This window comes from Dysidea avara, chromosome 2, assembly GCF_963678975.1.
Source record: "Dysidea avara chromosome 2, odDysAvar1.4, whole genome shotgun sequence".
NCBI lineage: Eukaryota > Metazoa > Porifera > Demospongiae > Dictyoceratida > Dysideidae > Dysidea > Dysidea avara.
Window position 1 is genome coordinate 35,976,387 of NC_089273.1, and position 72,089 is coordinate 36,048,475.

The following is a 72,089-nucleotide window of genomic DNA, read 5'->3' on the forward strand; positions in this document are numbered from 1 at the left end:
TTTTCTTTGTAACAAGCATAATTTTTACCATTTTTTTAAATTACGTTTTTCTCAAAATGCATGCTTGTGTGAACCGGATGGGTTTTCACTGAGACAGTCACATATATGAAAATTTAAAAGTTTTGTCCTTGCATGGTGTAGTTGGTTTATTTTTCACAAAAAGATATCAAGCTAAGTTCTGCTTCAAATGTTTTAAAATGATGCGGATGGGTGGTTATACTATTCAAACCTTGAGCCAACTAATGTTATTCTATAAAGGTGATTTTCATTATGTAACATGTGCCTATGATAATTTTAAAGGCAGCATTTTAGGCTGCGTGCTTCGCTTTTTGGGATCCCTACTTAAACAGTACTACGTTGTACTGTTTGATAGCGAAAATTTATGGCAATTCCATTAGATAAAAGCTTGCAGGTGGAAGCAGGAATTTATACATAGCTAGGATTCAATTTGGTTTAGCTAGAACACCTTGGTTTTAGTGGGATTTAGCCCCCCCTCCCAGTTTTCAAAATTTAGTTACTCTAATAGAGTAGTCAGCTGCTTTAATAAAGCAGTCATGTATGTAAACAAATAAAAATTCAGATTCAAAACTTTTGTCAAACAATTTCAGCCAGCTGATTATTTAACTGTACATAAGGGCATGCTCTTAGACTACTCTAGTAGGAGCATAGCACATTGTGCAAATTATATTATTACAAGTACACCAAAAAATAGGAATTTTCAACTAGAGTAGGGACCATAGCACATCAATAAAAAGTAATTTTCTTGTAAATAATTTTATTATGACTGGTGAACCCACGCATACCGCATCTGAAATAGCGCCAGCCCCTTATCATCTGAAAAGTGAACTATCCATTATACTTTATTGTCGGCTATGTTCAACTCATAGCAGAGCCGAGGCCCAGAGATTTTGAGTGGTCCGGCCAGACATGGACTGCAATGAAGGTCATAGTCATGCACACTACTCAGTTTTTATTGTTCTAATATGATCTGTATATCAGAGATTATCTATTTGGTGCGTTACTTAACTGCATGTGCTATATAAGTACACACGGCATGCTAAGCTAGAAGGGTCAGGGGGCATGCTCCCCCAAGGAAACTTTTAACAATAGATGCTCTGAAATGGCATCTGGAGGCTATTTCACATTAGGGCTGGGGGATAGTATGTGCATATCGGAATATCGGGATAGTATCACTATCGGTATCACCTATATCGCTTGAAAATTTACTATCGGACAGTAATTAACAAGTAAAATACTGAGAAATATTTGCTAAATACTTTAAAATAATAACTTTTTTTGGAACAAGCATCAGCCTAAAAGGATGTTTAATATCTTATGCAAAATACATGCATGGGTACATCCCTCCTTACAACTCTCTTTGAAGTCAACTAATAGGAAATAGGTGAATTATCACTATCGTTTTACTATCGTCTATCGTGAACAGTATCTTGATATCATTCGGACAGTGAAAATTTCACTATCGCTCAGCCCTATTTCACTTGCAAAATCTCTTTTTGTTAACATCAATTGTAATTGAGTTTCATATCTGACTATTATAGCTAGTAGCTAATTTTATTTTCATGATGTGTTTAGTTTTACGGCTTTCGTTAAAAGCCGGAACGGACCAGACCGGACCGGACCAGAATTTTATTGTTGAGGAGCGTTTATCCAACTAAAATAAATTTAGGTGCGCTTGCAAGGGATACAGGACGTGGACTCTGTTCTTCATTTGCACTCAGGGCACGATTCTCCACTGATCGCCAGAGTGGCTGATGGTGATTTCGAAGCAAATATAGTCATATACTGGTATATATAAAAGTTTGCGAAACGGAAATGTAGTGTATTACAAGGACTTGATACTCTCACCGTAACTAACAATGGCGGCGAGATACAAGCTAGCTAAGACTGGTCATAGATAATATAGATAACTGGACTGATCTGTATGCATATCGTACGCAAGGAAATGTAGACGTAAGAAAATTTGACTAATCAAACAAGATCAAACCGATTCGTCAAATTTTTTAAAGTATAAATTTCATTGCGTACGGTATGTAGATCAGTCCAGGTATATTATCTGTGACCAGTCTTAGCTAGCTTGTATCTCGCCGCCATTATTAGCTACGGTGAGAGTATCGAGTCTGTGTAATACACTACATTTCTGTTTTGTAAACGTGTATATATACCAGTATACGACTATATGTGCTTTGAAATCACCATCAGCCACTCTAGCGATCAGTGGAGAATCGTGCCCTGAGTGCAAATGAAGAACAGAGTCCACATCCTGTATCCCTTGCAAGCACACCTAAATTTATTTTAGTTGGATACGCACTCCTCATCAATATAATTTTGGTCCAGTCCGCTCCGGGTTTTAACGAAGGCCTTAGTTTTACTGCATGCTAATGTATGACATGCATGATCAATGCAGTGTGCCATGTAGATGACTCGCTAGATAATTTTAAGACAGTTAACACAGATGTAATGGCTTAAACTATGTTATATTCTATACTGACTTTATTAGAGTATCACAATGACTGCTCCATTAGAGTATTTCGACCTTTTCACTAAAATCAAGTAGCTGAAAAGTGATTGGCCGGACAGTGGGCTCCGGCTCTGACCCATTACACAGTATTTCAAATCAACAACTGTTCGTAAAGCATCTCTGCAATTCACGCATACCAAAAGAATGAAATTGTGCCATGTACACCAATCATTAATTATCAATTATCATCTGAAAAATGAAGTATCCATTACAGTCAGCTATGTTCAACCCGGTACACAGCAGTACGAATCAAGAACTGTTCGAAAAATCCAAATACCCACTATGAAAAATACGGACGGTTTACGTTTTGAAGGGAAGCCATCACATGCTACCGCCAAATTGACATCTTTCGCTGTCAGCAAAGATGAATGAGAGACAAAAGAGGACACTGGTAAGTCCATGAAGAATGAATTGTACATACTGCGGTATGCTAAGAGGCACCTCTCGAGACAAAGCAATGTCGAACAGTGAAAAAATCAAGCCTGTCTTTAGCCGTTATTGAGTTACGCTTGTCTGAATGCATCAGTCAGTCAGTCAGTCAGGCAGTCGGTCAGTAGAAAATTCCATTAACTAAGTTATAATTAAAATTCTGTAGCAACTTGTTGAAAGCGTTTCGGGTCGATCTGAAAGCTTGTTTGGGCTTAGTTTTGCCTAACGAATACTGCCTCATTGTTGTCTGGGAAAATTGAGGCTACTTTTTGGGTAATGTTATTTTGTGGGCCACACCTACTGCTTTGTGGTCCCTACTATAACTATTGTACTGCATGATTAATAGTTACCACCCTTCTCAGCCCCACACTTTAAAATTGGTTGCTACACCTCTAGAACTATGACAGGTAATGACCTCATCAGAATGTAGCACATGATATTTAGAGGTGTACCGATAATTGGATCAGCTACAACATCAGCCATCGATATGGTAATTTTACCAACACGGTATTGGTACAGAACAGCAGGAGGATTGATATCGCTACCGATATTTATACTGTAGCAATAGCTTGTACATAAATGGATTATGCACTGGTTTTCTATTTTGTTCATGTGGCTGTTTAGTGCTGTGGTTTATTGTTCACTCTGAAACAAGCACTATGATATGAGATGCCATATAATACATGTGATTCATGGTAGTTACATAAAAATGCTTGTGAGTGCCTAATTATCTGGATTGTACAACAGAAACGCAAGCTGTATACCACCACAGGCAGAGTATAGCAATGAATACAAGTATAATACATGTTGTTGTAGGGTAGGTAAAAATACACTTTTAACTACAATGCAAATATCAGATTGACTATTGGTTATCGACTTATTTTGATGGCATCAATATCGGACATCAGTACATGCCAAAAACCATATCGGTACACCTCTAATTATATATGCACTGTAGAATGTTTGGAATAGTACTGTGTGGAATCATGAGATTTGTACTTTCTCACAAATATATTGACTGGAAGCCAGAGTAGAAATAACTTTAATTATTGATAAGGCATTTTCATGCCCATAAATGCCTTCAGTGAAACACTTTCGATAAGTTGCTATGTAGTCTAAAAACTATGTCCAGTGCATGGAGATTATTGCTGACTGCATGACCAAACTAATTACCTAATACTTTCAGACCAGAATTTTGCACTGCCAAACAGTTAGATGTCACGCTATATACGATGCATGCATCATGGGCTTACTTTTGTCACTACAACTTCATTTTGCAAACAGCACAAAATGTCAATTTGCACTAGCAATATAGCATGTGCTTGCATGTGCTGATTATCATGGCTATAGCAAGTACCTGCTGTATTTCTGTATTAATTCTCTTCTAACCTGCTGAATATGCAACTGAAAATGATTCAGAAGTATTATAGCCTAGTAATTATAATTAGGGCACAACTTTGACAAATTTTTGACGCCATTTTTCATCCATTTTAATGCAGTAACTATACGTGGGTTCACCATGCAGTCATAATTAGGTTACAAAAAGTAAGTGGACATGTAAAAGGAAAAATATGTTCGATTAGGTATACAAGTTGTGAAAAACAGGGAGGGCACCTAGAGATACAGGTACTAGCAAATATTCAATCCCTACCTAAGCCATTGCTATAGAATGACGTATAGGGATTAAATGTCTACTATAGTATATCTGAATGTAATATTTAACGTCATTGTGACTGGCTTAATTGTATAGCATTGGTGTCAAGTTACAGTTAAGTTAATACCATGTATACTGATTCAGAAATTGCATCCATACATAGTACATGCAAGATTCCTGCTACATATAATTCACTGAATTCCTTAAACCATATAATCCTGTATCCTATTGCACTGAGCCATTTAACTGTTGTGTGTCACTATATTTAAATACTGCAACATGGAAGTCATACTGTATAATTATTAAGGTACCAATTCCTTACCAAGAATATCACAGTAGCTACACCCACTTGTGTACTTATAAGGAAGGTGAAGCCTTTATATTGTGTGGCTTTAAGAGTTCTACTGTAGGGATGAAAATAATGATTGATATTATTGTTACTAGCACTGAATGGCTATAGCCAACGTACTTGTATGAAATGTACTGTCTTTAGCAGATTCCGAAGATATGTATCAATGGCTGAGAATTATATAATGTATAACCCATTGCCAGCTGAATTCCTGGTGACTACAAGCTTTAATAGACACTCACATTGTATAATTCTTGAAAACTGAGAATAGTTACTTAATCTGCATGCGGCAACACAGTGAAAATAGTCTAAATTATTACTGTTACTGTATTTCAGAAAAAATTCATTTCTGTTGTATCCACTAAATTTTATTACTATATAGTTGATTCATGTGAACTCCCGCCAAACACAGTGATATCAAAGAGGTGAACATGTGTTTACTCCCAATGGTTTTGCACTGGAACAAGCATGTTTTCATGATGTAAACATGTTTACATGCCTGAATCAAGTCATATATTCAGCCATTGTAGCTACATGTTTCACTGTGGAAAATGTTGTCAATGATTACATCCCGTAACTAATTTAATGATCATATCATATGATTACATTAATTTAGTGTAAAATTATCCATCCTTAATCTTCAAGGTTTCTTCTCAAATAGTTGTGTAGCTATGACAGACAGCATTCATTGCCGGTAGTTAACTACTATATAATATTGCTTACTGTGCCTAACATACATAAATGTATATACTTCAACTATAGCTACATGATTTTTTATTGATCAAAGCAAAAGCAGTTCTTTATTACATAGATTAAAGAGTGATAAATGTAATTTCAGCAATTATCATATGTACAGCCATTCTCTTATATTCAGCCATTGTCGTATATAAATGTCGTATAATCAGCCATTGTAGCTACATATTTTACTATGGAAAATGTAGCCAGTGATTACTGTACATCCTGTAACTAATTTAATTTCTGTAAATGATCGTATGATATGATTATATTAATTTAGTGTAAATTATCCTCCTTAATCTTTAAGGTTTCTTCTCAAATAGTTGTGTAGCTATGACAGATAGCATTCATTGCCGCTAGTTAGACACTATATAATATTGCTTACCGTGCCTAAAAGTATATATAAATGTATATACTTCAACTATAGCTACATGATTTTTTATTGATCAAAGCAAAAGCAATTCTGTATTACATAGATTAAAGAGTGATACAAAAAGGATCCCTTATGGTGTATTAACTTGTTTGTTTTTAGTAAGGCTTTACAACAGCACAAGTACTTACAGTATGTAAGACGCCTGGTCCTACAACCTGTTTAAAAGAAGCCTGCAATGTTGCATTCTTTTGTCTGTAAAGTGCATGGCAACTACATACATATGTATCACTGCTTAATGTTGCGTAGCAACACTGCTTAAAGTTCTTAGTTTACTAGAATAGTATATCCCCAGTATAGGGAACAGTTAATAGTTTACTCTTTTAGTAGCTTTTCAGTAAACCCGCATTCACTGATGTTTTACTGAGAGTTTAAACTTAGTAGAACAATATGTTCCATATACTAAATGTTACCGATATTTTACTATCGGTATAACTGGGTCCAACTACAGTAAAGCAGCATAGTAACACAGTAAAGTAAGAACCTTCAAGCAGTGCAACTGTATTTAACTACAGGGAAAGTCTGCATGATTAAACAGGAATGGTAGATAGTCTATAACAAACATAGAAATTGCTGCAAAACTTATTAATGTATTTTACTGCAGGATACATAAGTCTGAATAAACAGAAATGATATAACAAGCATATGTAATCTAGTTGTTAAATGATGCATTCAACTGGTATTGATGACAGGATAAGGATTTTTCACAATTCTCAGCCTCTACAGGTTTTTATGCCATTGGCCCCATTGCATAATTATACTGTACAGTGAAACTTGTATGTTGGACACCTTTGCACCGACCAAAAGTGTCCTGATTATCAAGTGTCCTTAATATTGAGGTGTCCTGATTTTCCAGTTCACTAAGGGATGCTTTCAAATTGGGACCATTACTAGGCGTCCAGATTATATGCAGGTGTCCTTGTTTTCAAGTGTTCTGAATAACAGGTTCCTGTAGAAGTAATGTACATGAACTTTCTACCTGGTAGATTTATACCTCTTAATATAAATCTATAAATTGTGTACTGTACAGTTGCTACTTTTAATAAAATGTATAATTATGTATTGTTCATGCACCATACACTTTAATGTGGGCATTCAAAGGCACCACTCAGAGTCTAACCATCATATTACCAAGCAATACCACTGGAAATCGTTCAGAAAAAAAAATTCAATTCTGTTGTATCCACTAAATTTTGTTACATAGTTGATTCATGTGAGCTCCAGCCAAACACAGTGATATCAAAGAGGTGAACATGTGTTCACTCCCAATGGTTTTGCACTGGAACAAGCATGTTTTCATGATGTAAACATGTTTGCACGCCTGAATCATGTTGTATATTCAGCCATTGTAGCTACATATTTCACTATGGAAAATGTTGTCAACCAGCAATTATTCGCCTCAGGAACTGGGAAAAGTTTCAATGAACTCTTGTCTCCTTCATGGATAACTCACTAATCGCGACTATGTAGGCGTGACACTGTTAAAAGTGTAAAACGTCTGATTCATCAAGAATTTCTTTTGATTTCCATCTCCGGGAGGTTCTGTTTCACTATAACTTACTATCTATAATTGTTTTCATCTACTGGGGTGTAGAATATAACAGTTGTAACACGATTACTTGAGATATGACTAAATATACGCACTCTCACTCAAGCGCTGCGCTCTCTCATGAATCGTGCGTATATTTTAATCATATCCCTTGTTATAACTATAAAATATATAATGTTAGGCACAATAAGCAATATTATAGTAGTTAACTACCAGCAATGAATGCTGCCTGTCATAGCTACACAACTATTTGAGAAGAAACCTTAAAGATTAAGGAGGATAATTTTACACTAAATTAATGTAATAATATCATAAGATCATTTACAGTTAGTTACAGGATGTAATCATTGAGTTATTAGAGACTTGTTTACCATTTATATATAGATAAGGATTTCGTGGAATGTGTGAAGTTACACCATAACTTATATGATAAGGGTAGCCACAAAGCGTGGTATATCAGTTAGATACCACAGTTTGCCATGGTATATCAGTTATATACCACAGCGCGGCGCTTTTGATCTCAACCAAAGATCAAGACACACGATAGTGTGTCGTGCGGCCCAAGAAGCCGGCGCGCCACACCGTGAGTATATTAACAGGAAGAAAGAAACGCAATTTTCACACCTATGTAGCTCTGTGATTCCTTATCCGATTGGAACCAAATTTACTAGAGACGTGCCGCCCAGTTAGGGGAGTCTACATACGAAATTTGAAGAAAATCGCTCCAGCCATTTCCGAGATACGAGCGAACAAAATTTTGTTTTAATTTCTTCGTTTTTTTCTTCTTCATCTTCTTCATTTCGCACACTTCGCAAAATTCGCCATAAAACACGAATGCGTGCTCGGATTGGGCTGAAATTTGGCACACTTAAAGGGCTCATTAAGGCGGATCTCCGTACCAACTTTGGTAGGAATCCGATGAACATTCACGGAGTTATGACCGATTATTTGCGTAAAATAAGGTCGAAGGTCTGTCACGCCTACAGGGTAAACACCTTGGAAGAATCAGTTGAAAATTGATATGTAGATGGAGCAACCATCGTAGGAGTGCCTTTTTGTGGTTTGAAAGGAATCCGGATAAAGACCATGGAGATATGACACAAAACCCAACCTGTGTCAAAATTACGCGATCGATTTTTATGAATAAAAAAACTATTAGTTTTCGTGTCTACCAGGCAAACCGCTTAGAGCAACGAGCTAAAAATCAGTATGTAGCTGGAATAATCATCATAGAAAGTTCTTGCTGTAGTACAGAAGAATCGGAGTACAAATCACTGAGTTATGATTCGAAAGGCAACTACGTGCAGCAAATGCGAGATCGAGATACTCTAATAGAACAGTCACCCTAATAAAGCATTCAGCTGCATGTATAATTTCCTCAGTTATATTACATTGCAAGTTATTCTGTAGGGAATTCAGCTACAAACAAGTCACCCTGTAGTCAGATCAGCTAGAAGAAGGTACCTAATAGAGAGTTCAGCTACAAAGAAGCCATCATGTAGAGAGTTCAGCTCAAATAAATCACACTGTAGAGAGTTCAGTTAGAAACAAGTCATCCTGTAGATAGATCAGCTAGAAGAAGTCACTTTGTAGAGAGTTCAGCTACAAAGAAACCACCATGTGAGAGAGTTCAGCTGCAAACAAATCACTTGTAGAGAGTTCAAGTCACCCTGTACAGAGATCAGCTAGAAACAAGTCATCCTGTAGAGAGTTCAGCTAGAAGAAGTTACATTGTAGAGAGTTCGGTTACAAAGAAACTACCATGTAGAGAGTTCAGCTGCAAACAAATCACCCTGTAGAGGGTTCAGCTACAAACAAGTCACCCTCTAGAGAGTTCAGCTAGAAGAAGTTACATTGTAGAGAGATCAGCTAGAAACAAGTCACCCTGTAGAGAGTTCAGCTAGAAGAAGTTACATTGTAGAGAGTTCAGCTACAAAGAAACTACCATGTACAGAGTTCAACTGCAAACAAATTGCCCTGTAGAGAATTCTGCTACAAACAAATCAACCTGTAGAAAGATCAGCTAGAAGAAGTTACCTTGTAGAGAGTTCAGCTACAAACAAATCACCCTGTAGAGGGTTCAGCTACAAACAAGTCATCCTGTAGAGAGTTCAGCTAGAAGAAGTTACATTGTAGAAAGTTCAGCTACAAAGAAACTACCATGTACAGAGTTCAGCAGCAAACAAATTTCCCTGTAGAGAATTCAGCTACAGACAAATCACCCTGTAGAGAGATCAGCTATAAAAGAAGTTACATTGTAGAGAGTTCAGCTACGAAGAAACTGCCATGTACAGAGTTCAACTGCAAACAAATTGCCCTGTAGAGAATTCAGCTACAAACAAATCACCCTGTAGAAAGATCAGCTAGAAGAAGTTACCTTGTAGAGAGTTCAGCTACAAACAAATCACCCTGTAGAGAGTTCAGCTAGAAACAAGTTACCCTGTAGAGAGATCAGCTAGAAACAAGTCACCCGTAGAGAGTTCAGCTAGAAGAAGTTACATTGTAGAGAGTTCAGCTACAAAGAAACTACCATGTAGAGAGTTCAGCTGCAAACAAATTGCCCTGTAGAGACAAACAAATCACCCTGTAGAAAGATCAGCTAGAAGAAGTTACCTTGAACAAATCACCCTGTAGAGAGTTCTGCTAGAAACAAGTCACCCTGTAGAGAGATCAGCTAGAAACAAGCCACCCGTAGAGAGTTCAGCTAGAAGAAGTTGCATTGTAACAGTTTAGCTGCAAACAAATCACCCTGTAGAGAATTCAGCTACAAACAAATCACCCTGTAGAAAGATCAGCTAGAAGAAGTTACCTTGTAGAGAGTTCAGCTACAAACAAATCACCCTGTAGAGAGTTCAGCTAGAAACAAGTCACCCTGTAGAGAGATCAGCTAGAAACAAGCTACCCGTAGAGAGTTCAGCTAGAAGAAGTTACATTGTAGCAGTTTAGCTGCAAACAAATCGCCCTGTAGAGAATTCAGCTACAAACAAATCATCCTGTAGAAAGATCAGCTAGAAGAAGTCACCTTGTAGAGAGTTCAGCTACAAACAAATCACCCTGTAGAGAGTTCAGCTACAAACAAGTCATCCGGTAGAGAGATCAGCCAGAAGGATCACCTTGCAGAGAGGTTAGCTACAAAGAAATCACCCTGCTTCATCTTTTCTTCTTCCTGTAGTAAAGAAAAAATGACAGGTTAAAAAGCCCTAAAGCCGGCCATAGGCCGGCTTTATGGCCGGCTTTGGGGTATACAAATACGAAAAGAAGTGAAATCTAATCCAAAACAGCCAAGCTGTAAAAAAAGAGTGCGGCCCTGAGAAAGGCTATGGTGAAAAAAGATGTGAAATCCAAGGTGGCGGCCAAGAAATGGCTGTGATGGTAGGTTAATGGTAAAAATTTTAATAACAACAATTCAGGTGAATTTGGTGCCGCTTGGTCTTGGCACAAAATTCACCTGAATTGTCGTTATTAAAATTTTTACCATTAACCTACCATCACAGCCATTTCTTGGCCGCCACCTTGGATTTCACATCTTTTTTCACCATAGCCTTTCTCAGGGCCGCACTCTTTTTTTACAGCTTGGCTGTTTTGGATTAGATGTGGTATATAAATGTATATACTTCAACTATAGCTAAATGATTTTTATTGATATAAGCAAAGGCAGTTCTGTATTACATAGATTTAAAAAGTGATACGTACATATATATTCAACCTTGTCATATATTCAGCCATTATCATATATTCAGCCATTGTCTTATATTCAGCCATTGTCGTATATAAATGTCGTATATTCAGCCATTGTAGCTACATATTTCACTATAGAAAATGTTGTCAATGATTACATCCTATAACTAATTTAATTTCTGTAAATGATCACATGATATGATCACATTAATTTAGTGTAAAATTATCCTTCCTTAATCTTTAAGGTTCTTCTCAAATAGTTGTGTAGCTATGACAGGTAGCATTCATTGCCAGTAGTTAACTACTATATAATTATTGCTTACTGTGCCTAACATTATATATAAATGTATATACTTCAACCATAGCTACATGATTTTTATTGATCAAAGCAAAAGCAGTTCTGTATTAAATAGATTAAAGAGTGATACAAAAAGGATCCCTTATGGTGTATTAACTTGTTTGTTTTTGATAAGGCTTTACAACAGCACAAGTGCTGACAGTATGTGAAATGCCTTGTCCTGTAAATACAGCCTGTTTAAAAGAAGCCTGCAATGTTGCATTCTTTTGTCTGTAAAGTGCATGGCAACTACATACGTATGTATCACTGCTTAATGTTGTGTAGCAACACTGCTTAAAGTTCTTAGTTTACTAGAATCGTATATCCCCAGTATAGGGAACGGTTAATAGTTTACTCTTTTAGTAGCTTTTCAGTAAACCTGCATTCACTAATGTTTTACTGAGAGTTTAAACTTAGAACAATATGTTCCATATACTAAATGTTACTGATATTTTACTATCGGTATAACTGGGTCCAACTACAGTAAAGCAACATAGTAACACAGTAAAGTAAGAACCTTCAAGCAGTGCAACTGCATTTAACTGCAGGGAAAGTCTGCATGATTAAACAGGAATGGTAGATAGTCTATAACAAACACAGATATTGCTTTAAAACTTGATAATGTATTTTACTGCAGGATATATAAGTCTGAATAAACAGAAATGATATAACAAACATATGTAATCTAGTTGTTAAATGATGCACTCAACTAGTATTGATGACAGGATAAGGATTTTTCACAATGCTCAGTCTCTACAGGTTTTTATGCCATTGGCCCCATTGCATAATTATACCAAGAGTTCATAATATTGTAGGGGGGGGAGAGTGTCTAACGCTCAATATACCACGTACAAACCCACAGAGATAAGTATCACCAGTAAACTATCGTATACTCTTGGATTCAATTAACACGTGATCATGAATGACAGGACTGTTGATGAGTGATGATAGCCTTTGTGTAACAAGGACTTCACCGACAGCAAAGTGATATTGCTATTGTGTATCAGTAACTGGAGATGTCTTGTGATTCTCCCGCCTATCGAGATGGTGCGTTTAAGAAGATAGCACGTGGTAGTTACCTGGTTCCCTTATGGCAGATACCCCTAAGCGGTGGAGTGACGGTCTTGACGATTTACAGTGCAACAGCAAAAGACGTCGTATATTCGTGGGGCAGGCCAGTTCAGATTCATCTGTTGCGAATTTGAGATTTCCAGTACTGGTAAGTATCGGCCATCATTATGCCAGGCCAAGTTGATTGACAGTTTATCGTCCAGGACATTTGAAAAAGTCATGCAGGCGGGAGGTCATTTTTCATATTTCATAATTTTTTTAACATGGAAAAACATTTAAAAAGTAGCTTCACACAGTTGCTAGCTACTTTAACAATGATTGCAGAGCTTATTTGATTACGTCACTGTTAATACTTAGCTATTCGTTTATGCAATCTCTCTTTAGAAATCTTATTGCAGGTACTAACGATTCCAGGCTGGGAATAATCGTCACGTTTGTTGCACACACCATGTTTTAATATACAAAAACGAGTTCGGAAGCGTAAGCAATGATTTTCACATGAGAAATAATGAATTATGAAATTATTGCTCTATTCCTAAAAACGCATACGGGTGGTGACGATAAACTGTGTATTAATTTGGCCTGGCCTTACGTATATTGTTTATATGATTCCATTTGTTGTATCATGAATGTGCCTTTGTAGTAGTGTTAAAGCACTGTGTCTGCCATCCCATTCAGGAATCGGCTCAAGATCGACAAGTCAGTCCATTGTATACAGAGCCAGTTCTTCATTCAGCAACAGCAGCACAGATTAACCAGCAAGGAATTCAACTGACAGCAGCAGCTGGGGTTAACCAGCAAGCCATTCAGCCAGCAATAACAGCTGTAGTTAGCCAGCAAGTCATTCAGCCAACAACAACAACTGTTACAGTAGTTAATGTTAGCCAGGGAGTCATTCAGTCAGCCGTCTCAGAAAAAGCCATAGCAGACAAGCTAACCAAGCTTCAATCAGCGATTCCGTCAGCAACAACTATGTTTCGTCAACCACATATCCTCCAGTCTGCTATTCAACTAACAGCAGCTGTGGTTAATCAGCTTTCATTGATTCAGCCTACTAATAGACTATCTGCCACAATTAACCAGCCCTACAATATTATGAACTCTTGATTATACTGTACAGTGAAACTTGTATATAGAACACCTTGGGACCGACCAAAAGTGTCCTGAATATCGAGGTGTCCTGATTTTCCAATTCACTAAAGGGATACTTTCAAATTGGGACCATTGCCAAGTGTCCAGATTAGCAGGTGTCCTTGATTTAAATGTTCTGATTAACAGGTTCCTGTAGAAGTACTGTACATGAACTTTCTACCTGGTAGATTTATACCTCTTAATATAAATCTATATGTACTGTACAGTCACTACTTTTAATAAAATGTATAATAATTATGTATTGTTCATGCACCATACACTTTGACGTGGACATTCAAAGGCACCACTCAGAGTCTAACTGTCATATTACCAAGCAATACCACGGGAAAGCAGTTTGCTTATTGCTTTGATTACCATTACATTGAGCAACTCAGGACTTCATTTGTGGGGATTTAATTTTAGATCTGAGTGTAGTTGCAAGGTTTTCACTAGTTGATAATAAATAAACTATATTCTATGATTTGTGATGCATGGATGTGGTTTTCTACCCACATGTGTCAGCCATTGAACAGATCACACATGGAATGACAGAACTAAGACTGCAACATTGAAATAGGTTATAGTCCTATAGTTACTATACTTAATGAGCTTAAAGTATTAAATTAAAAACCAAATACCATAATCGTAAGATTAATGAGTAACATTTTGAGAGCTATTTGTCAAAAAGAACTGGTTGGCATAGGCAATTTCACATGTAAAATTTAATACCAAATTTTAATGTTTACAATTGTTACTGTACTTTATTTCTGAGCTTCTTGAAAAAAAATTACAATTCTTTTGTATCCAATAATATTCATTTTTGAACAGTTGACCTTTCTCCAGCCATACTCCATCGTACTTCTTTCCATGTAAATCCTCATTCATTGTTGCATCTGCAATATCTGCTGTCTTTTAAGCTTAGCAAATACTTTCATCTACAAATTAAGGCAAGTCAGAAGATGTTCACTATTGTGGGAGGAAACCTCATCAGCCAGCACAGAAAAAAATTGAGCCTTTTTTTTTACTGCTCTGATAATAATTAGCTTACTCGAATTATAACACCTATAATAGCATTTTGTGATATAGGGGATATGTAGGTGACATTTCTTTGCTTTTGGGTGGTACAAATGATTATGGAGGATTTCATCAACTTCTACATTGTCTTTGAGTAAAGCCAAAAATTGCCAGGATTTCTGGAAGGAGTTACATCTCCTTTATCTCCACGGAATGGTAAACCTTGCTTTCCTAAAAATGAAATGGCACAAACAATCTGTTTTAGAATATGTTTATTTTGTGCCACGCAACTTTGCAATTGTGTATATCACCAATCATGTCAATCCTAATGGCTATAGTATTAGTGATAGAAGCCTTCAGAGTATTAGCAGCTAGGGGGATGTATGCATATATTTTTATGAATACTTTTTGTACATAATTTTGACACATTTTATGGAGGCATCATTCATGCATACCATAAATAGGTATATACACTTAAATAATACTGCTTGTTCAGTCTATACCACCTAACTCATATAAAGCAACCTTTATCTCCTTTTATGTCAACCACAGGATTAATATTTAAAAATTCAACATGTTTAAAGTATATAATATATTTAATCCCCTAGCATACTCTTTGTGTACTTGCATAAAGGCTGAAAGCGATGATCCCTAGTAGATTGAACTTAAGTTTAATTCATAAGCTGTAGTGTTATTTGGTGAGATACAGCCATATAGCTAAGAGTTAATGGCTTGCTAAGTGATCATGGAAATATGTGCAGCTAAGAGTCCTTCATGGCTTCATCTACAACAATTTACATCATGAAATTAAGTAGTCCTTCATGGCTTCATCTACAACAATTGACATCATGAAATTAAGCAGTCCTTTATGGCTTCGTCTACAACAATTTACGTCATGAAATTAAGCTTTATGAGGAATCATTGAATCATAATTACAATTACAAGCTATTAGCAACATGATACGGTACTTTAACTTGATACCATCGAACATTATGTACTTTACTTGAGAGGCTGCACTTTGATGGAGCCTTTGCTTCACCTTGTTTGTTGGCAGGCTGCAGTTATCCTGAAATTGTGTGTTGGATTTCAAAGAATACACATACAGAATTTACACAGAAGAATCACCTATATGTATATACGTATATGCATTTTAAGATTCATCTTGTTTGTATGTGACATCATAAAAATTAATTCTGTCTGGTTCCATAATATGGTACAATGTCTTGTCAATCATCTCAAACTCTGCTTTTCTCAAGATAACCTAGTGTGTATGTAATATTGAATTGATTGATTAGTTTGTTGGATTTATTAATTGGTTGATCAATTGATTTTGATATTACTTTATGTAAGTCAGAAGAACACAGCATCAACAATTTTAAGCTAGTAGCTTGATATTGAAGGCATAATTATACTACATTAAATTATTTTCAAAAAGGGGTCTTCTACACACACATCCTATGTATCGACTTTCGTTTAAAGCAAATCTTCATTATAGTAATAACCAAATCTCACCAGTGTATAAACTTGGATATTTGTTAGCTATAAAGGATTATAGCTATGCCTATGTATATTTTAAAGCGTAGCCACAAGTACTATATAAAAATAAAGCACGAGACGCACAGCTGAGTGCTTTATTTTTCATATAGCATGAGCAAGGCTATGCTTTAAATGATTTATGGAACTTTATAGTTGTGTACGTAGCTTCACCATACACTAGGACTCGTAATCAACACGCGTTGCACGAACTATTAGCAGCCTGAATGCACACAAACTAGTTTAACAAAGTAACTCATGCGTAGTTCACCATAGTTTGGCATGGAAGACGTTCATCGCATATTTTAGCAGGTTTTTCTTGCAACCCACAATCGATTGTATTGTGAGTCACATGGCAAAATATTTCCATGATATCTCCAGGACTTGTCCGTTTACATTAACAAACGTAACAGCAACGTTACCTTCTCCCACCCATCATCGAAGCATTTAGGTATGTCTGTAAAAGCAATCCAGTGGTAGAAGTCGTATTGGCGATCACTCAGCACTGCGAGGCTATCAGCCTTCACTGAAGTGGGTGATTAGTCGTACTGGCGTGAGCCCGGCAGGCTATTAGCCTGCACTAAGGCACGTGGGCAACTGTGCTTTATTGCGCACAAAGAGTACTTTATTCGTTCAATAAAGCACTCTTTGCAGTGCAATAAAGCACTCTTTGTGGTCATGAAGCACTGTTGGTCGGCTGAGAGTGTACTTTATGAAATTTAAAGTACACATTTTCCTTTGATCTCGCCCAAACAAAGTTCTATAAGTAGTATTACAGCATCAGACATGCATGCAAACATAAAGTCTCTGAAACACTTTTATAAAGCCAGACAATATTTCACATAAAAATACATTTACTTTGGAACCGCATAACTTCACTTGCGGCACATAATAGTCACACAGTTTGACTCATTTGGTTTCTGCAGTGTACTATAAAAGCAATTTGACGTTTCTACTGAACAGTCTATCTAATCCTTTCTAGCAAAAAGCTAAGCAGAGAAGATTTTTTCATTGGTCAAAAGTATTGACAGTAGTGTGTAAACAAAAATGGACAGCAATAGCATTTTCATCTTTACTGCGTCTATCTTCAGTTGTTTCTGTCCAAGAAGTCTTGCACAAAGTAAGTGTATACCATAATATTTGAAATAATGGCTATTGTGTAAAGCTGCTGTATATAAAATCAATAATTAAGTCAATTGCCATATTTTACAAAATGGATTAAAATCACTCATCAAGGTAAAACCAAACTAACATGACTCAAGTGTAGCTACACTACCATACTGTTGGCTTTAAGAGCCATCAATTCTGGGTGATGTATATAGCATTACAGTGGCAAGTTTGAAAAGTGATTTCTGGTCTTGTCAATTCATCATTCCAGGATGGTCATAAAGGTTGCTTGTCTCTAACATGTATCAAGTTGAAACCTTGTTGTATCTTTGTGAGCTGAGGTGTTAAAATGGTTTATGGTGAAGATTGGATTGTGACATCATTGGTGCATGCAAATAACTCACAGTAAATCATATCACACACACACACACACACACACACACACACACACACACACACACACACACACACACACACACACACACACACACACACACACACACACACACACACACACACACACACACACACACACACACACACCGATTACTCAGCGATACTCACTCAAACCCTAAATATTGCTGCTGCCATGCAACTCTTCTGCCATTGCACAAAGATTACTACCATGGAACCTTTGAAACTGCAGTTTTATTGTGCTAATATCAATTAGATTCTATTAGACTTTACTTCGTCAAATATATATAATAAACACTGACCATGTGCATCCTGTTATATAGGGTATCGTTACACATCTGTATTGTATTAACACATTGTTTCCTTACAGCTTGCATTGAGGGTGATATTCGTCTTGTGGGTAGTGCTGGAAGTTATGAGGGTCGTGTGGAAGTGTGTCACAATAACATATGGGGTACTGTGTGTGATGATTCTTGGGATACAAAAGATGGAATAGTTGCTTGTCGTCAACTGGGATTGGGATTGGTTGATGTTGTCGGAGATGCCTACTTTGGAGAAGGAACAGGACAGATCTGGTTGGATAATTTACTTTGTACAGGATCAGAGTCTCGACTAGTTGATTGTGTCCATCATGGATTTGGTGGACATAACTGCGAACATTACGAAGATGCCAGAATCATTTGTGAAGGTAATTGAGAATGGCTGATGTTCTTCTTGTATGTTGTATTTTAACTAAAAGACCAAAGTGACACCCTATTGTAGGTCAGAGTTACATATAAGGAGTGGGATGACAACAGCCACCAAAATCAACAATTAAAGATGTTCTTTGACTACTGTAATATAACTGGGTTGTAAAGAGTTGTGAATATTTCAATGTATAATTCTTCCTTTTAATGGCTTGCATAAATACATTCTGCATTTCAATTGTAAATATATGTGACCAAATTTTGGAATATCACCTTATGGGTGCATTCGACTCGTTAAATATTTAGTTCTGAAACATAGCATTTAAATTCATAATCATTTAAGGGTAGAATAAACCATAGGTACCTTGATTTACAAGAAAAATTGAAAATAAAGATGTTTGAAAAGTGTTTTCTGCTATTAACGACACCATGCTAGTTTCAAAAATTCTAATTGTTTCAGGTGCGACCATAAAGGTGATATTTCAAAATTTGGTCACAATATATCCATTAGGGCATTGCATACTATGTATTACATAATGTGTATTACATACTGTGTATTACATACTGTGTATTACATACTGTGTATTGCATACTGAGTAATAAATGCATGCACTGATACTCTACATGCATTGTGAGTATACAAAACGCAACGTTCAAATGGACAGAAAATCCACATACTAAAATTGCTTGGAAAACATTTCAAAAATTGATCCACCTCCAAACCTTTACCATACAGTACCAATGGCCAAAATTATGCTACCAACTGTAGTTATGAAAAGCACACAAAAAACCGTATTATTATTATTACTAGGACAGCGTCACATACAACCAAGTACATACACCAACGTGACAGCCCCCTGGTGAGGCTATTAGGTGGTGAAGGCACGATCCCCAAATCAACTCAATATGTCAAAGTAGTGACAGATGCAACACAATAGTGACATCGTAACTAAAGGCCACCAGTAGCTAAAGTGCTAGTACATCATTGGTGTAGTAATGGCACAGTGATGTGTACACAGTATATGCATACAAAACCTACAGGAGATGCACAATACTGTAGGAGTATACAAGCCAGGTGAACCAGATAAAGGAAGACAGCCAAGCCAGCCAGAGCCAAGTAAGCTAGGTAAAGGCAAAATGTACAATAATACAAGAAAACATTTAAAACATACCACGCTCTTACAAAACATTAGTAAAAACAGACAACCAAACCAACCAGAGCCTAGCAAGCCAGAAAAAATATAGTAAAATACAAGACATATGTACAATACAATACAAACAAACATACCTGTCCTTGTGCAGCTGGCATGTCAAACCTATTCATCAGGTGTCCTGCAGCCATAGATACACGGGCGCATCCACTGGCAGCTGGCATGGCGACTTGCGACTTAGTGTGCCAGCTGGCAACACTTTCAAGCACAATTGAACAGTAGTTCGCTCGTCTATATAGCCATTTGAATCTGCTCGATTAGTAGTGGGTATATCACGTGCTGTTTTGATTGGCATTAAATAGAATTGTCGTACATTTCTATCACCTCCATGGAAACATTCACCCACTATACGATTATCTCTTCATACAACATGGATTCTATTCCCGGTGAGTGCAAAGCCTTAGGCCTTGTAGTTTTCTCAAACATTATTTATTATTTATTTATTAATTATTTATTTATTTATTTCATTCATTATTAATGACGTAATTTTAACTGCATTTCGTATTATTTTTACTATTTGGTTGTATAATTATAGATGTTGCAGCTAATTTTACCATAGCCATATAGGAAGTCATAGACTAGTGGAATAGGTAGGCTAAGGGACTGAAGCCCCCTCAGAATGAGATTACTAATTTTGTTTTCTTAGAGTATGACTGAAAACTGTAAGAAAAGATTGATGTACTCTAATCAAATAACTTAATTGAGCATCCAGAGCTTTCATAAAAATGTGTTCTTAAGTTCTTCATAGCATTTGCTTTTTTACAGGAATTGAACACTCACTTCTCAACTAATTTTTGTACCTCTTACCCCTGCACCAAGTGTTTCCAACCATATAAGATGTCCTTCATAAATGTTGTATAGTTTTTAACCTTACACAGATATATAGACATTTCCAAAATAGCTTGCAAATAACTTGTTTTAAATACTTATCACTAAATGAGTTGGTGGTTTAGTTATTAATAAATTGCTATACAAACTGCACCTCTACAATGATTGTGTGTGAACTTTCAACTTTGAGACATCATGAAAGCTAAAATGTGACTGGATCTACGAAAACCATTCTTATCACCCAAGACAGGAAGTTTGATTTTTTCACACAAACACAAAGCTTAATGAATGCACTATCAAGTTTCACTGCCACAGTCCACCAGAGAAAAGTGGTCTGCTTTTGCTGGCTGCTTTTCTAGAGCACAGTGGCGAACCGTACGAGTGGTCTGGGGTCTTGATGGAGCCCTGGCCAACCAGGAGATGGCTGTGTGTGGCTGTACAGCTTTGTGATGTTGGACAATGACCTGTGCTGTAAATTTCCTTTCATTTTAGCCAGTTCTGAGCCCTGAATGGCCTATAACTTGGCCTAATTCATCCCAGCACGTCTCTTTTCAATTTTTGAACACCATCTTGCCCGCCTTCCAGGGCCCCCGCCTCCCACCCCTCTGGAGCTCGCCTGATACAGACAACCTCGGTTTAAAAACTATCTAAAATGGCGGGAAACTTAGCTGTTGACTACTTCTTCACTGGATGATCAGGAAGGTAAGAAATTGTTGTGAAACGTGTGAAAATTTGGTATGCGTAGCTACCACCATTGGCCAGCTACAACACACAGAATATTTAAAACCGACGTTTCTCGATACTTTTAAATGGGCGATAAGACCGGTTTTCCCAGAGACAGTCACAAATAGCTAAAGCTTCTGGGGGCTGTGGCCACTAGGTCCCCTAACAAAGATTCTATATTCTGGACATCCTCCTCACCTCAACTACTTTCTCTGCCACTGTAGAAAGTATTAATGAGCTAAAGAGTACTGGGACATGTTACTTGGAGAGTAATTAGGACATTATTTCCCTCACTGATCTGACACTGATAGATAATAAAGTTAATTTTTATTTTGTGATACACATACTTGTTTCTCTGTAGCCACATCAATTATGTCTTTATTTACACAAATTATATAATGGATTGATTAAAGGTGGTTACTTGTTGTGCATGAACTTCACTTGTAGCTGAATATTACTAGTAGCTAAATATTGAATTGAATATTAAAGATTGCACAACAGAGGTGACTTTGGAGATTTGTAATTCACAGTCAATAGGACTACATTTAATTTATAATAAGCTAAACATATGCATAATATTGAGAGTTTCCTTGATATAAAGCACAGAAAGAGTTGACCAGCTTCAAACTTACAATATGTGCCACTCAACCAACTAGATGAAGAAAGCTGTATGCAGATCTGCAAGCCTAGACCTTTCCAATGCCATAGCAATGATTTTTTTGTGGGTTTAAGGAAATATCATGTCCAATCTAATGGTGCGTGAAAATTATTGGTGGCTTTCTCTAGCAAAGCAAAAATTTGTGAATTTAAACAGCAAAATTTTAATGTGAACTGTTATGTACTTGGCTTTTTCATGTCCAATATTTGCATTTGTAAAGTCAAGGGTAAGGAGTAAAGATGTGAAAGTGTTCAAGTTATCTATATATCTATGTGTGTTACCCGAATGCTTTACATTTAGTTTGTGACTCTGGATTAAGAGTAATAAATTTATTTTGTAGGAGGATGTGATTTAACATGTCAGAATGGAGGTGTAGTAAATGATGACTGTACACTGTGCAACTGTCCAACTGGTTTTACTGGCTCAGCCTGTGAAACAAACATTAACGATTGTGATCCTAACCCTTGTCAAAATGGTGGTAGCTGCACTGATGGAGTTAATTCTTTTACTTGTGATTGCCAAAATGGATTTTCAGGAGACAATTGTAGTACGTTTATGGCTTAATTTGGTCAACTCTGATATATAGTAGGACTAAAGATTACTATAGTGCAATTGTAATAATATTCTTTGGTACAAGATTATTTTCTTATTCACAGATAAAGGATGTCATCTTAGTGGAGTTTGTAATGATGCCAGTATTACTATCCAAGCTACTAATGCGTCTGATTGTTGTGAGAAAGGAGGAAGATCTTTTAGTGATGAATCTGACTGTCTTCCAGCATGTGGCTTAATTGGTGAGTGGAACAAATAAACTTTTCATAACTTAACTGTTTCAGTTTCACTATGAATTTTGACAGAGGGTGATCCACATTTTAGTGTACCACTGTTATGTAAGGAAGTTCTTTGTTACTCCATACAAGGATACTCTGGGTTGGCATTCAACTTGATCTGTAATAACAACTATGTCATCAATGCCTTGTTTGTCGACACAGAAGGCGATACTAGTGAAGCTACTTGGATCGGAAAATTAGCAATTCTCCCACAAAATAATGATAAGTCTGATGCTATAGTCTTTGACTCTGTTAATCAGGAGATAGTAGTAGTCGGTGATGGAAACCTGAAGGCTGCAATGGTTAAAGAAATTATTTTCAATGAAAATGGCACAGCCAAGTTTACCCAAACAACAAAGAAGGAGAATGGTAATCCTACTACACGTGTGATATACACTAAACCACAAGCTAAATTTGATGTCACCTTCTACAAGAATCATCTCAATGTGGACTGGAGTATGAATTATAACGAACTTCATGACTCGCATGGACTAATGGGTATGATAGTAGCTACCTAATACGTTATAGTCAGTCAATGTCAATTAAAACTTTCCCAATGTTAAACTATGTACACTAAGCATAACTGTAGTGGTGCTATTAAGTTTGTTTAAGATAAAATTGAGAAATGATTATCCAGTGGTTGCATTCATATTGGCTTGGAAGATTGATCGCCTTGTGTACTGCTACAGATTGGAAGTGTTATATAGCTAGCTGTAACATGGGGCATTCAGGCTTTTGCCTGGTATGTTTACCCTCATGATCAGCTTTCTGGTCTGCAGCCCTTGGGGCATATAGTATCAAGCAAAGCCCTCATGCCCATGTTACATATTACATGTACGTATGCATACACGGGGTCTGGGTACATGAAAGTTTTGGTCCTTTACTTCTTAAAAATCAGAGCCATTATCTTCTTAAATTACTTAGATCTGCTACTAATAGTCTGTGAATTATTGCTGATTTAAATTCCAAATTTAAATTTCAAATTTAAAACTGATTGCATGAGTGATGCCATGTACAATGCTGTAGTCAAAGTACAGTGGGTGAAAATTTTGACAAATTTTATGATGAATTGTGACTGGATTTGACAAAACCAGGCTTCCGCGCATCCAATTCTGTGTAGGTTATTGCACAAATCCAGGTAGCTATCTTCGCTATTTTAGAGACCTGAGGAATGGCACAATAATCACCGAGGGTGAAATTTTAGAGACCAGAGGTGATTATGTGCCATTCCGAAGGTCTCTAAAATAGCGAAGATACCATGATTTGGGCAATAACCAATTTAGAGTATGGCTCATGCAGCTTTGTTCACTGCCAATAATTGTGGTTTTCTGATCAAATTAGTGTTAAAACAACTCACTGGCAGGCTTCCTAAATGAATACAATCATCTCTATCATCCAGTGATGTTTTCTTAACACTCTAGCAATGATTTCTGATGGCTGTTGTGACTGTAATCCAGCAAAACATGTGACGCGCGTGACAAAAATTGTCACGAGTATCTAACCAGTTTAGATACCTACCCACTGGTATCTATTTGATTTTAAATACCTCATTAACGACCAAACTTCAAAGCATACTATGCGTGCTATAGTCTAATTGATGTTAACCATTTATATCTTGACTAAGCAGTATGTTATTAACATACAATTTTTTTATTTTATATTTTATAAATTTCACACAATTCTTACACTGCATTTTGTAATAACAGATCAAAATTTAAAAGTGATAGCATATTCCTACATTGAGTTGTGGTCCTTCAAAGTTACACATCTGGATGTGTGTGGAAGCCTGGTTTTGTCAAATTCGGTTGCAATTTTTGCATTGCAATTAGTTAAAAATTTCCTGCTCAAAGTTTTGCGTGTATTTTCTTATACAATATTATAGCATTTTGTCAAATGTGATCATCCAATTTGTCTAAATTTTTCCTTGTCAAATATTTGTACTAGCTAAATGGCATTAATTTGTAATATTTCCAATATTGCAGTTCACTGTGAAAGCCTGACTACTGTACTCTCATTATTTAGCAGCTATAGTTCTCTTTTTAGCAAATACAACTTACTGTATATATATATATATATATATATATATATATATATGTTATTATACTGTTTCATAATTCTGTGCTCCAACTCAACATCTTTTTGTGTATAGCAATAGCCTGGCCATTTATGAACTGTCTTCTTCTTTTGATGTTCATCACTATAGTTAAGTGTATTTTGAATGTGATAATTTTTGGTATCCAAATAAACTTCAACTCTGTTGCAGGTCAGTTTATGAAAAAAGGTATCAATATTGATTCTAAGAAAGAGATGTTGGTGCATTCAGATGGTCGAGATCCTGTACCAGTAACTAGGGACTCTGTTATGACTGGGAAGTGGTGTTGGAAGGCTAAGAATTATGGGAATCAAGGAGAGGGCTTGATCGAGGGTGATATCCTGGATTATGTGGTACCTAATATCCTTGATGCTCCTGACAACCTCAAAAAATACATTAAACAATAATTATCCTGGACTGAAATTTGCAATGGACTAAAATTGGGCAATATATCTGCACACTGTTAGGCCATACACGCACATTTGTATTGTTTCATTATACACATTATAGGCTGCGCACAGTTGTATATTTTAATTACTGTTATTTCTGTACATTGTATGAAACTGTTTAGTTTGCAGATAAAAGTTCTTAATAATACGTTTCTGGTAAATGTATCTTCCACAAATTGAAAATACATAAATACAACCATATTGTAAGTAATACACTCTAAAAAATGAAGTGCTTTATGCACAAAAAATGCGCCCTGTGGCACTAGAGTGTATACCCCTTAACACTGTTTTTATGTGCTATGCACACTTCATTAATGTTTTTTACAGTAATAGACTTTTATGTTAAAGTTTCACATGATAAGTCTATTACAAGTATGTATACATACACTTAAGGCTAGAGCTAACGCTAAAATGGAGGGAATCAGATAGGATTCTTTACATGCAACTTTACAGTATAAGGTATTCAAATGTCATTACTAATTAACACTTGGCCATAATTATTGGACAGGCAGTAACATGAAGTTTAAAAACCTTGTATGGTGCAAAGTGTTTCCATGACACTGCTTGAAGTTTTTTAATTTACTAGAGTGGTATATCCCCAGTATATGGAACAGTTAATTGTTTGTTATTTTAGTAGTTTTTCAGTAAACCAGCATTCACTGATGTTTTACTGAGAGTTTAAAACTTAGTTAAACAATTATGTTCCATATAATTATATACTTAAAGCTACTGACATTTTACTATCAGGTACAACTACAGTAAAGCATCTTAACAAAATAATTAACAAACGAAGAATCTTCAAGCAGTGTGAATTCACCACAAATGTATAACTATGCTCAAAACAGTATAGTAGTTATGCATATACATACTAAAAACAATCTGTCACAAACTCTGGTTTAAACAATGTCATAATGACCTAGGGGAATAGGAAATTGGGCACTACAGTATGGGTGAAATACATTGTTTTTATCACTGTCTGAAGCCCCCAACAGGCTGGGGCCTAGGACAAATTGCCCTAGTTGCCCCTCTCCCTCCCTACTCTTGGTGGCCCTGTAAATTTTTCCTGCTCTTCACAAGTTTCCATATACTATAGCATGCAGCGAGTGTTAAAAGTATACTAAAATATAACATAATACACATACTGTTTCATGAACAACAAGAAAACAGTTACTTTACGCAAAGTTTTATGCATCCCACATGTCAAACACAACGTACACTGAAAAACAGTTTATTACACATTGAACTTTCATACGGTAGCTAACAAGTACAAGTAGGCTGGAGTTAACATGTCAAAGTACGTTTTAGGTCTGTGACAAATATACCAAAATAATAAAAGGCTGAAGTACTACCAGTATGCCAAAATAATACTAGCATAAAATAATTATTAGGTGAATTCACACTATGGAGCTCAATTCCATGACAATACGCACTAATAGAGCAGTCAGTAAGTTTGCAGTGAAATATTCTAATATTATAGAGTATTTTATTCACTGAATAAAATGTTTCAAGATAATTGTAAGAAATGTTACCAACCTAGGAGCATAATACAAGCATAATGAGAACACATGAAGAACATAATTATAATAGTAAGAGATCATTTTGGGCAAAGTTTTAGCAAATTTGACTGAGGCCTAGTTTAAAGGTAAAACTTGTGGTCACCATACACCCGTCAACAAATTACAACTGCCTTTGTGGGCTGCTCTCAAAGTAGCGTTCTGAGTTATCCAGACACTGTGTCCGTACAATGAATAAAGTTAACCAGAAATGTGATCAAATCTGTGAAAAGGGCCTTTCAAAATTTCAAATCTCTTGTGCTCAATGTATAGTACCAGTAATATTGGTATGTTAGAGTTGTAAACTGACCAAATTTCTAGTTGAATTGGTACCTTATTCCCAAGTCAAGTTTTGGGTTGCCAGGTACATGCAATTGGAAAGGCTATAAGACCCCTTTTGAAGATCTGGTCACACAATGCAATATTTACCAGAAATTGTTTGGTTGTTGTACCAAATATACACCCTATTGCAATAATCTATATTATTAGGATTGTTGACTGCTCTAACATAGATTATCTTGGGAATGATTGTAAATTTTGCTATGCTATTATTAACTCTTGATTCTATTCAAAGTTAGAAAACAAGTAATCCAGTTGAAGTATAACAATTATGTATAATAATTATTATATAACTCATAATTAACTTATAAAAGTTTTGGTTTGTAGTCTTGAGTAAAGTATTTGTTATTGTTGATATTTTTCTTTATAAAACCTAAGCTTGTAAATAATGTTCTTAGAGTGGCTATATATAGGTAGTCTCAGCAATACAAGTCCAATAACTTGTATTCTTCTAGGCCACATTATTTGTTTAAAATGTGTGTTGATCATGAGAATTGTCACTGTATTGTAGTGCATGTATTATGCATTAAGACATTTACATGTGTATTATATTTTTACCACTGAATTGAGCTATATACTGTAAGAATTTGCCTGCGTTTTTTCACTATTCATGTTTCTTCAAGTATGCTGATCTAATAATTCTTTATTTACCTATTACTCATAATAATTGGTTATAAAGATTTTGTCACAATGCCATAGTAAACATGCACACACACACACACACACACACACACACACACACACACACACACACACACACACACACACACACACACACACACACACACACACACACACACACACACACACACACACACACACACACACACACACACCCCACACAAGCAAGCACTTAATAATTGCAATGCATGCTTTTTTGGGTTTAGTAGGAGCTTGCATAATGCCACACATAGAAGTTGGTAAAATGACTGTGATTTATTTACTAAAAACTTCAGGATTTTGGTGGTGATTTATACTCTGTGACAAAATAATACACGTGACCCACTTTGACAAGACCAGTCTTATGGTTTTTCCCCATTGGTATGAGTAGACAAATCATAATTTGTATTGTAAATAAGGTAGCAACTTATTACTTTACTAGCTAAAACTGTCCTATAACACTATAGGCATAGGCCTGAGTCAAATATGCTCAAAGTTTTTCCCTAAAAGAATTTTCACCTTTTGTGATTTTCAATGTTCCCATTATGCTTGCAGTATACTCCTACATTAGCAACATTTTTTACCATAATTTTGAAACTTTAAGGGATGATTGCTCTATTAGAGTACTTTACAACAAAATGACTGTTCTATTAGAAAGTATTGGTCTAAGTACTCCATTGCTGTATACATTAAATGTTTTTCACTGACTTCTCTATTAGGGAGTATTGATCTACTTTAAATGAAATAAGTCCCATAGTTTGAATTATCCACCTAACATGCTAGTATTTTGCATTTATATTATCACTCTAGTATACTTTCTTGTGCTGACATATTTGATGCAGGGCTAGTGGCATTGCTTCAAATAGAGACATTTATTTATTTATTATTAATGCTTTACAGCACAAGTGCTGAAGGTCTGTAGGACACCTGGTCCTACAGCCTGCTCAAAGACTTTAGCTACTTAGACTTTAACTACTGAAGGTGTGTTTGAAAAGTTGGAGAAAGGAGAAAAAATCCATGACTGGACCTAGGTAGCCTCGAACCTGCAGCCATCCGATTTGCGCTCGAACGCTTACAAGAGTCTACCAGGTTATTTTCATGTGATTATATCCATAGGAATTCTAGAGAGTAACTCATTATCTCTAAGTACCCCAAGTAGAACCAAATGGACACTAGCTTATTTACATGAAAATTTATGAGTTATCTCACATTGAAATCTGTAAGGCTAATAGTCTGATTTTGTCACCACCATAACTTTTCATCCATTGGCTGCTTTGTATCACTGCCACTATTTTCTTCACTGCATTATATCATAATAATTTAATTTCTTGCAACTAACACAATGCACATGATAGCACATAAAGTTGCCATGAGGTTTCTTGAAATTGTTTTCATAATACTGTGATTTTGCATGCATTTGTGGAATTGACTATGATAGCCTTATTCCATCCATACGCATATGTAGGATGGTAAAACTTTCAGTACAGTATATAATATCGTTGATTTGCTTATTAGTTGCAGACACTAAATTCTAGTGCACCAACAAAGTGTTTAACTAGAGAAAATTGTCATGCATAGAAAAAGGCTCCGGCTACAAACCATTTTATGAAAAGAATAACAATACATAGTGACATTAAATAATACCTTTATTTAGAACCTTCAGGTTGAGTGTACAAATGTGGCAAAAGTGCTACTTTTTTAATGCCTATCACAACATAACAATTGTTATTTATATAACAATACCACTACTATATTCTTCCATGTATGAAAATCCCAACAATTTTACTAGAAGTGATACAAAATAATATGATAAATATTCAATTATAAAATGGATGTTACACCTCTAGGAGATCTTCTACCACATTATCCATATAGTTGCCTTTTATCACTCCGCCTTTTTGATTGTTGGTAGTCTTTTCATACCAACAATCCTCATCAGTTGCTAATACAGCTGAACCCTTCACTACTGATATCAACCTGTGGTGCTTAATCTTCATAATGTTATGCTTGGTGTCAAATCTTATTTCCTTTCCCATGAATTGACCTGAAAACATAACACTTAAGCTAGTATCACTCTGAAATGTATTTCTACTCATCAATCCATCAGTTTCACTAGTTAATCCATCACTTTAGTAATTATAATAATAAGTATATATTTCTTGTAAAACATTATTTTCGATCCAAAATCAAACTCCATAATTATTAAGATAAGGGCCATTCCATGTCAAAACAACAAGGAATTTTGGGTTAGCTCTCAGATTTTGACAAAATTCGGTGTGTTTGTAGTACCTGTGGTGCTTATCAATCATGCAAATTTTTAGCTCCATACATTCCATAGTTTTGATTTACTGTATGACCACAAATATTTTGAATATTTCATGAAAAATTGGTTCATTTCTATAGCTAGTTACAAAATCAACTGTAACTTAGCACTGTGTAAATATTTTTAAACATAATTTTCACTAATGTAAGACTGTTGATTGACCTTTCCAGTGATCCCTAAATTATGAGATATCTACTTAATTATGGTTCAAAACTACTGTATTGAAAACTTTAATCCTTTATATTTCCAACTTTTTTGTAAATAAATCATGGTCTATACTTGATAAAATTTTTGTAGTGGGACCACAATGGGCTCAAGAGACATAATGAATTATTTTGTGGTATACAGTGGAATTTGCATCCTATTATTGCTATATATATGGGAGTGTACACCTCTAATAACCACCACTGGCAACAAGGCCATGCCAAGTTAGTCTTACATGTCTAGGTAAAGTTAGTGACCACCTGTATTGAAAAGATCACCTATGTGCTGTAGTTAATTTATACTTCTCTAATTGGATATTAATGTATAGCTCCAATTGAAAGCATCAACCCCCTTTCTAGCAAGTCCAAAAATGGCCATATTGGACAAGTTGACTTTAAATTACAGAGATGACCATAGCATGTGTCCTCTTGTGAATGTTGTACCATCTCTTCAGTAATACTTTCTTTATTAAGTTGAATCCCACTGTAGTGGACTTAGCCCTATTTAAGTTGTATGTGGCTGCATAGGCACAAAACTCCTCAATAGGGATACCTGGATGCCTTGGTAACCAGGCGTCTGTTTATACTCCCACTCTAGTGGTGCACATACATTTGGACCAAGGTACTGTACTTCTGTGATTTTGTAATATGAACACTTTATTATAGTCCTAGGAATGGAGAGGGGTTTTACCATATACATGTATCACTTGCACCTAAATGTATGAAATTAATTACTGAGGCATAGGGATGAATCAAGCCAAGTTATGGGCCATTCAGGTCTTAGAACTGGCTAAAATGAAAGGACATTAATATTTTGTGACCGGATCTGCAAAAGGGGTCTTATAGCCTCTCCAAATTTCCAAGTTTGATGAGTTCACAACTCATCATGTGTTTAACCTATTGTCTTACAATTACATCCAGGAATAGTACTATGGTAGTGCAGGCATTTTACCAAGAATATTGGGTCAACCTCACACTAATTGCAACAAAAGCAAACTCAACAGATTTTGTTTCCTTATTATGTCCTCAATGACAGAAAAAAGTCCTAAGAAATCCTCATGGGGGAACAGTGTGAAAATCATTGAAATAAAAACCCACTTTTTTGCTCCTTAATGGTTTGATGTTTTACAGTGTTTATAGTCATATCTCAGCTAGGGTACTACGTATATCAAAACTTATTATACCATTAAAAAGCTCTTGCAAAGATGAATCTTTTGGTACTAAAATTATCACTTTAGGAAAATGTGTTAATGAGTTATAATTAAATATATCCTGGGTATGCTTACTCTTTGCATGTACATTTTTTGCAACTGTAACTACTGTAGTAATGCCTTTATGCATGTTTTTGCATGCTATAGTGAGCTTGAATGTTTTCAAACAGCGGGATAAAGGTTATCTTGTGAATGCACAAAATATTGTATCTACCAATGAGAATAATCAGGCCCAACATTGTATTGTATATAAGGCAGAGTAGTTGTAGTGGTTTTTTAATGCTGGTGATAGCATGAGAAGAGTACTTACTAACTAACTGAACAAGCCAGGGCAAACTTTGTCAATCTTGACATTGGGTGCTGAAACCCGGGAATGAACCAGGGACCTTTAGATAAAGGTAAGTTGATCATTCAGTATTCCAACTCACTCAAATATCATAGTTCTCAATTCTTCTTCCAGCAACGGATGCACAACCTGTATTGTGCACCATCTACAAGACTTCTGCAGATACAGGTGTCCCATTGTCTACTGTAACAGTAAAGGGTAGTTCAACCATCAACCACGTCAGTATTTCCAGGAATGACAGCATTTGTACTATGCTCGGGGGAGTAGTACATCAGAAATGTTACTGCAAATACTGCAACCCACATCAAATAATAAAAGACACCAACCTAGAAGATCCAATGCCAAGCACATCAAGCAATGGCAGGCCTGTACTTTTGTCATCTAAGGAGAGATTTTTAGTCATCTTTGGTCATCTTTGGAGGGATTCAGGCTGATCCACTGCTCCTCTTTCAGATCAGAGACTTACTACTGTCGTGTAATCATCAGATAATCTGGAGTTAGCCTTCAAACATGAGCTGTGTAGAAGTTAGCCAGCACTTGCTGATGCAATATAGAAGATTTGTGAAAGTGATGTCCTAGCAGATATTCCAGATGATGGCATTCAGTATATCCTGAACACTTCTACAATGCATCCCATGCATGGTCTCGCGGTTCTATTATGGAGATGTCTGCCACCAGTACATAGAATATGTAGTACAAGGATGCCATAGTTGTATTTTGATAGTTATGTAAATATGAACCCAAAAGATATGACACATCAGAGGCAGTCAAAAGGAAAGGCTGGTGCAACTGTGACAGTTGCTGCTAACATGACCAACACAATGAAAAAGGACCAGTTTTTGTCCAACCAAACAAATGAGCAGCAATTTATTTTCATGCTGAGTATAAAAGTAACTACAAAACTTACCATGCACCATGAGATGCTGATCTTTTGATTGTTCAGAAGAGTGTTCAATCTGCTACCACCAGTACCACTATGCTAGTTGGTAAAGACACTGACATCATTGTTCTGCTCTGCTATCACACAAGTCTTGACTACCATGACATCTTCTTTCATCTTGAGCCAAAGAAAAACACAAAAAAGCTTTACATCTGGAACATCAGAGCCGCAAAAGAAAAACTTGGTCAAGACATCTGTAACAACATCCTCTTCATCCATGCTATTCTTGGGAACACCATGTCTCAATGGGATTGGAAAAAAAGACATCCCTTAGCATGTTCAAAGCAAGCAGTATGTTTCGTGAGCAAGCAAAGGTGATTCAGCCTCCACACATGATGCGATACATGCAGGAGAGAAAGCTCTAGCACTAGTCTACAATGGAATGTTAACTGACACACTAGATTCCCTCTGACATAAATGGTTCTGTGAAAAGGTGGCTTCAAAAACATCCCACATAAATCCACAATCCTTATCACTAACTTCAGCAGCAGCAAAAAACAACATCCTTCATGTGTACCTTCAAGTTCAAGAATGAAAAGGATCAGCTGTAGAACTTCATCCCAGAGACTGGGGATAGCAAGAGTGTGTAGAGGGGTTTGTGCCACTTCAAGCATTGCTACCTCCTGGTCCTGAACATCTGCTATGGGTGATCAGATGCAACTGCCAGCATGACTGCAGTACACTAAGATGCTCGTGCAAGAAGCACAATAATGAGTGCAGTCCTGCTTGGGGTAACTACAAGGGAACTGGCTGCACAAACATATCTCACGACAATGGTATTGACACACTTGAGTAGTCATATAAGGGCATTTGCTACAGTCTCTTTGATAGCACTGTATATTATTAATTATATTTGATTGTAATTCATTAACACATTGTCCTAAGGTGATAATTTTAATACCAAAAGATTCGTCTTTGTAAGAGCTTTTTAATGGTATAATAAGTTTTGATATAAGTAGTACCCTAGCTGAGATATGACTATAAACACTTGAAAAAACATCAAACCATTAAGGAGCAAAAAGTAGGTTTTTACTTCAATGATTTTCACACTATTCCCCCATGAGGATTTCTTAGGACTTTTTTTCTGTCATTGAGGACATAATAAGGAAACAAAATCTGTTGAGTTTGCTTTTGTTGCAATTAGTGTGAGGTTGACTCACATAATGATTGTACTAGGTGGGAATGTAAAGTGACAAAATTTCAGGCTGGTAGCATACACACAAGTCAAGTAATGGATTGTCAAATACATGCAATTGGAAGGGCTATAAGATTAGTTTTCGCAGATCTGGTCACATTTACAGCACAGGCTTTATTCAACACCACAGAGCACTGGTGCGGATTGTCACTGTGCTTGGGAAAGTAGCCAGCAGAAGCATACCACTCAAGTAAAGCTGATTTTGATAATGTGTTTATTTGCATTATTGATGAAAAATCAAATCTGCTGTCATGGGTGATAAGCCCAGTTATCCCAGACCTAGTCACATACAGGTATACCTACATAAGCATGACCACTGAAATGTGGTGCAAGCCTGAATACATGTAAGGTTCACTTGATACAAAGTGGTACACATGTTGTTCAGAAAAACTGTTAGTTTTAAATTATGTATTAATAGAATCATAATACAATCATACCTGTATAAGCACAGACATGAAATACTTGCATATAGATACATATACATGCATGTGTGTATTACTTATAATTATAATAGTATCCATGTGTAAACGTCTGGTTGTGGAAGAGAACAATGCTGCCTGTTAGCATTACAAATGCACTGAGAGTTGCTAGTATAAAGCTGATGAACTTTTTGACCATTTGGAGAAAAATTAAACCATTACAAAGTGTAGAAATTATGTCAGTGATATCAAAGAGAGTTTTACTTCTGAATCTTAAATAGACCATGAAAATTTACGTCATGCAAAACATTCATAAAATTTATGAAGAAACTAAAATAAATCTACTCATTACACTGCCCCATATCTTCAAGGAGCTATTATCATCTCCAATTGCAATTCCACATCAATGAAACAAACCAGAACATAAAGACATCAAAATAGGCACAAGGACAATGTTGAATCAAATTTAATAGCACATTTAAAATACAGGGTACATAATAATGTGTAATGCTAAACAACAATCTACACGTATCCATACATGTTATACAACTTCAATAAGAAATCAAGCAGCTACTACTACTCAGCCATAATTATTATGACATAACACCATAAGCTAATGAGGGTAATGCAAATGTACATAAATCTAAAATATGGATAAAGAGAAAATCTATGTGTGTTACTCTGCATACTGCACATTTGTCAATGTTTACATCTCAAAGTTAACAGTCTTCAATCTCATTCATCACTTCAATGAAGGATTCACGACAGTGAGTAGCTTCATCATCCTCTGTATCCTTACTGTATGGGCAAATAATGAACAACAATTATGGTACGTAGCAAATTGTTTGTAGCTAATAAATTAAATATCAATTTGTACAATTAGTTACTATCATACTGTACATGCACATCCAGAAAAACTTGTATACCATAATGAGATCGACAAAATGTGTTTTAGTAATACTTTATAAATTTTGTAAGAACATTTTACAATAGACACTCCTACACAAAAACATTTAAGCACACATTTAACAAAGCCATGTAGTATACACAACACGCTTAACAAATAAACACTAATGCAAATATCTCTATGTACACAAATTACTTGAGGAAAGGGCAACTGAGGAAATCATTGGGTAGGGATGGTATAATAAACTTTCACACAAGAAACAAAATGGAGCAGCTAATAAAATATCAATTATCGAATGAAACAAATAGGTCATCCAATATGTGTAAGTACTAGATTGCAGTAACGCATCTCAATAGCAATTATAACCACCAGCACTGTTATATCAAATAAGTTAAAGTTTCTTAACATCAATTGCCTTCTACCCAAGTATGCAATATGTATATGTGTACACATAACCTCGTATGAATAGCAGTCTTGTATCAAGTATAGATAGTGCAATTAAGTAATACATACATTATAAGGATAAGTAAACAGCTACTCATAACTTGTACAGTAATTAATGCACATAATATTATATGCAATGAATGAAGTTGGGTAAGAGGGATGGACTACTTTTTCTCTGGTGACTCGTGTCTGAGCAGGTCACATGATTCTACACCTACCATACTCATTTACATGTTATGAAATCAGTTGCTATGACATCATTGATTTTTTGGATTCTACAAGATTGGCTCCTATTCTAAGCCATCACCAAGCTTGTCACTTCAGTTTGTCAAGATAATTATGACAAACCACAGACAGGTTTTAGGTTAGTTTAATTCCTAAAGCATGTTAGATTTAGTGTGGCACTGTGGGATCAAATTCAACATCTATACAAAGGCATGTTCACTGTTATTTGTTGCGATACACTTAGTACCACCTACCCTGTTTTCAAAGGCCCGGTCACATTTCATAACTGAAGAGGAGATATGCGTATCACCACTATGACTATGCAATTGCCAAAAAAATTTATTAATCTACTTAAATTAATTGGCTTTGTAACACAAGCTCCAGAATGCAATTATTCTATTCCTGCATGTACTGAGCAAGTGCCTACAAGCCAGGTTTTAAAACAGTCACAAATTAATTATCTATATACCTGCTGTATACATAGATTAGCAACATCACTTACATTTCACATATATAAGCATTCCTCCTGCTAGTATCATCAACAACACTATCAACAAAGTCTCTCATTGGTACCTCATTGTTGTCAGTGGCAGTGTCTGGTTTAGGTGGCATACAGGTTGTGGTAACTTTTTTGATAGTCTCTTTATAAAGGTATATTTCCATCATCAGAAAAGCTCCTAATGGAAGTAAAATTGTGATAAAAATAAATGACAACAACAAATCTTGATCAAAATTGTCAACAAGTGGAAGCATAGAAACCACAATCATCAACTGTAAAATCATCCCATCAAACATGTTAAGCAAGTTGCTTGCATATGGTCTAATGGTCACCTGCAATAAGGACAATAAAGTATTTACAGTAATCAACAGATACTGGGTGGTGTTATCATTAGATGAATTGGAAATGACTATTAGAATAATCACCAGTCGACATGACATGTAATAAGCTGCAAAACTACGATACTTGTCCTTGTAACATCCTTGAAACTGATCCAACAATGGCTTTATCCTGGTAAAATTTATCTTGTGATTCAGGAATGGCTCAAGTAGAAGAAGAAGTGGTAGACCTATCACAATAACTAGTGTACATAAAATAGCTGCAATAACATAATTATGGTAGATGACGTCCATGAAAATACTCTATGTCAGGTGACAGATAAGTGTAAACCTTATCCACATTATGAAATGTCAGTGATCTCAATAGTAGCAATGAAGTTGTGGCAACAGACGTATATGACAATAGTAAAAGAAAACAAATCACATGAATAATTCCCCTACTCACAAATGCTGAAATCCTGTAAGATATCCTTGCTGACAAGCAGACAACAGATAAAATGATAGTGACAGCTAGTGGATGTACATAATGAATGAACTGCTGGTCAATTCCATCCATATTCTGTACCAAACAAAGTTGTCCCAAAAACTGTGGTGTCACCTTAGCAATACTGGACATAATGCTAACAGCTGTAAACAATCCTTGTGTTGTGTACAAAGTGTCACTCAACAAAATATCCACCACACTATAGTAGTATGTAATAACATACAAATAACCAATCCCAACATGATAGTATGTCATAATAAACACTAGTATAACTATGGCTATCCAGTATATGATTGATAATGTGACAATCAGTGTTGTCTGTCCAGTTGTACACTGACTAACACTTACACATTCTATAGAATCAAATGAAAGAGTGTAACCATCCTCACAACTACCACAAGCAGTGCCAGATCTTTGTAAATTACACTGATCAGTTCTCATTGGTGAAAGTTCATAATATCCATTAACAGTTTCACAACAAGCAAAGTTACAATAATTATTAGGACAAACTGTCACTGTAGCTTTATTATCAACTTCACCAAACCAGTAACCTCTTTTGATAGATGATGTACTACCAGAGCAAAACACAATGTCACTATCACTGTAGCATACACACCTTCGAGTGTCATTGTCATAATGGAAACCATGGTGACATGGTGATAATTCAATTATTAGCTTCAGAGAAATAGTTTTCAGGTCAGACTTGCTACCATCATGTGAAGTGATATTTATAGAATAATTAAGTGCATCAGAAACTTCCTCTCCTACTATTCTAACTCCTCGGAATCCTTCACAAGTCACTACTAGCACATAACTTGATCCATTAATTAATTGATGAACTTCATCCTCACCAGTTATTATAAAAAGAGTTCCATCAACAGGTTGATTATAGTAGTCCAGCACACAAGCATCAATTATAATTTCCTGACCAAGCATTATGTTTCTAGTTAGATATGTTTGACAGTTTTTGTTAGTGTCATTTTCAACACATGTAGTTGTGCTATAAAATTCAAGTTTTTTAGGAGGTGTGTAGATGTACTTGTGAATTGGACTGGTTATGAAAGAGTCGTTATTAGTACTAACAATACTGTTTTGTAAACAAGTATCATTGCATGATGTTGGTATGTCTACATAAATATCAGAACCTCTCAAAGCTGTATTGTCTAAAAACGTAATACCCGTTTTTGTAAATGTGATTACATTTTGGGAGCTGTGTGTTGCTAGTTCAACATAAATAGCTCCACCATAGCGATCAGCAGTGTTGAGGGAAAATTTGATGTTAGAATTACCTTGAAATAATGCAGAGGAGTTGTCACTGATATGAATGGCTCCACCACTCTCTATGACGGTGTGATTTGTAAAATTTACTGAAGAGTATTTTGTAAATGTTAAAGATGACTGCACAGCATACACAGCTCCTCCATTCTCTGCAACATTGTCTGTAAATTTTACTGAAGTGTTACTTGTAAACAGCATACTTGAGTGAAACCCATAAAATGCTCCACCTAGATCAGCAGAATTCTTTACTATCACTACTGAACTATTGCCAGCACACAACATATTAGATTGTAATATAGAACAAGCTCCACCTGATGCAGCTGTGTTGTTTACGAATTCTATTGAAGTGTTTCTATCAAAGCTAATACTGGACTGGCTATCACAGTATACAGCTCCACCAGAATGAATAGCTTTATTATTGAAATACCTCACTTTAGTGTCACCGGTGAATGTAGCAGTTGAGTAGTCATTTATGAAAAGAGCTCCACCACCAGTTGTGGCTCTGTTCTTATAAAATGTTAGTTGAGAATTTCCTGCAAAAATAATGGTAACTTCTTTATGTAAAAAAAGAGCTCCACCATAAAATATACCATTGTTATTATAAAATTCAGTATTTGAATGTCCATCAAATGTGACTGAACAATTGTTAAAAGAATATATAGCACCACCATTTAGAGTAGCTCTGTTGTCCTCAAATGCTATAGTGGAATATCCTTTAAACACTGCAATAGATTGACTTGCCATGAATAGTGCTCCACCATTATCTATTGCTGTATTATTATTAAATGTTATATTAGACCATCCATTTATGGTAAGTGTCACTTTTTCAAATAATTATAAAGCTGCTCCTTTTTGTTGTGCGATATTACTGTGAAATGTAACACAAGAATTCTCACTAAAGCTACAGTTGCTGCTAAAAGCAGAATATACACCAGCACCATCTTGACTGGCTACATTACTATAAAACACCACTGCTGAATGTCCTGTGAAAGTAACGCTGGAGTGTCGAAGTGTAGCTATGGCTCCTCCACTTAGTGTAGCTGTGTTGTTATTAAATCTAATAGTGGATCTTCCTTGAAAACTGATATATGATGAATCCAAATATATGGCCCCCCCAATAATATAGCAAAGTGAGTTGAATATTTGAACACTGTAGCAGAGCATACATAACAGACAAATTAAAAGTACACTAATAGGCAGGTGCTGGATACTTGAGTATTGAGAATAGGGACCCGTCGATTTCGCCAGCAAAATTTTTAGCATAATGGTTGGGTAAAAGCAATGAGCAAAATGCTGGCATAATAGGTGCAATTTTTGTGAAGTGGACATAAAAATTGCACAAAAGATCGAGATACTCTAATAGAACAGTCAGACACGCTAAAATATCGACAATGCATAGCTAATTGTTACAGGAACAACAAGTGACAATCGAGGTACCCTAATAAAACAGTCACACATGTTAAGCAATATTAGCTGGCTTCTTGCTTTACATGTTAGAAGTAATTTCTGATCGAGATACTCTAATAGAACAGTCACTGTAAGGCGAAACTGTAGCTTTGCACTTGGAAATATTCAATTAACAAAGATCAGTGCTGAGCAAAATTTATAATTGTTGAGCAAAATATGGAGCATAATAGGTGAAAAATAAAAGAATTGCTGGAAAGAAAAATAGGTAGAATAAAAAGCAAAATAGACTGGTCCCTAATTGAGAAAAACATTTGGTTCAGTACCACTCCTAAAGGTAAAGCTGAACTCAAACCCTGCTGGGAGTAGTTGGTAAAAACTGAACTCAAAACCTAGCATTGGACTACTAGAATCATGAGAACTGGTTCTTTCGATAGTAGAGAACATCATACTACTGGTATGTATGCATTGAGCTGAATCCTCAAAAACATTAATAACTCATTAAGTATACAATTACACATGTTCTTGAAGTTTGGCTAATTTGTAATACTGCTTGACCCTCTAAATATTTTCATTCACAACATTTGTGTCCGATGAAAACAATTCACCATACATTTCCTGTTAGGAAGCCATAAAATACATGGTTCATTACGACCCAAATTAGTAATGACGCCAAACTGCAGGTGTGTGCTTTTGACACTTTTACTGTCATCACTAACTCAGACCTTCAGTGCTGGTCACTGTAAAGCTTTAATAGCAATAACTAATCATCTGGTTGACTGAAATGTTATTTCTCTTGTAGAAAAAATCCTCTTTTCTTATTTAGCTGTTTTCAGGATTCAGCTCAACTTGTATGTACTGTATCCATAGATCAAATTCTCTCCAATTTTGTAAAAATCACAAGTGTGCCCAAAAATTGTTTGGCCCCAGTATTTTTTTGGGCAGATAGAAAATTTTCACATAATACTATTTTTCATAAAATTTATATTGATGCCAAATACTAATTTGTATAAGTGCACACATCGTCATGCTCATAGCTGCAGTCAAGTATTGTTGAGGGTCCCTGTGTAGTGCTCCCTACCAGTCCGACAGCATGAAAGGGAGCCAAGGTGACTTTAGGGGAAGACTTGTTAAGAGTGTTGTCTCGCATGGTGTTCATCTGATTATTGCTTGATTATTGGCAGCCTCATCCAATTTGCAATGACATCAAACATCTTGCATTAGTTTACAGTACAGAGCTACTGACTGTGTCAGTATGAAGCAGCTTGTGTTTTATTCTTTGGAGTTAACAATACCCACAATTTGATGGCATGTGTCAGAGTTTAATATAAATGCTAAATAATATTACTTTGAATGCATTGAATTGTGTGTCATCTTATTAACGAATAAGAAATGTACAGTACTTGCACACAGTGTATAACTGGCATTTTAGACAACTGTATGGCTAAAACATATGCTTAGCCAAACCCGATGGTATGCTTAGTGTGTAATGAGTAGGAAGACAGTCTGTCAATGCAACTATGTATAAATCCTCTTCCTCCTCAGTGCTAGCATAAACTCAGATTGAGAAGGATATGTGTGTAGCTATTTGGATAACTGTACATGGATCTCGACATCTTAAAATTGTTTTTAGACCATTAGCACTTTAAAATACCAGTGGCAGGCAGATATAAATGTAATGTGGGGACAATCTACATTAAGTAATGAAAGTTTGACAAATTAAGGAAATTCTTCAACTTTAATTGGCCAAATACTGTAGCTATTCAGTATATTGCTCTATATTAAGCTGAACTGCCAAAGTTTTTTCTGCCAAACTACTTTGCATTCACAATGTAATTCAGTGTATCCACACTAGTGGCTATATTGTCTATGAATGTGCAATGTATTAAAATGTTGAAGGGTGATAAAATAACAATTCTGAGAACTTACAGTAAAGCTATTGTCTGAATGAACAAGAATTAGTACACATCAATGTTTAAGGAGTGACACATGTAAACTATAACAGAACAGTATTAAAATAATGTTACAGTATCTTGTAACATGGCAATGATTATCCTTGATCATGTTATTGTGTTACTTGTGTACACATACCACACTTGATGGTTATTACTGGAATAATGTCAGTGGATTAATGATCAACATGATGATATGACAAGGATGGCAATTATGTGAATGAATACAGACACATTTTAATGTACACATTACGTGGCACTTCTCATCATGAGTATGTGTTCACTATAGTCTATAATGAAGCATACAGCTATTTGCTTTTAGGTGAGATATTAGGAGAATGTGAAGCATTATTATAGTTAATAAGCAAACTGTGAGAGGCCACAGTGTTTACATAAGCAGTAGCAAGTTGTAAATGTGTAAATTTAAAATGGACAGGTGTTTTCTTGGTAACTGTATAATACACACATAGGTAATGTCAGCATTTAATCCCTTCATTTTTCAGAAGATTTTGTAAGATGAAATGGTGAATACTCTATTAGAATACATTGAACATTCTATTAGATTATATTAATCTTTTTAACAGTTTTCAGCCCACACACTCCTACAAACATAACATCAGCAAAATAGGAAGCTTAATTCATCTTTTCAACAAATTCAGAAGAGTTACGTTCCTTACACTATTCAAATCAATGCCTAATTATTTTTGTAAACAAGCTATAATTCTGGAGTTAACTATATTCACAAAATCGAAGACCCATAATTGTTAAAAATTATGCCAGCATATTAGGTGCAGGCCTAAAACAGAAGGTTCCACTGTGCATTGCTGCAATATCCTATAGTATGAGAAAGATATTGTAAAGGTTTAACTAAATGTTTCAACTACAAACTAAGGTTTATATGTTTAACCTTTTAATACACCAGTAAAATGCTTTTTCTTCCACTGCATGCAACTTCACAGACCTGTATGAGGTGATCCATATATAGTCTAGGCTGTATATCAATAACCAGAATTATCCAAAGGCTTTTTACATCTATTATTATCTACTACCCCTCATCTCCAATACGCATACATAATGTACTACACACTATTGATTTTGATTAGGTAGTTTATGATTCAGAATGTCAGTGTATCCACACTAGTGGTTATATTCTACATGAATGTGAATGGTGTTAAATTGTTGAAGGGTGATAAAATAACTATTCTGGGAACTTACAAGCTATTGAACAAGAGCTAGTACACATCTATTTTAAAGGAGTGACAGATGTAAATGATAACAGAACAGTAATAAATAATGTTACAGTGTCTTGTAACATGGCAATGATTATCCTTGATCATGTTATTGTGTTACTTGTGTACACATACCACACTTGATGGTTTTTACTGGAATAATGTCTGTCAGTGGCGGAGGAAGTAGTTGATATGAGGGGGGGCTCCGCTGAGCTGACCCAGACTTATTTCTATAGTTTGGTAAGATGAGACCAAAAAAAAAAAAAAAAAAAAAAAAAAAGGTCACAACAAACTGACAAGAGCTTTTCACCTCACCAGCTATCATTTTTAGCTGATAAACTACATAAAAATCCTTACATAGCTCGCTACACACTGACTACTTTATTAGAGTGACTGCTCTATTAGAGTATCTCGATCTTTATCACGGTTTTCAGCCCCACTCCAATTTCGGTGTGATATCATTCTGAGGGGGGGCTAAGCCCCCCCTCAGCAGACCGAGGGGGGGCTTTAGCCCCCTAGCCCCCCCCCCCCCCCCCCCCTTTCCGCCGCCTATGATGTCTGTTGATTAATGATCAACATGACATGACACAGATGCAGGCAATTATGTGAATGAATACTAACACATTTTAATGTACGCATTGCATGGCACTTCTCATCATGAGTATGTGTCACTATAGCCTATAATGAAGCATACAGCCACTTGCTTTTAGGTGAGATATCAGGAGAATGTTGAAGCATTATTATAGTTAATATGCAAACTGTGACAGGCGCAGTGTTTATATACGCAGTAGCAAGTTGTAAATGTGTAAATTTAAAATGGACAGGTGTTTTCTTGGTGCCTGTATAATACACACACTGGTAATGTCAGCATTTGATCCCTTCACTTTTCAGATCTTTGTAATATGAAACGATTACCACTCTATTAGAGTATTTTGAACATTTTATCATACAGTGTTTGACCATATTATCGGTAACAGCCGATATTAGCTAATTTTACAAGTATCGGCTACGAAGTGGAAATAATTTGCCGATTTATCGAAACCCACAATCAATCGTTAAATTGACGGCAATGATCAGGTGAAAGTAAAGAAGGTGGTGAATGTAGCAGTAAGTGGTTTGCTGTAACTGTTTTGTAACTGTTTTGGCTTGTTTGTTAGCACAAGTATGGTTGCAAGGCTATAGTAGGCTGTGTGTATTTATCGATCACCCACGCAATTAGTTGATCACTCTTTACAAAGGGTCTGTAGTCCCACTAAAGCACTGTTTGATAAACTGGCTTAGCTGTTTTTATAACTATTTGGCTTCCTTTTCCATGAAAGGAGATAGTAGCAAAACTATAGAAAACATTGTAAAAGCCGGCGCCCACGCGATTAATTACACTATCATCACAAATGCAGTTTATACACATAAACTTCAGGTGATTTTCTGCTCCTCCTCCTCTGTTCTGAAGAATTGAAGAATATCGGTAAATATTGGCATATCGGTTACAGGAATAGGAAAATAGTCGGTATCGGTAAATGTGAAAAATACATATCGGTGCAACACTACTAAAAATGTTCGGTGAAGTTCCCCCAGATCCATCTATGCCTTGGTTTACAAATGTACCTGTTGTAAAAACACATTAGGAACAATGATGAAGATAATGTGTAAAAAGGCAGGATTAGAAATATATATACACAAATCACAGCCTTCGGGCTTATGCAACCTTCACTCTCTTCCAAGCAAGTATTCCAGAGAAGTTGATACAGCAGTGTACAGGTCACAGGTCACTGGAAGCATTGCACCAGTATGAATGTACTACCTAGTTGATGTTTTTAATATAATGGCGTGTGCTGTAAGCAATTCACCATCCACCAGTATTGGTCAAGCTGTTAGTAGCACATCAGCAGGTAGCTGGTAACAGTTCCATTTCTGATAGTCTATCGCCTTGAACAACAGCACCAATGTTTATACTAAATGGTTGTACATTTATAGGATTCTCTATTGCAATTTCTGGCCAGGCACTGCATCAATGAACCAGTAAGGAAGAGCAATGCATTTGTGATGAAACACTGCAAGGTTTGACTATTACAAAATATTTGATGATTAATCATTATGGACATTTCCCTTTTCATAGTAATTTTTTCTTCTGCATAGAATTTAGGCATTTGTCCTTTGTAATAGGAATATTACCTTAGGGGATTATACTGGTGTACAGTTTGTTTAAAATTAAATCCCGCAATTGCTTCACTTGGACTTTAAAATTTCATTAACATGCAGTGTTGGGTAAGTTACTTTGTAAAAGTAACTAGTTACATATTACATATTACTTGCAACTGAATTATTTAGTTACGGTTACATATTACCCATAAAATAAAGTAAATATAATAATATTACATATTTACTTTGTGTCCACAGCCTCAAGCTGTCACGTGTGAAACTACCACTTTATCACTTGACATGATTGCATTGTTGGACAATGTGCAAATCTTGGTTATAAATAAGAAGCTGGCGAATAAGCTTCATTCAGTACGCTTCATTACTTCGTTTTGGCTAGGCATTACTCAGAGGATAACTAACGAGATTAGTAACTCTGTTACTTGTAGTAATAATATTATGTAATATTAGACTCTTACAGTAACTATATTACCTAGGTAACATGTTACATTTGTAAGTAAAGTAACTTGAGTTATATTACCCGTTTTTGTAGCGTATTCGTTATATTACTTAGTTACCACAAAAGTAATAATAATTATTATGTAACGCATTACTTATGTGACACATTACTTCCAACATTGTTAATACGTTACTATATATGCTTCAATAAATAATGTTAGAAAACTTGTGATTGTGGGATCAGTGGAGTTTATATTGTTATACTTTTATGTACTAAGTTAAGCCAACTAACTTCGCCATTGTGACATTAAGTAAGTTATTATGTTAAGTTACATACTTAGGAGTAACCTATTTCTGCGTAGCAGTAGCAGTTTTGTTGTTTTGTGGTCTGTTCAAAGGCTGATACGCGTTGGGTAGAAATACGAAACCACAATCACTCAAACACTTATTTTGTGCTTTCATTATCCTTTACAAACAACCAACTAGTCTATCTTTAGCAAATAAATTCAGCTTAGCAACCACTACAAAAATGAGTCCCACAATACAAAGCTCTATGTCACTCAATACAATGAGTCAAAGCGTATGGTTTCTTTGAACTAGCTGGGCATCAATGTCATTGGCAAACGACTTTCCCATGATACATGTATTTCCCAGGCAATATCTTGGTATTTCCCAGGCAATATGCCAGTTAAACCCTGAGCAGCACCTTTGAATGCCCACACTAAAGTGGTACATATTAAAAAATCAATCAGAAAATGCTTTGCTGAGGTAGGAACATAATGTTAGTGAGTGTTGAACTGAACAATTCCCTTGTCAAAGGGAAGAGTACCACCTACTTACATACTACTGTAGATGAACTTACTTGTTAAGGATTTACTTCGCGCTATCCTCAGTTCACAAATCATTGTAAACAGATGATGACACTCAGGTCCACAATTAGTAATACGCCAGAGCGTTCCAGAGTTAGTTGGTTTTTACTCTTTTCATCACCTTTCATGACCCTTACATAATATAAGCATAATTAACCTAAGAAGCATCCACCGTTGTTGTTCTCTCTCTCTCTCTCTTTGACATCAGACTACTTTTCACAATATGTCAGACTCCTAACTACTGTGCTGCAGCTGCTAGCTGCCAGCTCCTTAAATTTCTGGCTATTTTAATTATAAACAATAGTCTAACCTACATTAAAGAAAAGGCAGTGGTTACTGAACTGAAACTTTGTTCAAAAATGTACTGGCTAGTAGGTTTAAGTTCAGCTTTACCTTTAGGAAGTGGTTATTGAACCGAAAGTTATTTTTTTCAATCACACGAATTGCTCACATAACAAGTAGGCACCAACCTATTATGCTAGAATAATTTTGTGAAGAATAGGTGCTTGATAAATATGTTCCAATGTCATCTGTTCTACCTGAATAAATGGTTACAGACCTAAGATGCATTTACTTCCTTTGAGAATGACCTTTGAAATTACAGCTTGGATGGCGTTTCTGTGATCACATTGCAATTGATATACTTATCCAGGAGACTGGAGGCATACGTGTAATCCTAGTTTCTACTTATGAGAAAAATATTAAAAGTGCAAGTCAACTTGTTTATTATAGTGTGTTGTTACAGAGAGTCAAAAGAGATAACTCTAGATCTGTTAAGACACTTACTATAATAGAATTCTGGTCAGACTCTGACAATGGTATTGTCAATAGTTGGGTAGCTAAGAACTTTATAACAACTTTTCAAGCATAATGCTAACATAATTGGTGGTGCCAAACTATAAAGCTTTGCTTGTGAAACGCATCGGCTCACTGTAAAATATTACTGAAATACATGCAGTTATTAACTCTACTAGAGCAGGCAGATAGCCATTTAATATGATTGTTTTATTAAATTGTATGATGCATGTAATTCATGAAGCAGCCAAAGTGATTAAAGATCTATTTATAATAATACTTTTGAACATTTCTATATATGTGACCGGGCCTGCGATAACAGGGCATGTGGGCACAAACTACACTGCGTCACTCTACAGGTCATATCTCAGCGCTGGAACAGAATATTTGTATTTTGTTACTTGCATCATAGAGCCAATTAAATTCTTACTAGATGCTCAAAATTGCATTGCCATAACATAATGGTACAAAACGTTATGAGTGATGAACGTTTGAAAAAGTAGGAAAAAATCATGTGCCCACATGCCCTATTTTCGCAGGCCTAGTCACATATGTAACTGGATCTGCAAAAACTGTTCTTATCGCCCAAGACAGGAAATTAGATTTTTTTACACAAACACAAAGCATAATGAATGCACTATCAAATTTCACTGTCACAGTCGACCAGAGTAAAAAGGTCTGCTTTTGCTGGCTACTTTTTAAAAGCACAGTGGCGAGCCGTACAAGTGGTCTGGGGTCTTGGTGGGACCCTGGCCAACCAGGAGATAGCTGTGTGTGGCTGTGCAGCTCTGTGGTGTTGGACAATGATCTGTGCTGTAAAGTTCCTTTCATTTTAACCAGTTCTGAGCCCTGAATGGCCCATAACTTGGCCTAATTCATTCCAACATATTCCTTTTCAATTTTTGAACTCCATCTTGCTTGCCTTTCAGGGTCCCGTCTCCCATCCTTCTGGAGCTCGCCTGATACAGACAACCTCAGTTTTAAAACTATCTAAAATGGCTGGAAACTTCTTCAATGGATGATCTGGAAAGTAAGAAATTGCTGTAAAACGTGTGAATATTTGGTATGCGTAGCTACCGCCACTGGCCAGCTACAGCACTCTTAATATTTAAAACTGATCAGTGACGTTTCTCGATACTTTTAAATGGGCGATAAGAACAGTTTTCCCAGAGACAGTCACATATGTGACCTACTTTGACAAAACCAGGCATCCACACACTTCCAGTTTTATGATTTTGAGAGATCATACCTCAACATAGAAAAAAACCATCATCTTCAAATTTTGTACTGTGATGTTGCAATGTTATGAAAGCATTATGTGAAAATTTCAGGTCAATAGCATTCTAGCAGGTCATGTTACAGTTGGTCAAAATCAAGGAATTTGATATGTGTGGATGCCTGGTTTTGTCAAATTTGGTCACATATTTCAAACCATTAGCCAAAACTATTGCTATCCATTCAAAAAGTGTAAACATGGTTAATAAGGGAGAAAATATTTGAACATAATTATGAGCAAAGGGGGTTGAATTTTGAGTACTGTAGCAGAGCAAAGCAGGAAAATTAAAAGTATGCTAATAGGCAGGTGCTGGATACTTAAGTATTGCCATTGGTATGTATGCATTGAGTGCTATCTCACATTGTGTTCATCTGATTAATGTTTGATTATTGACAGCCTCATTCTGATTTGCAGTAACATCAGACATCTTGCATTAGCTTGCAACACAGAGCTACTAACTGTGTATTATAGTGTAAGTGCCATAACAACATCTTGCATCAATCCAGTGGTAGTGAGATAATAATGTAATTGGTACCACAGTGTCACCACATAATGAAATAATATTATATAGTTCTAAGAATATATTACCCCATTGTAAAACAATTTTTGCTAGCCACTGAAATTTCCGCTATAAATAAAATTAAGATGCTTGGTTAAAAATGAATGTGTCTGTTAGCGGACTATACAAGTGTTTAAATGGTGTAAGCATCTTTGTGGTAAAATTAGTTACATGGTTGACAGCACTTGGATAATATTTTTAGTGTGACCTGATTTTTGAAAAGCTACCTTTAAGTACATAAACAAGTTGTAAAAGAGCACGAGTAACCAAGAGATGGCTACACTGCCTGACCACTGATTTTGTCTTAATCTACTTTCTAGAGACAGATTTTAGTAGGCATGTAAAGGCCCTTGCATCAACTCTAGAGGCCCTGTGAAAACACTGGAATAAATGTTATACTTGTAGTGTCTGGTAGAAAGTTACATAAACTTGAAAGGTGCGTGTTTCGTGCTATTATACTCCTTGATAGGAATATCAATATATACTGTATATTTGACATTGTTTCTGAGAAGACTCTATACACCTCATTACCCTTCTTTCCATTGCAGTCTAAAACCAGATTGAAAGAAGTAATGTGTGTAGTTATTTGGAAAACTTACAGGGACCTGGTCATCTTAAAACTGTTTTGGAACATTGGTACTTTAAAGAACCATTGACAAGCAAATGTCTCTAAAGATACACCTTTAAAAAGTGTTATAACCACCTGAGTAGCACAGCTGTGGTGCAAGGTAGAAGTGTAGTATAGTGATGTAGTCTTGTGGTAATCATAAGCTTTATGTTGTATGAATACATTAACATATTTTAGTTCACCACACAATTTTTTTTACATCCTTTGGTATAAGGTACTTTAGTTACATGCCGTTTTGCTGTCATTTCTCAAAACTATTGTAGTGTGTTGTTACAGAGAGTCAAAAGAGGGAACTCTAGATCTGTGAAGACACTTACTATAATAGAGTTCTGGTCAAACTCTGACAATGGTATTGTCAATAGTTGGGTAGCTAAGAACTTTATAGCATAATGCTAGCATAATTAGTGATGCCAAACTATAAATCCTTGCTTGTGAAAGGCATTGGCTCACTGTAAAATATTACTGAAATAGTTAGTAACTGTAATAGAGCAGGCAGGTAGCCATTAAATATGATTGTTTTATTAAATTGTATTATGCACGTAATTCATAAAGCAGCCAAACTGATTAAAAATCTATTATAATAATACTTTTAAACAGTTCTATAGTAAGCCAACTAGCCAAAACTATTGCTATCCATTCAGAAAGTGTAAACATGGCTACTAAGGGAGAAAATATTTGAACATAATATAGCAAAGTGAGTTGAATATTTGAACACTGTAGCAGAGCATACATAACAGGCAAATTAGAAGTACACTAACAGGCAGGTGCTGGATACTTGAGTATTGAGAAAAACATTTGGTTCAGTACCACTTCCTAAAGGTAAACAAACCCTGCTGGGAGTAGTTGGTAAAAACTGAACTCAAAACCTAGCATTGGACTACTAGAATCATGAGAACTGATTCTTTCGATAGTAGAGAACATCATACTACTGGTATGTATGCATTGAGCTGAATCCTCAAAAACATTAATAACTCATTAAGTATACAATTACACATGTTCTTGAAGTTTGGCTAATTTGTAATACTGCTTGACCCTCTAATAATATTTTCATTCACAACATTTGTGTCCGATGAAAACAATTCACCATACATTTCCTGTTAGGGAGCCATAAAATACATGGTTCATTACGACCCAAATTAGTAATGGCGCCAAACTGCAGGTGTGTGCTTTTGACACTATTACTGTCATCACTAACTCAGACCTTCAGTGCTGGTCACTGTAAAGCTTTAATAACCATAACTAATCATCTGGTTGACTGAAATGTTATTTCTCTTGTAGAAAAAATCCTCTTTTCTTATTTAGCTGTTTTCAGGATTCAGCTCAACTTGTATTTACTGTATCCATAGATCAAATTCTCTCCAATTTTGTAAAAATCACAAGTGTGCCCAAAAATTGTTTGGCCCCAGTATTTTTTTGGACAGATAGAAAATTTTCACATAATACTATTTTTCATAAAATTTATATTGATGCCAAATACTAATTTGTATAAGTGCACACATTGTCATGCTCATAGCTGTAGTCAAGTGTTGTTGAGGGTCCCTGTATAGTGCTCCCTACCAGTCCGACAGCATGAAAGGGAGCCAAGGTGACTTTAGGGGAAGACTTGTTAAGAGTGTTATCTCACATGGTGTTCATCTGATTATTGCTTGATTATTGGCAGCCTTATCCAATTTGCAGTGACATCATACATCTTGCATTAGTTTACAGTACAGAGCTACTAACTGTGTCAGTATGAAGCAGTTTGTGTTTTATTCTTTGGAGTTACCAATACCCCCAGTTTGATGGCATGTGTCAGAGTTTAATATAAATGCTAAATAATATTACTTTGAATGTATTGAATTGTGTATCATCTTATTAATGAATAAGTAATGTACAGTACTTGCACACAGTGTATGTATGGCTAAAACATGTACATAACCAAACCCGATGGTATGCTTAGTGTGTAATGAGTGGGAAGACAGTCTGTCAATGCAACCATGTATAAATTCCCTTCCTCCTCACCACCATAGTGCTAGCGTAAACTCAGATTGAGAAGGATATGTGTGTAGCTATTTGGATAACTGTACAGGGATCTCAACATCTTAAATTGTTTTTAGACCATTAGCACTTTAAAATACCAGTGGCTGGCAGAGACACATCTTTAAAAGTATTACAAGCACTTGAGTAGTATAGCTGTGGTGCAATGTACCTTGTAGAAGTGTAGCATATTGTTGTAGTCGTATGGTAATCATAAGCTTCATGTTGTATGAATATATATACATTAACATTTTTTTAGTTCACCACACAAATTCTTTAATATTATAAACATCCTTTGGTAAGGTACATGGTATAAATTCATTTTGCTATCATTTCTCTAAAGATAATGTAATGTAGGGACAATGTACATTAAATATAAGTAATGAAGGTTTGACAAATTAAGGAAATTCTTCAACTTTAATTGGCCAAATAGCTATTCAGTATATGTGACCGGGCCTGCGAAAATAGGGCATGTGGGCACAAACTGCACCCCATCACTCTACAGGTCATATCTCAGTACTGGAACAGAATATTTGCATTATATAAGTTGCATCATAATGCCACTTAAATGCTTACTAAGAGCGGAAAATTTCATTTCCATACCATACTTGTACGAAAAGTTATGTACAATGGAAGTTTGAAAAAGTAGGCAAAAATCATGTGCCCACATGCCCTATTATCGCAGGCCCAGTCACATATTGCTCTGTATTAAGCTGAACTGCCAAAGTTTTTTCTGCCAAACTACTTTGCATTCACAACTTAATTCAGTGTATCCACACTAGTGGCTATCTTGTCTATGAATGTGCAATGTATTAAAATGTTGAAGGGTGATAAAATAACAATTCTGAGAACTTACAGTAAAGCTATTGCACAAGAATTAGTACACATCAACGTTTAAATAGTGACACATGTAAACTATAACAGAGCAGTATTAAAATAATGTTACAGTATCTTGTAACATGGCAATGATTATCCATGATCATGTTATTGTGTTACTTGTGTACACATACCATACTTGATGGTTTTTACTAGAATAATGTCTGTTGATTAATGATCAACGTGATAATATGACAAGGATGCAGGCAATTATGTGAATGAATACAGACACATTTTAATGTACACATTGCATGGCACTTCTCATCATGAGTATGTGTTCACTATAGTCTATAATGAAGCATACAGCTACTTGCTTTTAGGTGAGATATTAGGAGAATGTGATGCATTATTATAGTTAATAAGAAAACTGTGAGAGGCCACAGTGTTTATATAAGCAGTAGCAAGTTGTGAATGTGTAAATTTAAAATGGACAGGTGTTTTCTTGGTACCTGTATAATACACACATAGGTAATGTCAGCATTCGATTCCTTCACTTTTCAGAATGTTTTTGTAAGATGAAACGGTGAATACTCTATTAGAATATATTCGACATTCTGTTAGATTATATTAATCTTTTTAACAGTTTTCAGCCCACACACTCCTACAAACATAACTTCAGCAAGATAGGAGGCTTAATTCATCTTTTCAGCTAAAATCCTCTTTTACAGAGATAAGGATATGTAACGATATGTGTGTAGCTATTTAGATAACTGTACAGGGATCTCAACATCTTAAAATTGTTTTTAGACCATTAGCACTTTAAAGTACCAGTCCAGTAGCTGGCAGAGACACATCTTTAAAAGTATTACAAGCACCTGAGTAGCATAGCTGTGGTGCAATGGACCTTATAGAAGTGTAGCATATTGGTGTAGTGTTGTGATAATCATAACCTTCATGTTGTATGAATATATATATTAACATTTTTTAGTTTACCACACAAATTCTTTAATGCCGTAAACATCCTTTGGTAAGGTAAGTTACATGGTAAAATTTCATTTTGCTATCATTTCTCAAAGTGGTCTACAATTATTCTGTGAAGGATTCCTGTGCACTGTAACAAAAATAAATCTAAAAATGGGTGACTGCTTTATTAGAGTAACTCAAAATAATTGTGCTCATATCAATAGCAGTTATACACTTACAATCACTTTTTTTGCTTTGACATATTGGGTGGTTAGATGGCTGTTTATCTAGCTAATGAAATCCCTACAATTGTAAACTATATTTACACGGCTACTGGCGACACGTCTGACACGTTTGACTTCTACAATGTGATTCATTATTAAAGGAAGTTTATTAGTCCCTATGATGTATATAGCACTGGTACTAAGTGTTTCTGCTTAAAAGTATTCTTGAAATGCTTTGTATAGTACCAAAATCCATAATGACTGTATTCACTGACTCTAATAGAGCATTCACCAAATTTGCAAAATTGTTATGTTATGAAGGAGTGACAGATGTAAACTGTAGCAGAACAGTAATAAAATAATGGTACAGTATTTTGTAACTTGGCAATGATTATCCTTGATCATGTTATTGTGTTACTTGTGTACACATACCACACTTGATGGTTACTACTGGAATAATGTCTGTGGACTAATACATGATGTGACACATGATGAGGCGGATCCAGAGTTTGGAAAGGGGGTGCACTTTGCTGTAATAAAACATAATGGAATTTTCAGGAAATGTATATTAAATTTAGCTATCACAAAATTGTCACATTTCATGTACGCTTCCTGAAAGCAATGTGGCGCATTCCTTTAAATAAATAGCCGAAAAGTAAATTAATTATCACTGACAATTCCTCGCACAATTACATTTATATTCAGGAATTTTGCACATTCAGACATGCCACAATTTGTTATGCATGAAATCTCAGGAAACACAACTTTTTGTGCAGTAAACATTCAATGAGAGTGTATAATGCTAGCATAATTGTGTGTGCATAGAGCCACATGTAAGTTTGCATACATTACATAAAATTAATATGTTAGTTTGTATCAATTACACATAATTACTGTATAAAGATGGATATGAAATATTTGTATGTATACAATATAAGTATGCATGCAAGTGTATATTAACTATGTAATAGTATTGATGTGTGAAATGTCTGGTTGTAGAAAAGAATAACAATGCAAAATAGTACAAATCATTAGCATCACTTGTCTACAAATGTACTGACAGGTGCTAGTGTAACGCTGATGATTCAGAACTTGTTGAATGTAAGGAGAAAAATTAACCATTACAAAGTGTACAAATAATGTTAGTGATATCAAAGAGAGTATGAAAGGATTCCTCATGCAGAAAAATTCAACAATCAGAAGAAACAACATTTAGCTTATTGCACCTCCCCATATCTTCATGGAGATGTTATTATCTCCAACTGCAACTCCACATCAATGAAACAAACCGGACATAAATATAGGTACAAGGACAATATTATTGAATCTAAATTTAATAGCTCATTTAAAATACAGAGTACATAATAATGTGTAGTGCAGTTCAACGATCTATATGTATCCATACACATTATTACACAACTCACTTACATTAATAAGAAATCAAGCGGTTACAATTACTATGAAGTAAGGTAATAACAACATAAGTTACAGAGGGTTATGCAAATGTACATAAAAACTATAATATGGGCATAGAAGATGTATGTGTGTCACTCTGCATACTGCACATTGGTCAATGTTTACATATCAAAGTTATATATAACAGTCTTCAATCTAGTTCATTACTTCAAAGAAGGATTCACGATAGTGTGTAGCTTCATCATTCTCAGTATCTTTACTGTATGGGTGAACAATATACAACAGTAATAAATTGTTTGTATAATTAATTATTATCATACATGCTCATCCAGAAACACTTGTATACATAAGCTTGAGAAAAATGTGTTTTTGTAACACTTTATTAATTTATTAAACTGGAACAACATACTATTTGTTCAGCTAACAAAAATGCAGAAGTTTATCACAAAAGACATCACTTCAGATTAACTGTAGATTAGTACATTTAGTTGCATAAAGCATTATTTATAATAAGCTTAGCTGCTTAGGGTACATTACATTTTTTAATTTTACATATTATATTATGCTGAAGTGCTAAAAATTTCTGTCAATTGTGCTCAAACTTTTCCTCCAATTTTATACCTCGGTTCCCTTGTTTGCTATAAATTTACACTCTGAAATTACAAAACTTGCTTATGGCTTGCGAGTATAACTGTTTAATTAAAAGGGAAAAGAATGTAATGTTGCTTTTTAATAAATTTGGCTGTTTGTTGAATAATATACCTCTGACAACCAGTAAGGTCAAATCTACTCACCTGTACTATTAAAGTTAGTGACTATTTGTTAGGGTAGATCAATCTTACTGTGAAACACATTTTCGCTGGTTAGGAATGATTCTGTCTATTATGTTAGTGTTATGGTTAATCTTTCGTGCTTCTGTTATCATCAAATCTGTGAGGCAGGTGCCTAGTTTACCTATTGTATTGATGCTACACGTATAGGATAAAATTTAATGCTAGCTCTAGACAGTTTATTTCAAGTTTAATCACACCTTTTCCCAAACATATGCTATGATACATTTTTAGAAATGTGGCCATGCATTTCAAATGTAACATGCTTCAAAGAGTTGCAAATGTACAAAAAAAGTGAGTTATAACTACCGAAGACAACCAAATAATTACATATATGTAAAGATAATCCAATATAATATTACTGTTTAGTATTTAAAGTTTAACTGTATGGATACATACATGTTAAGGGTGAATGTGTTAAGGAAGCTTAGTTCTTAACTTTACTGATGCATGATGAACAGTAAGACAGTCAAAAGGTTATAACATGCTGGGAATGGCACTGCTAAAACTATGATATGATGTAGTTGAAATTTTAAAAGTGTAACTGGGCCTGTGAAACGGGGGCTGGGAATGTGGGCGCATAAAATTTACCTGTGTTTTCAATTTATACTACTCACACTTTGGCTATGCAGTTATCAGTAGCTATTAAACTTTTCTGTACTGAGCAGTTACTTTTAATATAATGGACATAGCATCCGGCACAAGTTTTAAACACTAATTGTGTATGTAGTTGTTGTAATACTTACATTTCACATATGTAAGCATTCTCTCTACAACTATCATCAATGACACTATCAACAAAGTCTCTCATTGGTATCTCATTGTTGTCATTGGTAGTGGCTGGTTTAGGTGGCAACCATGACATGAAGGTTCTGGCAAGGTGTTGAATTGCCCTTTTATAAAGGTATATTTCCATCATCAGAAAAGTCAGTAGTGGCAGTAAAACTAAAATAAGAGTATATAGCAAATCGTGATCATAATTGTGAACAAGTGGATGCATAGAAACCACAACCATCAACTGTAAAATCATCCCATCAAAAATGTTAAGTAAATTATTTGCATATGGTCTAATTGTCACGTGTAATAAGGAAAATATAGCATTTGCAGTAATTAGCCGATACTGGGTGGTGTTATCATTAGATGAATTGACAATGACTATCAGGATAATCATCAGTCGACATAACATGTAATAAGCTGCAAAACTACGATACTTGTCCTTATAACATCCTTGAAACTGATCCAACAATGGTTTTATCCTGATAAAATTTATCCTTTGATTCAGGAATGGCTCAAGTAGAAGAAGAAGTGGTAGACCTACCACAATAACTAGTGTACATAAAATAGCTGCAATAACATATGGTAGATGACGTCCATGAAAATACTCTATGTCAGGTGACAGGTAAGTGTAAACCTTATCCACCTTATGAAATGCTAGTGATCGCAATAGTAGCAATGAAGTTGTGGCAACAGAAGTATATGACAATAGTAAAAGAAAACATATGACATGGATAATTCCCCTACTTACAAATGCTGAAATCCTGTAAGATATTCTTGCTGACAAGCAGATAATAGATAAAATGATAGTGACAGCTAGTGGATGTATGTAGTGAATGAACTGCTGGTCAATTCCACTCATATTCTGTACCAAACAAAGTTGTCCCAAAAACTGTGGTGTCACCTTAGCAATACTGGACATAATGCTAACAGTTGTAAACAATCCTTGTGTTGTGTACAAAATGTTACTCAACAAAATATCCATCACACTGTAATAGTATGTAATAGCGTACAAATAACCAATCCCAACATGATAGTATGTCATAATAAACACTAGTACAACTATGGCTATCCAGTATATGATTGATAATGTGACAATCAGAGCTGTTTGTCCAGTTGTACACTGACTAACACTTACACATTCTACAGAATCAAATGAAAGAGTATAACCATCCTCACAACTACCACAAGCAGTGCCAGATCTTTTAAAATTACACTGGTTAGTTCTCATTGGTGAAAGTTCATAATATCCATTAGCAGTTTCACAGCAAGTGAAGTTGCAATAATTATTAGGGCAAACTGTCACTGTAACTTTATCATCAACTTCACCAAACCAGTAACCTCTTTTGATAGATGATGTGCTACCAGAGCAAGACAAAATATCACCATCACTGTAGCATAAACAAGTGTTATTGTCATAGTGGAAACCAGGGTGACATGGTGATAATTCAGTTATTAGCTTCAGAGAAATAGTTTTCAGGTCAGACTTGCTACCATCATGTGAAGTAATAGTTATAGAATAATTAACTACATCAGAAACTTCCTCTCCTACTATTCTAACTCCTCGGAATCCTTCACAAGTCACTACTAGCACATAACTTGATCCATTAATTAACTGATGATCTCCATCCTCACCATCTATTATAAAAAGAGTTCCATCAACAGGTTGATTATAGTAGTCCAGCACACAAGCATCAATTATAATTTCTTGACCAAGCATTATGTTTCTAGTTAGATACATTTGACAGTTTTTGTTAGTGTCATTTTCAACACATGTAGCTGTGTTATAAAATTCAAGTTTTTTAGGAGGTGTATCGATGTACCTGCGGAGTAAGCTGTTTATAAAAGAGCTGTTATTAGTACTGACAATGCTGTTTTGCAAACAAGTATCATTGCAAGATGTTGATATGTCCACATAAACATTGGAACCTCTCAAAGCTGTATTATTTAAAAAGTTAATTTCTGTTGTTTCAAATGTAATTGTACTTTGGGAGCCGTGTGTTAGTTCAGCATAAATGGCTCCACCAGAGCGATCAGCAGTGTTAAGAAACAAGATGATGTGAGAATTATCTTGAAATATTGCAGTGAAGTTGTCACTGATATGTATGGCCCCGCCATTCTCTCTGACTGTGTTATTTGTAAAATTTACTAAAGAATTTTCTGCAAATGTTAAGGATGACTGCACAATGTGCACAGCTCCACCGTTATCTGCAATGTTGTTGGTAAATATTACTGCTGTGTTTCCATCAAATGAGATGCCACAATATTTAGAACAGTATATAGCTCCTCCACCTGTAGTAACTCTGTTGTTGGAGAATGTAACTTTTGAGCTTCTGTTAAATGTAATTTGAGATGAAGTACAATATAGAGCTCCTCCTCCATCATCACTGGCTTCATTATCACTGAATGTTACACTTGAGTCGCCATCAAACGTGATATGGGATGAGTCAGCACAATATACAGCTCCTCCATCACCACTGGCTTCATTATTATTAAATATCACACTTGAGTCACCATCAAATATGATGTGAGATGAAATCCAACAATGTACAGCTCCTCCTACATACCCAGCTGTATTATTATTAAATGTTACACTTGAGTCACCGTCAAATGTGATGTAAGATGAATACTGACAATATACAGCTCCTCCATCACCACTGACTTCATTATTATTAAATGTTACACTTGAGTTACCAAGAAATGTGATGTGAGATGAAATCTGACAATGTACAGCTCCTCCATACACACTGGCTTCGTTATTGTTAAATGTTACGCTTGAGTTGTCATCAAATCTGATGTGAGATGAATACTGACAATATACAGCTCCTCCATACAAACTAGCTTCATTATTATTAAATGTTATGTTTGAGTCACCATCAAATGTGATATGAGATAAATGCTGACAATATACAGCTCCTCCATACTGATTAGCTTCATTATTATTAAACGTTACACTTGAGTCACCATCAAATGTGATATGAGATAAATGCTGACAATATACAGCTCCTCCATACTGATTGGCTTCGTTATTATGAAATGCTACACTTGAGTCACCCTCAAATGTGATGTGAGATGAATTCCGACAATATACAGCTCCTCCATACAAACTGGCTTCATTATTATTAAATTTTACGCTTGAGTCACCATCAAATGTGATATGAGATAAATGCTGACAATATACAGCTCCTCCATACCAATTGGCTTCATTATAATTAAATGTTACACTTGAGTCACCATGAAATGTGATATGAGATAACTGCTGACAATATACAGCTCCTCCATTACCAATGGCAGAATTGTTATAGAATGTTACCCTGGAGTTACCATCAATTGTGATATTAGATGAAGACTCACAGCATATGGCTCCTCCATTTCCCTTGGCTTCATTATTATTAAATATTACACTTTGGTTATCACCAAATGTGATATCAGAAATAAAAGAGTGTATGGCACCACCATTTTCTTTCGTATCATCATTATAAAAATGTATAAATGAACCTGAGCTAAAAGATACTACTGAATTTCTCAGACAAATGGCTCCACCATTAGTTTCAGCAATGTTTCCAATAAATTGTACATTGGATCCTTCACAAAACAAAATAGTAGAATTAATGCTATAAATGCCTCCTCCAGCATTAGCTCTGTTTCCTTTAAACAGAACTGAGCCACATATATGAAAAGCTGATCCACCAAGATAAAGATAGTTATGAGAAATGTAAATAGGCACACCTTGATTATTGATAAATACACTGTCTTGCAAGAAAACATCCACAAAACACCTATTAACACAGTCATCAAGGTAAACTACACTTTGAGCCTGTCCATTCATTGTAAAGTTGCTTTCTTGAATTACCAACTTGTTTACAAACTCATCTTGTTTCCAAGGTAAATAGTACACAGCTGTGCCATGTCCTCCATATTGACTATTGTACATAAATGTACATTTGTAAATGTGTACAGTTCCTGACACTTTAGACAATAAAACAGCTTGTCCTGTAAAGTTGTATAACAAACAACTTTTAAGAAAAATGTTGGATGAATTATGAAACTCAATTCCTGAATTTGTTGATAAAGTATTACTTGTACCACACTTCTCCCAGTTGATACCTTCAATAGTTACATTGTTGCAGGTAACAAATTTCAGTGCTCCAGTGCCATTAAAATTCACAGTGGGATTACCTTGTCCAATGATAGTGATGTTGTTCAAATGATCTAATGTCACACTTGAAGGTAATACAGCATGATTAGATAATGTGACAACAGTGTTATTGGATAAATTAGTTAGTGCGTCAATCAGTGATCGGAAAGAGAGGTTTCTAATGGTACAATTGATAGTACAATTTGGTTAATTACGAAAATTAATAGCTCACCTGTTGTTCCAAACACTGTATGTTTCATTGCCAGGTATCACCCCTCCAACAGCTTCAACAATATCAGGAAGGTAGGGTATGAGAAGAAGAGCAACAAGCATAATCATATTGAAGAGGAACATGTTTGCATCAACCTGCACCTCTTTGGCTGTGAGCTAAGTTAAGCATTGTTATTTATAGTGCATGAAAGGATATGATGTAACCAATAATGATGTCATGGTGATGTATGATGTAGACAGAGTAATTAAGATGTGTGATATGTCTTGACATAATAAGATTAAAAAATATATTGTAAGCAAAAAAATAAAAATTACTATTGAGCAAGACCTGAGGAAGCTCACAAAAAGAAAAAAAACTTAGTATAAAGAAAGGTCATTTATTTGGTAAAATAAAAATGTCAATATTGTATTACAGGGGAGACTTATCAGTGAAAGACTTCTCTGAACTACAATACCAATGTGATATGTTTCTACAGATGCTATATAGTTCGCACTATTCAATGACGTTCTGAGCAGATTATTTATATATATGATGGGGATGTAAACCCATTAAAATAATTGCATTCTTTTAGAGACTTTTAAGACTATGCAAAAAGGCATTGCTATAATTATCTATCTAATTCAGTGTTGTTTGTTTGTGTGTGTGTGTGTGTGTGTGTGTGTGTGTGTGTGTGTGTGTGTGTGTGTGTGTGTGTGTGTGTGTGTGTGTGTGTGTGTGTGTGTGTGTGTGTGTGTGTGTGTGTGTGTGTGTGTGTGTGTGTGTGTGTGTGTGTGTGTGGGTGTGTGTGTGTGAGTGTGCCTGTGTGAGTGTGCCTCTGTGTGTGTGCCTGTGTGTGTCTATGTGTGTGTGTGTGTGTCTATGTGTGTGTGTGTGTGTGTGTGTGTGTGTGTCTTTGAGTGTGTGTGTGTGTGTGTGTGTGTGTGTGTGTGTGTGTGTGTGTGTGTGTGTGTGTGTGGTGTAGCTAATGTTTGCTATTGTCTTGTTTTTTGTTCATATGTATGTCATGCATGTTTAGTTTATTGCTGTTGTTACTGTTTTTTTTTCTTTCTTGTATTACTCCAACCAAGAGGACTGGCACCTGTGTGGCCAATTGTTGTGAGTATAAAGTAATAAATCAATCAAATAAACTAGGATTAGATGCTAACTCAGTGGCAGATTTAGGAGGGTTTCAAGGTTTCCATGGAAACCCTCTTTGAAAAATGATTGCATAACAAGTAAATGTTTTAATTATTTGTAGCGTGTGCCTCGATCGAGATACTCTAATAGAGCAGTCACAGTAGCTATTAGAGTAGTGTGTAGCAAGTTATTTAAGGTATTTTATGTACTATCAATAGGCTGTGACCTTTTTTTTTATTTGGGTGTCACTTTACCAAACCAGACAATGTAGTGCAAACTTTTGCGTATCTCATGTCAGTGTATATCTCCACCTTCTAAACTGGAAACCCCTTTATAAATTCCTAGATCCGCCACTATAACTGGCAATGAATGTCATTCGAGTGTAGGCCTTTGATATGAGCATGACAGTAATATACATCTCTTTGGCTCCATAAAGATGTATAGGCTTTAGCAAGTTTTTCATATAGCCAGCATGTATACTGCCATCATGATACTAGTGTATAAAACAAGTGGGCATTAGGCAAGTATGTCCTAGTGATGTACACCGCATATAGTTACTAATACTATATCTGTTTCACTGCCCATACAAAAGTCCCTATACCAGCAATGAAATTAATCCAGTATTTCACTGGTAGCAGTGAAAAGTTGTAATTGTACATACAATTCAAAAAAAAATGATCGGTACATAAGTTAAGTAGTAGACAAAGAACAGAAATTAAAAGACGTACATTTAAGTGAAGAATAGTACAAAAAATGTGATCGAATATTGGAAAATCACCCATATGGTTGCATGTGGAATAATGTTAATTTAAGTTTGCAATGATGCTCTTTTAGTGTACAATCCAGTTTTACCTTTAAAAAATCTTGTAATTAAAGCAACTGGGAAGTGATTTAAGTGGATTTACATCATGTAGTTTATTATTTGATTATTGAACATTATAGGTGTGAAATGTGTCCATATGGGTGATACTCCAAAATTAAGTCACAGATATTAGTGTATAAATGGTAAAATTTTATAAAGAGGTGGTCTAGTTAACAGAACACAATGAAGTTCACTACAGCACTGAGTGACTCATCATTTAGTGTAAGTGCCATAACATCTTACACCAATCCAGTGGCAGTGAGATAATATCATGTCATTGGCACCACAGTGTCACCACACCATTACTTTAATGAATTATATTAAATATATTTCATTAAAGTAATGGTGTGGTGACACTGTGGTGCCAATGACATAATATTATCTCACTGCCACTGGATTGGTGTAAAATATATTTCATTAAAGTAATGGTGTGGTGACACTGTGGTGCCAATGACATGATATTATCTCACTGCCACTGGATTGGTGTAAGATGTTATGGCACTTACACTAAATGATGAGTCACTCAGTGCTGTAGTGAACTTCATTGTGTTCTGTTAACTAGACCATATTCCATGACTCTAAATAAAGTTCTAAGAACATGATACCCCATTATAAAACAATTTCACGATTTCCGCTATAAATATAATTTTAAAATGCTTGGGTACAGATTGAGTATAATATCTGTTAGCTTATTATACAAGTGAATAAAATAATGTTGTAAGCATCTTTGTGTTAGCTACATGGTTGACAGCACTTGGATAATATTTTTACTTGTAGAGTCATGGAATATAGTATAAAAGTCTTTAATAGCAATATATATATAATCTAATCAAAAACAGCCAAGCTGTAAAAAAAGGTGCGGCCCCCATAAAGGCCATGGTGAAAAAAGATGTTAAATCCAAGGTGGCGGCCAAGAAATGGCTGTGATGGTAGGTTAATGGTTACATTTTAATAACAACAATTCAGGTGAATTTGGTGCCAAGACCAAGTGGCACAAAATTCACCTGAATTGCCGTTATTAAAATGTAACCATTAACCTACCATCACAGCCATTTCTTGGCCGCCACCTTGGATTTCACATCTTTTTTCACCATGGCCTTTATGGGAGCCGGACCTTTTTTTACAGCTTGGCTGTTTTTGATTAGATATCACTTCTTTTTGTATTTGTATACTGCAAAGCCGGCCTATGGCTGGCTTTGGGGCTTTTTTAACCCATGTGTTTTTTTCTTTACTACAGGAAGAAGAAAAGAACTTAAAGAAGAATTTTAGTACTTCAATTATTTTTGATTTTATTAGTAATTATACAAATTATATACATATATTTATTACATGCTCATTATTCCCCACAGGATTTTTTTTGCAGCTGATCTCTCTACTGGGTGACTTGAAATGTAGCTGAACTATATACAAGATGGTTTCTTTGTAGCTGAACTCTCTACAAGGTAACCTCTTCTAGCTGGTCTCTCTACAGGATATTTTGTTTCTAGCTGAACTCTCTACAGGTGATTTGTTTGCAGCTAAACTCTCTACATGGTGGTGTCTTTATAGCCGAACTCTCTACATGATGGTTTCTTTGTAGCTGAACTCTCTATAAGGTGACTTCGTCTAGCTGAACTCTCTACAGGGTGATTTTTTTGTAGCTGAACTCTCTGCAGGGTGATTTGTTTGCAGCTGAACTCTCTACATGATGGTTTCTTTGTAGCTGAACTCTCTACAAGGTGACTTCGTCCAGCTGATCTCTCTACGGGGTGATTTGTTTCTAGCTGAACTCTCTACAGGTGAATTGTTTGCAGCTAAACTCTCTACATGGTGGTTTCTTTGTAGCCGAACTCTCTACAAGGTAACTTATTCTCTACAGGGTGATTTGTATGAGGCTGAACTCTCCACATGGCGGTTTCTTTGTAGCTGAACTCTCTACAGAGTGATTTATTTGCAGCTGAACTCTCTACATGATGGTTTCTTTGTAACTGAACACTCTACAAGGTGACTTCTTCTAGCTGATCTTTCTACAGGGTGAATTGTTGTAGCTGAACTATCTACAAGGTAACTTCTTCTAGCTGATCTCTATACAGGGTAATTTGTTTGTAGTTGAATTCTGTACAGGTGGTTTCTTTGTAGCTGAACTCTGTACATGATGGTTTCTTTGTAGCTAAACTCTTTACAAGGTGACTTCTTCTAGCTGAACTCTCTACGGGGTAATTTCTTTGTAGCTGAACTCTCTATATGATGGTTTCTTTGTAACTGAACTCTGTACATGGTAACTTCTTCTAGCTGATCTTTCTACTGGGTGATTTGTTTGCAGCTGAACTCTCTACATGGTGGTTTCTTTGTTGCTGAACTCTCTACAAGGTGAATTCTTCTACCTGATCTCTCTACAGGGTGATTTGTTTGTAACTGAACTCTGTACAAGTGCGTTTTTGTGGGTGATCTCACTGCAGGTTGATTTGTTTGTAGCTGAACTCACTAAAGGGTGATTCTGCTTGTAGCTGAACTCCTTGCATTGTATCTAGTTTCTAGCTGATCTCTCTACAGGGTGATTTGTTTGTAGCTGATCTCTCTACAAGTTGATTTGTGTGTAGCTGATCTCTCTGCAGGTTGATTAATTTGCAGCCGATTTCTCTACAAGGTAATTTGTTTGTAGCTGAACTGTCTATAAAGTGATTTATTTGTAGCTGATCTCTCTGCAGGTTGATTTGTTTTAGCTGAACTCTCTACAGGGTGATTTACTTGTAGCTGAACTCCTTACATTGTGACTAGTTTCTAGCTGATCTCTCTACAGGGTAATTTGTTTGTAGCTGATCTCTCTACAAGTTGATTTGTGTGTAGCTGATCTTTCTACTGGTTGATTTGTTTGTAGCCGATCTCTCTACAGGGTAATTTGTTTGTAGCTGAACTCTGTACAAGGTGCTTTTTTGTAGGTGATCTCACTGCAGGTTGATTTGTTTGTAGCTGAACTCACTAAAGGGTGATTTGCTTGTAGCTGAACTCCTTACATTGTGTCCAGTTTCTAGCTGATCTCTCTACAGAGTGATTTGTTTGTTGCTGAACTCTCTATAAGGTGATTTATTTGTAGCTGAACTCCTTACATTGTGTGTAGTTTCTAGCTGATCTCTCTACAGGGTGATTTATTTGTAATTGCAATTGATCTCTCTACAAGTTGATTTGTGTGTAGCTGATCTCTCTGCAGGTTGATTTGTTTGTAGCCGATCTCTCTATAGGGTAATTTGTTTGTAGCTGAACTCTCTATAAGGTGATTTGTTTGTAGTTGATCTCTCTGCAGGTTGATTTGTTTTAGCTGAACTCTCTACAGGCTGATTTGTTTGTAGCCGATCTCTCTACAGGGTAATTTGTTTGTAGCTGAACTCTCTACAAGTTGATTTGTGTGTAGCTGATCTCTCTGCAGGTTGATTTGTTTGTAGCCGATCTCTCTACAGGGCAATTTGTTTGTAGCTGATCTTTCTACAGGGTGATTTTTTTGTAGCTGACCTCTCTTCAGGGTGATTTGTTTCTAGCTGATCTCTCTACAGGGTGATTTTTTGTAGCTGACCTCTCTTCAGGGTGATTTGTTTCTAGCTGATTGCTCTACAGGTTGATTTGTTTGTAGATGAACTCTCTACAGGGTAATTTGCTTGTAGCTGAACTCCTTACTTTGTGTCTAGTTTGTAGCTGATCTCTCTACAGGGTGATTTGTTTGTAGCTGAACTCCTTACATTGTGTGTAGTTTGTAGCTGATCTCTCTACAGGGTGATTTGTTTGTAGCTGATCTCTGTAAAAGTTGATTTGTGTGTATATAGCTGATCTCTCTGCAGGTTGATTTGTTTGTAGCCGATCTCTCTACAGGTAATCTGTTTGTAGCTGAACTCTCTATAAGGTGATTTGTTTGTAGCTGATCTCTCTGTAGGTTGATTTGTTTTAGCTGAACTCTCTACAGGGTGATTGCTTGTAGCTGAACTCCTTACATTGTGTCTAGTTTCTAGCTGATGTCTCTACAGGGTGATTTTTTGTAGCTGCACTCTCTTCAGGGTGATTTGTTTCTAGCTGATCTCTCTACAGGTAGATTTGTGTTGATTTGTTCATTGCTGATCGCTCTAAAGGTAATTGATTTGTTGCAGTTGAACACCCTGCAAAGTGTTTTGTTTGTAACTGATCACTCTAAAGGGTAATTTGTTTGTAGCTGAACTCTCTCCACAGTGACTTGTGTGTAGCTGAATTCTGTGTAACTGAATTCTCTAGAGAGTGACTTAATTGTAGCTGAATTCTCTACACAGTGCATGACTTGTTTATAGCTGAACTTTCTTCAGTGTGACTTGTAATGTTCTGAATCTCTATAGTGGTATATTTGCTTAACTCTCCACATGGTGACTGTCTTCTTGCTGAACTGTCTATAAGATTAACTGTTTGCAGCTGAACTCCCTACAGAATAACTTGTGACGTAATAAAATTCTATAATGGAGTAAATAAATTAGCCGAATGCTCTATTAGGGTGACTGTTCTATTAGAGTATCTCGATCTCGCATTTGCTACACGGAGTTGGCTTTCGAATCATAACTCAGTGGTTTGTAATCCGATTCTACTGTACTACTGCAAGGACTTTCTATGAAGATTATTCCAGCTATACACCGATTTTCAGCTCATTGCTCTAAGCGGTTTGCCTAGTAGGCGTGAAAACTAATACTTTTTTATTCATAAAAATCGATCGCGTAATTGTGACACAGGTTGGGTTTTGTGTCATATCTCCGTGGTCTTTATCTCGATTCCTTTCAAACCACCAAAAGGCACTCCTACGATGGTTAATGCATCTACATAGCAATTTTCAACTCATTCCATGAAGCGGTTTACCCTGTAGGCGTGACAACAAATCGATTTTGTTTTACGCGAATAATCGATCATAACTCCTGAACCATTCATAGGAGTTGTACCAAATTTGATGCTAAGATTCGCCTTTGGACTCCCTTTCTGTGTGCCAAATTTCAAGGCGATCGGAGCACGCGTTTGCTTGTTATAGCAATTTTTGCAAGTGTGCGAAAAGACGAAGAAGAAGAAAAAAAAACGAAGAAAAAAAAACGAAACTTTGGCAGCTCGTATCTCGGAAATGGCTGGAGCGATTTCCTTCAAATTTGGAATGTAGACTCCCTTGGCTGGCGGGCAATTGTGTAGCAAATTTGGTTCCAATCAGATAAGTGATCACCGAGATACAAAGGTGTGAAAATGACGTTTTCGTTCTTCCTGTCAATATACTCACGGTGTGGCGCGCCGGCTTCTTGGGCCGCACGACACACTACCGTGTGTCTTGATATTATAATACCGTACCTGTTTCACTGCCCATACAAAAGTCTCAATAGTAGCAGTGAAATTTATCTCGTATTTCACTGACAGCAGTGAAAAAGTTGTAATTGTAATTTCATTGGCTAGAATTTATGTTAACAACGTAGCACCAATTAGTGTCGACGCATGTTTAGTACATAGTGACAAATTGCGTACATAGCAAAGCTAATGCACAGCATGCGTATATGCAGCGAGTATGGTATTAACTGGGACTAGCATGGGTAGCAGTGAAATTTGGGATAAATACCACTCTTGTTGTATTGGAAATGGTAAGTTTCACTCGCCGGCTTCGCCTCGTGAAATTTATCCCAAATTTCACTGCTACCCATGCTATTACTAGTACTAATACAATGACAATGATTACAGGGTACAACAAGAATGCATATAGATATACGTTTGTTAGTAAGTATTATTATTACAAAAGAAACTGTTCAAGATAGCCCTAAAGCAATTTGTGTATTACAACACAATTATCAATAAACAGTATGTGTTGTACGTAGGCTAATAGTGTGTGCTTTATATCACGTCAATTATTATATTATTACTTCTGAAATGAGTATGAAGCGCAGATCACAAACAAACAAATTACAATTAGCTTAATCAATTAATAATATTGTTGCTAGACCAGCTAGTCTTTGCATCTCCCTTAGTCGTACCTCAGTCTGTTAGGAGGTCTAATGTCAGTTAAGGTGATGTTGATGTCATGGAACAGCACCATCAGGAGTGTCTGGAGCATTGTCATTATGTAGCTGTGTTCAGTTTATATTGGTTAGGGTGCTGTCTGTTTCTGCACATCAGTCTTAAAAGATGTAGATAGCTACAATTAAGATCTTGTAGTGCCAGCATTGGACACAACTTAGCTGTTCACATGATGTTGACAATCATAGTTCCTTTTCTGTTTATCATTGAAGTATTGTCATTCTGTTGAAAGTCAGGTATGAGGTGTCAATGTGGAGTCATGCAATTGGTTAGCTGTCTGGGGTAGTTGTAGCTGAATGTTTGTTAGGATTTTGCTGAATTGTCTTCATCGACACTGCAGTATCCTCGAGCTCGCTCCAGTGTCAATCTTAAACACTGTCTCCTTGGCCATTTATTTTCGTCTCATGAATAAAACCATGCATTGTCATCTTGTTGCTATTTGGAAATGGTAACAACTGCTTTGCTGCGACAAGCTGAGCTGCCAGTAGAGACTAGTGACCCTTTTTCTGCATTTGTGACAGACCACATCCCTGGCTGGACAGGATTGTTTTGGGTGAGGCCCTTTTTCACAGTAGGAGTACATTTGACCTTGGTTGAGGCTTGGCGCTGTTCGTCTTTCGGGATGTCGCTTGAGTGGCTTCCCAGACATAAAAACTTGGATGGGAGTTTCCCTGTCTGGTTTGCTGTAAGGATTTCCTGTTGTCCTTGCGCAGTCGTACAGCTTCTCTCTTCAAGGCCCAAGTCCGCCCAACCATTTTTTTTGCCTTTTCAAGGCTGGTGAATTCATTTACAGCTTTACTGAGAGCGAGAAATCACGAAAGCCACAATGGTAACGATTCAGTCACGGGTCAGCTGTCACAATTACGCATTTTGATGGTGGATGGGAAGAAGGAATGCAGACATGTGTTTGTTCTTGCTGCCAGCTGTATAAATATCTCATGCTGTAACCGCGGGTGGTTGAAGATGACTGGCCCAGGTAAGATGGTCATGTGGTACTGCATGAGATAAGATTATTGATGATTTTGTAATACCGCATATTTACAGAATATGTACTGTAGGTAACAAGAACAAGTTGTCAATCTGGACCCTTTTTTGAGCACATGCTTATATTTGCAATTGATAAGTGCAGTGATAATAAAATAATAATTTAGCCATGCGAGACTAGTGCTGAAGGTCTGTAAGATACTGTACGAGCACTTTGTTGGCTTGGAATTACAATTAGAGATTTAGTGGATACTTACAAAATTACCAAATTAAAATTTCACTATATTGAAAGTGTTGTATTAGAGTTTCTAATATCTTATCCAATTGAATATGTACAATATCAAGAAAGGTGCTGTATCTAGCAAAAAGTTAAAAGTGCAACCAAGTGGAGCTTCGTATAGTCTGATAAAAATAAAGTTATAACTAACAAGATAGCTACAGTAGCTATAAATACTTTACTTGTATGGGAATTTTTGCTATCAATGTATATCACTGAATCTCAGTCTGCAGTTAAGCAAAGCAATTCAATGATTGTCACAGGTTAAGGTCCTACTCTTTTGCCAGAAGAAAGCAAAGATACATGCAGCAGATATCTTGCATGAAGAATGTGTCCAATCAATCACTTCGGATGGCCACTGTACTGGTTATGGATTAAATTAATCTACATCCTCTGATTCAGAGTCTTTTCAATGTGTGGTCCAGTATATAAGCAACTAGCATATTGCTCCAAACCACAAGTGTGAAGGATGAGAGCGAGACCAGTAGTCTGGGGTTTGTGGTATTGGGCAAGACCAATAGGCAACAAGGTAAATGTCTATACATCTTTGTAAATGAAGCCGCATAGCTAGCTATAGTAGGTATTTGCTACCACATGACATGGGGCTCCACTTCCATAGACATGCATTTTGTCGAATTAAACTTGCTTGCCAAAATTTCTGCTTAAACAGTATATTAGTAGATACTAAATCCCTAATTAGTCAGGGTTTATACACGTCTACATGTAAATCTTCAGGGGTAGGTGATTTCCCTTGTTTTATGTTCACAAGTCAAGCTTAAAATTCCTAATTTTTCCTTGTACTTGTTTGTTTACTTTTTGTAAATCAATTATTACTGGTGAACATGTGCATACCACATCAAAAGAAAGAATGGCACCAAACTATGCTTGTCTGAAAGCATCAGTGAGTAAGTAAGTAAGAAAGTAAGTAAATAAAGTAGGTATGTCAGTCAGTCAGCAGAAAAATTCTTGTATGTGGAGCAAATGTCAACTGACACTTCAGGGAATATGCAATATCTTACTGAAACATCTCTTAAGGAGATCTTTGACATGGTAGACATACAGTTTTCAGGTGAGTAATGCTACACCTATAGCAAACTGAGTTAATATTTGCAATTAGAAACTAGAAAGCTGTTTACTGTCTAATTTACCATAACATTTTGTAGAAAGTGTTACTATAATTGTATGTTAACTGTTCGTGCTATACAAAGGTATATGTGTAATAGCTGTGCCATAGCTAATAGGGATTTCAAGTTCTGAGCCAAGCCAAAGAAGTATAGATTTTGCCTTAGGGCCAGCTTG

General features: G+C 35.9%; 2 protein-coding genes across 2 annotated transcripts; one reads left to right on the top strand and one right to left on the bottom strand.

The window, feature by feature from the left end:
• The first annotated feature begins 17,431 nt into the window (after nucleotides 1-17,431).
• On the top strand, nucleotides 17,432-25,577 carry LOC136247199 (uncharacterized). Its single transcript, XM_066038837.1, has 6 exons — nucleotides 17,432-17,569; nucleotides 18,341-18,658; nucleotides 22,417-22,623; nucleotides 22,733-22,870; nucleotides 22,934-23,404; nucleotides 25,170-25,577. The coding sequence occupies exons 1-6, from the start codon at nucleotides 17,497-17,499 to the stop codon at nucleotides 25,403-25,405; spliced, it is 1,443 nt and encodes a 480-aa protein (XP_065894909.1). The 5' UTR covers nucleotides 17,432-17,496; the 3' UTR covers nucleotides 25,406-25,577.
• A 32,327-nt stretch (nucleotides 25,578-57,904) lies between these two features.
• Nucleotides 57,905-61,628, bottom strand: LOC136248047 (uncharacterized). The gene is made up of 3 exons (XM_066039862.1): nucleotides 61,528-61,628; nucleotides 58,029-61,473; nucleotides 57,905-57,973 (listed from the first exon to the last, which is right to left on the bottom strand). The coding sequence occupies exons 1-3, from the start codon at nucleotides 61,626-61,628 to the stop codon at nucleotides 57,905-57,907; spliced, it is 3,615 nt and encodes a 1,204-aa protein (XP_065895934.1).
• Between the last annotated feature and the right edge of the window lie 10,461 nt (nucleotides 61,629-72,089).

Coding starts and splice junctions, on each gene's coding strand:
- LOC136247199 (XM_066038837.1), top strand. CDS start 17,497: ATGGACAGCAATAGCATTTTCATCTTTACTGCGTCTATCTTCAGTTGT. Junction 17,570..18,340: donor TCCAAGAAGTCTTGCACAAA/GTAAGTGTATAC, acceptor GTTTCCTTACAG/CTTGCATTGAGGGTGATATT. Junction 22,624..22,732: donor ATTTTCAGGAGACAATTGTA/GTACGTTTATGG, acceptor TCTTATTCACAG/ATAAAGGATGTCATCTTAGT.
- LOC136248047 (XM_066039862.1), bottom strand. CDS start 61,628: ATGCTTGTTGCTCTTCTTCTCATACCCTACCTTCCTGATATTGTTGAA. Junction 61,474..61,527: donor TACAGTGTTTGGAACAACAG/GTGAGCTATTAA, acceptor TTGTACCATTAG/AAACCTCTCTTTCCGATCAC. Junction 57,974..58,028: donor TTTTGGGACAACTTTGTTTG/GTACAGAATATG, acceptor TACATCCACTAG/CTGTCACTATCATTTTATCT.